Source organism: Dromiciops gliroides, chromosome 6 (assembly GCF_019393635.1).
Source record: "Dromiciops gliroides isolate mDroGli1 chromosome 6, mDroGli1.pri, whole genome shotgun sequence".
Lineage (NCBI taxonomy): Eukaryota > Metazoa > Chordata > Mammalia > Microbiotheria > Microbiotheriidae > Dromiciops > Dromiciops gliroides.
Window position 1 is genome coordinate 22,729,486 of NC_057866.1, and position 60,948 is coordinate 22,790,433.

The 60,948-nt window shown below is 40.7% G+C and overlaps 1 protein-coding gene across 2 annotated transcripts; it reads left to right on the forward strand.

Annotated features, from left to right (window-relative positions):
- Positions 1-10,666: 10,666 nt before the first annotated feature.
- NUP160 (nucleoporin 160) lies at positions 10,667-58,988 on the forward strand. 2 transcript variants are annotated; one of them, XM_043973289.1, is made up of 36 exons: positions 10,667-10,791; positions 11,311-11,419; positions 15,234-15,444; positions 15,709-15,931; positions 16,963-17,041; positions 17,831-17,945; positions 18,787-18,945; positions 20,272-20,349; positions 20,467-20,564; positions 21,183-21,267; positions 22,581-22,649; positions 26,186-26,269; positions 26,756-26,926; positions 27,122-27,221; positions 27,482-27,647; positions 28,507-28,634; positions 28,739-28,899; positions 30,099-30,232; positions 30,487-30,557; positions 30,841-31,000; positions 32,347-32,416; positions 36,188-36,286; positions 36,782-36,901; positions 41,683-41,778; positions 41,932-42,026; positions 42,103-42,199; positions 42,294-42,399; positions 44,995-45,155; positions 49,597-49,657; positions 49,969-50,079; positions 50,276-50,399; positions 50,774-50,875; positions 52,420-52,561; positions 56,992-57,117; positions 57,963-58,067; positions 58,311-58,988. In XM_043973289.1, exons 1-36 carry the CDS (start codon positions 10,689-10,691, stop codon positions 58,395-58,397), a joined length of 4,206 nt encoding a protein of 1,401 aa, XP_043829224.1. In that variant the 5' UTR covers positions 10,667-10,688; the 3' UTR covers positions 58,398-58,988. The 2 variants fall into 2 exon arrangements, with proteins under 2 accessions (XP_043829224.1, XP_043829225.1); XM_043973290.1 differs by lacking the exons at positions 52,420-52,561; positions 56,992-57,117; positions 57,963-58,067; positions 58,311-58,988 and adding an exon at positions 51,557-51,976.
- The last annotated feature ends 1,960 nt before the right edge of the window (positions 58,989-60,948 follow it).

The following is a 60,948-nucleotide window of genomic DNA, read 5'->3' on the forward strand; positions in this document are numbered from 1 at the left end:
GGCGACCCCATGCAAGGGATAAGGAGCATAGTAATGGGCTCATGAGTTGGGTGTTTATAGAGATTTTGAAGGGGGGTACCCTTGTGCACAGGGTGAGCTCACAATCTAACATCCAATCCTGTCTCACCCAAGATGCGTGTTCAACTCGTGATCAGGGTATGGATGCATGCTCAGCTATGTCCAAGAGCTGGGGGGAAAGGTCAAACCAAGGGAGGGGAAAAGGGTGAAAACACAGGAGGGGTGAAACCACTCCAAACCACTCCACCCAGGTAAGGAGGGGCAAGGGGAAAGAAATGAGTGATGGTACCAGGAGCTAGTACCGGGGGAGTTAGGATTTAGGAATGCAAAAAGGGGAGGTAGTATCAGGGTGGGGGTCTGGGTCTGCGCTAGCAGCGCTAGCTGTGCTAGCAGCATAACTAACCCATAACAAGGACCGGGGGTTTGGAATGTAGGCAAGGTGGAGAAAGGGATGGTATCAGGGTACATCAGGTTCAGTAAGGCAAAATACATGATTTCTGTTGTTAGCAACGGAATAAAACATGAACAGAATAATCTGACTATAACAGGAACTGGGGGCTGAGTACTTTCCAGACCCCACCCTCAGAATCTGAACTGACTCAAGTCCACCTATCCCATACAGGGTGATAATGAACTTTTAGAGTAACAAGTACTGGGGTAGCTATGTGGCATAGTGGATAGAGCACCGGTCCTGGAGTCAGGAGGACCTGAGTTCAAATCCAGCCTCAGATACTTAACACTTACTAGCTGTGTGACCCTGGGCAAGTCACTTAACCCCAATTGCCTCACCAATAATAATAATAATGTCTCTTTTGGGGTGTTTTTTTTTGTATTTTTGGTGAGGCAATTGGGGTCAAGTGACTTGCCCAGGGTCACACAGCTAGTAAGCCTTAGGTGTCTGAAGCCAGATTTGAGCCTAGGTCCTCCTGACTCCAGGGCCAGTGCTCTATCCACTGCTCCACCTAGCTGAATAATAATGTCTCAAATAGAGTAACAAGTACCTTTGGCTAGTTAAGATCATCGCCTTCCCCATCAAGTAGACAGACGGATGCTATAACCCATCTAAGGACAGGTCCTTCTCCATTCCCAAAGGATTTCTCCCCAGAACCTCCATTTGAGGAAGCACTCACACCAGCCATGCTCATTTCGACCTTGACCTGGCCTCAGACCTTCTGGACAACTTCTCCACTTTGTACAGAAACTCCTGGCATTTTCCCTCGATTTCCCATGTGTCTGGAGTGCTCTCCCTCCTCAACTCTCCCTCTTCGTTCCCCTGGCTTCCTTCAAGTACCAGCTAGCTGGAAATTGCAGGGACGTCCATCAACTGGGGAATGGCTGAACAAGTTGTGGTATATGATTGTGATAGACTACTGTGTTATAAGAAATGATGAGCTCAACAATCTTAGAAAAATATGGAAAGACTTGCATGAAATAATGAAAAGCGAAAGGAGCAGAACCAAGAGAACCCTGTATACAGTTAACAGCAATATTAAGAACAACTGCGAATGAATGTCATTTTGACTATCATAAAGATCCAATTTAAGTATAAAGGACATAGGAAGAAAGATGCTACCTATACCAAGAGAAAGAATTGATAAATAGGTGTATAGAATAATTTTATACGCACACAGACACACACACATATATACACATACACCCACCTATTTGTGTCTAATGGTAGCCATCTCTAGGTCAAAGGGGAAGGGAAGGGAAAAAAAGGGGGGAAAAAAGAAATGTACAAGATAAATCTATTATATATTTAAAAGGAATAGCAAGTTATATATAACAGATTTGCAGTTTCATGTGCAATCATCTTTTTAATGCTGTTATATAGATGCTTGTTTTATTCCATAAGTTAAAAAGTAAAGGGGCAGCTAGGTGGCACAGTGGATAGAGCACTGACCCTGGATTCAGGAGGACCTGAGTTCAAATCTGGCCTCAGATACTTGATACTTACTAGCTGTGTATTATTATTGGTGGGCAAGTCACTTAACCCCAATTGCCTCAGCAAAAAATAAATAAATAAATATGAAAAAATAAAATCATTTTGTTGATCACCTCTAATTTATGCTGTATATAGCTTGGTTATCCATAGTAGTCTGCACATGGTCTCTCCCATTAGACTCTGAGCTCGTGGAGGGCAGCAACTGTCCTTTGCCTTCCTCTGTATTCCCAGCATTTAGCCCAGTGCCTGGCACACAGTAGGTGACCAATACATTTTTATTGACTTTCTGACTATTTTGGCTTGCATTTGTATTCCCAGCATAGTGCCTAGCACATAGTAAGTGCTTAATAAATTATTTATCTAATCTAATCTAATTATTGGGGGATTATTTAAAGGGAATAAGCCCTACAGTCTTTGAGCAGTCAGAGAAGGAATCCAAGTAGTTCAAGAAGTTTTAATAGATAGTGAAGTTCTATCGTTCTAGGATGTTAATCCTCAAACTGTATTTTTTTTTTTTGGTGGGGCAATGAGGGTTAAGTGACTTGCTCACAGTCACACAGCTAGTAAGTGTCTGAGGTCGGATTTGAACTCAGGTCCTCCTGAATCCAGGGCTGGTGCTTTATCCACTGTACCACCGAGCTGCCCCCCTCAAATTGTATTTTAACTTAATAGCATTTTATTTCATTTTCCCCCCAATTACATGTAAAGATGGTTTGCAACATTTATTTTTGTAAGATTTTGAGTTCTAAATTTCTCTCCCACCCCGCTCTCAAGACATCAAGCAATCTGATTATAGAATATACATTACAATCACATTAAACATATTTCCACATTAGTCACATCGTCAAAGAACAGAACAAAAGGGAAATCACAAGGAAAAAAAACAACCAAAAAAGTGAAAATAGTTTACTTTGAGCTGCATTCAGATTTCACAGTTCTTTTTTCTGGATGTGGAGAACATTTTCCATTGTGGAAATTTTGGAATTTTGGAATTATCTTGGATCATTGTATTGCTGTGAAGAGCCAAGTCAATCAGAGTTGATCATCCCACAATGTTGCTGTTACTGTGTACAATGTTATCCAGGTTCTGCTCAATTCTCTCAGCATCAGTTCATGTAAATCTTTCCAGGTTTTTCTGAAATCTGCCTGCTTGTCATTTCTTATAGCACAATAGTACTCCATTACATTCATATCTTGTTCAACCATTCTCCAACTGATGGGTATCCCCTCAATTTCCAATTCTTTGCTACCACAAAAAGAGCAGCTATAAATATTTTTGTACATGTGGGACCTTTTCCTTTTTTATTATCTCTCTGGGATACAGACCTAGGAGTGGTATTGCCGGGTCAAAGAGTATACACCGCTTTATAGCCCTTTACGCATAGTCCCAAATTGTACTCCAGAATGGCTGGATCAGTTCACAATTCCACCAGCAATGCATTAGTGGTCCAATTTTCCCACATCTTCTCCAACATCTATCATTTTCCTTTTTTGTCATCTTAGCCAATCTGATAGGTGTGAGGTGGTACCTCAGAGTTGCCCAAACAGTACTTTAACATGCAGGATGTTTAACATATAAGTTTAGCTTCAAATTGCACTAAGTCTTTGGGACATCTGGAATTATGATCTTTTCCTTGCTCAAAAGTTCTATGTTACTTCAAATTGTCTTGGGATAGAGACATGTCCAAGGACATGAGGGGACTCTTGGTTCAGACATCTCTCTGAGCAAGAAATGCTTGGATTGATGTATTTGTTGCTTAGTCATTTTCAGTCACATCCAACTCTTTGTGTTTTTTTTTTTTCAATGCAACAAACATTTATTTTATTTTTTCCATGTAAGGGTAGTTTTCAACATTCATTTTCATAAGACTTAGAATTCCAAATTTTTCTCCCTCCCTCCTCCACAAGACAGTAACCAATCTGATATAGGTTATATATGTACAATCCACAAGTGCTCTTTTTATCACTTCTTTCTATGGGAGTGGATAGTATGCTTCATCATTAGTCCCTTGGTATTGTCTTGAATCCTTGTATTGCTGAGAGTAGTTAAGTAATTCACAATTGCTCATCAAACAATATTGCTGTCACTATGCACAATGTCCTCCCAGTTCTGTTCACTTCACTGTACATCAGTTCATATGAGTCTTTCCAGGTTTTTCTGGGATCATCCTGTTTATCATTTCCTATAGCACAATACCATTCCACTACAATCATTTACCACAGCTTCTTCAGTCATTCCTCAGTTGATGGACATTCCCTTGATTCCCAATTCTTAGCCACCACAAAGAGTTGATATATATATATATTTTTTTTGTACAATTTCCCCCTTTTCTCTTTTTCATGATTACTGTTGTTAACTGTATCCCTCCATCCTATTCCCTTCCCCATGATATTTACTCTATTACCCATCTTCTTTCACGCTATCCCTCCTCAAAAGGGATTTGCTTCTGACTGTCCCCTCCCCTAATCTGCCCTCCCTTCTTTTGCCCCTCTCCTGTCCCCTTCCCCTCCTATTTTCCTGCAGGGTTAGATAGATTACTCCACCTGATTGAGTATGTATGTTATTCCCTCCTTGAGCCAATTCTGATGAGATTAAGGTCTTTGGGCCTATTCCTTTTTTTTTGAATTTTTTTTTAATAAAAGTATTTTATTATTTTCCAGTTACATGTAGAGATAGTTTCCAACATTTGTTTATATAAGATTTCAAATTTTTCTCCCTCCCTCTTGTAAAGAATTGTTATTTGAGGTTTTTATGCTTTGGCACGCACTGGCCTGGGGCTCAGCAAACTGCATGGTGCTCCACCCACTGGTTGTAGCCGTTGCCATGGCGCTGGCACCTCACGTCATCACTACTCGCCTAATGTCTACATGGGCCTGGCAAAATTATAATGATTAGAAGCCTAGTGAGGGTAGTCATGTGACTGTCAGAGTGGCCATCCCATTGGCTGGGGCTATGTGGGGTTTTTCTGGGATGGGGGAGGAGAATTGGGCATTCTAGCTGGACGCTGGAAGGTGACAGGAGTTCTGCTGTGTATTCTCAGCTGACTCCTGGGTGGTGGTATCTTTTCAGGTTGTATAATTTCCCTTTCCCCATTTTATTTCCTTTCCCTTGATCCTACTGATCCTGTTTGTGTTCTTTTTTAAGTTCGTTCTTGTTAAAATAAATCCCATTCGGTTTTGAGGGAGGCTGCCGGTCTCCTTCCTTGCCCCAATATTGCGACAAGCTGCTTTGCTAACACTCCCCAATTAAAAATTGTTCCCCACACTCTCCTCCCTCACCCCCTTCCCTAGACGGCAGGTAATCTGATATAGGTATATATATATATATAAAATAATATTAAACATATTTCTGCATTAATTATGTTAGAAGAATCAGAACAAAAAGGAAAAACCTCAAAAAAGAAATAGTATGGTCCAATCAGCATCCATATTCCACAGTTTGTTTGTTTTTTTCTGGATTTGGAGAGCCTTTTCCATCATGAGTCCTTTGGAACTTTCTTGCAGCATTGTATTGTTGAGAAGAATCTAGTCTATCACAGTTGATCAACACATAATGTTGATGATACTCTGTACAATGTTCTTCTGGTTCTGTCTTTGAGCCTATTCTAATGAGTGTAAAGTTCATTTACTGCCCTGCTCTTCTCCCATCTCTTCCCCCACTCCATAAACCCTTTCCTAAACCCCATGCTACCTCTGCCCTTCCCCTTACTCCAGTGCATTCCAGTGCACAACCCCAGGTATGTCCCCCAACTCCAATTTTTTATGGTTCTCTAGAGTCTTGTATTTGAAAGTCAAATTTTCCATTCAGTTCAAGTCTTTTCATCATGAATACCTGAAAGTCCTCTTTTCATTGAAGTCCCATTTTTGCCTTTTTTAAAAATTTGTTTGGTTTTTTGGTTGTTTTTTTTTTTAGTGAGGCAATTGGGGTTAAGTGACTTGCCCAGGGTCACATAGCTAGTAAGTGTTAAGTGTCTGAGGCCGGATTTGAACTCAGGTACTCCTGACTCCAGGGCCAGTGCTCTATCCACTGTGCCACCTAGCTGCCCCTCCATTTTTGCCTCTTAAAGATTATACTGAGTTTTGCTGGATAAGTGATTCTTGGTTGTAATTCTAATTCCTTTGCCCTCTGGAATATCATATTCCATGTCCTCCAATCCTTTGATGTAGAAGCTGCTATATCTTGTGCTATCCTGATTGGGGGTGCTGTACTTGAATTCTTTCTTTTTGGCAGCTTGCAATATTTTCTCCTTGACCTGGGAGCTCTGGAATTTGGCCAAAATATTCCTGGGAGTTTTCCATTTGGGATCTCTTTCAGGAGGTGATCGGTGGATTCTTTCAATTTCTATTTTACCTTCTGCTTCTAGAATATCAGGGCAACTTTCCCAGACAATTTCTTGAAGGATGATGTCTATGCTCTTTCCTTGATCATGGTTTTCAGGTAGACCAATAATTTTCAAATGATCTCTCCCGGCTCTATTTTCCAGCTCAGCAGTTTTTCCAACATATTTCACATTGCCCTCTATTTTTTTATTCGTTTGGATTTGCTTTATTGTGTCTTGGTTTCTCATAAAGTCACTAGCTTCCATTGTTCAATCCTAATTCTTAGGAAATTATTTTCATCAGAGAACTTTTCCATTTGGCTTTTCAAGCTGTTGACTTTTTTCTCATGTCTTTCCTGCATCATTCTCATTTCTCTATCCATTTTTTCCTCTACCTCTCCAACTTTATCTTCAAAGTCCTCATATTTTTCTTGGAAGCCTTAGATAGAGGGGCCCTGATGTTGACATCTTCCTTTGAGGGTGCACCTTGAGCTTCCTTGTCACTAAAGAAACTTTCTATGGTTCTTACCTTTCTCTGTCTGCTCATCTTACCTTTCTTTTACTTGACTTTTAGCTCCTTAAAGTGGGGCACTGTTTCCAGGCTGCACTAACCCAAGCTTCAGGAGATCCCTGGTGGTATGATTTAAGGAGGAGCAGGTTCTTTACTTGACTGGCCTGTTTCCTGGTCCTAGATGACCCCAGACCAACTTGCCAATTAACCAGCTTTGTGTGTTGTGGTTGTCAGCTCCAAGGAGCTGTGCCCCTCCCCCACCTGGGCCACTGCTACTCAAGCCTACCTCCTGGTTCCCAGCAGAGGTGAAAAACCCAAGTTCTGCCTCAGCACCAGCAGAGACCCCTGTAGTCTCCCCCCTGCCAAGGGCTCAGCCCCCTCACCAGACCGTGAGCTTAGTTTCAGATGACACTGGCACTGCAGCTGATTCAGAGGCTCTTGGTGGTGGGGGGGGAGGGGTGTCTCTTTCTCTGGTGAGGCCTTCCTGGCACTGGATCTGTGTCAGGGTGACTGTGGGGTTGGGCTCCACTCCTGTCTCAGCACAGCAGCTCCCTCCTTCTGACATTCCAAACTGTCCTTGGTTCGAAAATGATCTCAACACATTCTTCTGTGGATTCTGCTGCTCCAGGAATTGTCCTATGACATTATTTAGATGGGTTTTTTTGGAGTGATCATGTAGTGAGTTCGAGAACTCCCATGTCCAACTCTTTGTGATCCCTTTTAGAATTTTCTTGGCAAAGGTACTAGAGTGGTTTGCCATTTCCTTCTCCAACTCATTTTATAGATAAGAAAACAGGGTTAAGAATTTGCTGAGGGTCACAGAGCTAGTAAGTGTCTGAGGCCTATTTTGAACTCAGGTCTTCCTAACTCCCGGCCTGGCGCTCTATCTCTTGTATCACCTAGCTGTCTCTGGATTTATATTAATGTCAAATTAATTTTTTTTTAAGTTTCTGGCCGACTTGTACATAAAACAGGGAGCAAAACTGGTCTTTTTAAAAATTTTGACAAGGGTATGGCTGGAGGCATTCCCTTCTCTCCCTTCCTACTACAATCCAATTCCTTCCCAGCCACTGTTAGCTTTGGAGTCCTCCCTCTCTTCCCACTACAACCAAAGACCCAATCCCTCTACTTAGAGCATACCTGTGATCCTTAGGATGCTTTCCCTGATACCACCAGAACCACACAAGTCCAGTTGTAGTGGCTGTGGCCTGGAGAAAAAGTAGCTCAGAGAGGATCCTACCTCCCACCACCAAAGTTGGACCCCAGGTTGAATTTTCCCACAGAAACCTTGTTCTAAACAGCAGTTAGGTCAGATATGTACTATGTCGTTCAGCTACTTATTGCCCCAAGATTTCATTTTATTGGTGTGGTTATTCTCTCCACAAATACAGGCCACAACCCCTCTTTTCCACATAGCAGTAGATAGTCTTCTTGATTCTCTGTAGCCAAAAAAAATCAGTTACCTCGTAGCCAACCTAGCAACGAGCTTTTCTCACCTTAGACAATAAGGTGACTCAGACTTTCCCACTTAGGACTGTCCAGAACTCAGAGGTGGCTGGTGTCACCTTCAATAACCCAATTTAGTTACTGTGAATTAAATATTCATATGGCCACATTTAAAACATTGTCTTTATAAGAAAATACATTCAAATTTACAAAGGAAATATTGAAACAAAACCTGGGCAAGTCACTTAACCCCAATTGCCACCCCCCCAAAAATTATTTGCTTAGAATTTTCACCACCTTACATGTAAAAACAACTTGTAACATCTATTTTTTAAAGTTTGTGTTCCCAATTCTTTCTTCCTCCCTTAAGAACCCAAGCAATTCGATATAAGCTATACATATGCAGACGTGCAAAACATAGCAGCCCAAAAAAACTTTAGAAAAAGGAACTAACAACAACAAAATATACTTCCATCTGTATTCAGATACTATCAGTTCTTTCTCTGTAGATTCATTTTTCATAAGTAATTAGGAATGTTTTTTTTAAAAATTATTCTGGAAAGGGATCTACAGACTTCACCAAAAAGCACAAAAAAAGGTTAACAACTCTTGCTTTAAAGGGTATAAATGAGGTGGTATTAATAGATTTGTTGTTTATTCAATAGTTAAAATGATTAAAAAGTTGCACAAACCTAGTTATCTTCCTTTCTTTGTTTGATTTTAAGCCCTGTCAGAAAAGAGATTCAAATACAAGACATCTTTTGGTAAAGGAATATGTCCTTGCACCTGTTAAGCAGATATCAAAATAACAGATACCTGAAATTATCTGTGCCCTATCAGTCAAAAGTCTCATTTTGTAAACATAAAATATTGTAAGTGGTCCCATCTCCTACAGGAAGCTTTTCCCAACCCGTCTTAATTCTAGTGCCTTCCCTCTGTTATTTCCCATTCATCCTATCTATAGCCCATCTGCATATATTTGTCTTGTCTCCTTCATTAGACTAAGCTCTGTATGGGCAGGAGCTGCCTTTTGCTTCTTTTTGTATAGTGCCCAAAATATAGAAGGAACTTAATAAATATTGATTGATTAAAAATCTCAAAACGAATCAGACCAAAAGTTTAAAAAGTGCTATTACTGATGGAGGAACCCAAAGTCCTTTTAAGTGACACCTGGAACATTAATCTCTTTACCACAGAGGAATTAAATTCAAAACAAGTTTTCATTAAGTTCCTATTGTCCACAGGGCACTTTGCTGGGCTGAGGGAGGGAACAAGTCCTGCCCTAAGGGGGTTTACAGTGTATTTCATTCTCATAAAATCTGATATAATTATAAGTTACATATATTATGTAGATATTATATAATTATAAAATCTGTACCTCCCTCGGCCCCTGGACAGTTCTCTGCATACAGCTGGCCTTCCATAAATGCTTGTTCTTTACTGAGCACCCAAGAAACGCCCCCAAGAGACACAAATGTAAAAACCTGCCACCAAGACCAAGATCCAAGAGGTGACAAAAGCAAAGAGAAGAACATCAGCCTCAGCAATGAAGTCTGAACAGAGCCCTTAAAATAAGACAGGAAACATTTATTAAGGGCCTACTACGCGCTGCACACAGTGCTCAGCACGGCAGATACCTAGAAGGTCAAAGGAGGTCCCGTCACTCACTCCTCCATCCAGTGAATTGTGCTGCTGGATGGGGGTTCCACTAAGACCCTCGGTCTCCGCTCCCAGAGTTCCCTCTGGCTGGTCCCTCCTCTGCTCTAACCACTGACCTCCCCAGTCCTCCCTCCGTGAATCATTTCCTGATCGTCCTCTTCGGCTGTTTCTCGGCTGTTTTCGGCCGCGCCCGATTCTCCGTGACCCTGCGTGGGGTTTTCTCGGCAGAGACGCTTGACATCTCCTTCTCCAGCTCTTTTTACAGACGGGGAAACTGAGGCAGCCAGGGCGAAGTGACCTGCCCAGGGTCACACCGCGAGGAAGCGTCTGAGGCCGGATTTAAAGGCAGGTTCTCCGGCCGGAGCTATGCATTGAGCCACCCAGCTGCACCTGGGTTCAAATCCCGCCTCTGGTGCTTCCTACCTGCGGTACGGAGGGCAAGTCCCTTTCCCTCGCTGGGTCTCAGCTTCTGCATCTATAAAGGGAGAGGGTTAGACTAGATGGCCTTGGAGGTCCCTTGCAGCTGTAGGTGTAGGACCCTGTGACTCAGTTTCCCGTTCTATAACACTGGGAGGTCAGCTCCCTTCCAGAGCCCCGAACAGCTCTGCGCCTGCGCGAGAAAAACGAAACCGCTCCGGCCCCGCCCCTTCTAGAGTCCGGCGGAAGTGGCCCAGGGGGTGGAGCCGAGTCTCGCCGGAGCCGACGCTCCACACGGCCTCGCGGCGCCGCCGGAAGTGACGCTAGGAAGTCGGGTGGGCCCGCGCGTCCCGTCGGGCCTTGCGGCGGCGGGATGATGGCGGCGGCGGGAGCGTTAGAGAAGAGTTTCGTGGAGCTGTGCGGCGCCGAGCGAGAGACACAGCGGCGCTTCCGAGACTTCACCGTCTGCGATTCCGGTACTCGGCCAGCAGGCCTCGAGGCCTCGGCCTCCCCCGCCCCCTCGGGCCCCAGCCCGGCTTCTGTTCCTTTCCCGGCCGCCGCTAGGCTGGGGGCAGAGCGCCGGCCGCGGACCTAGCGGGTGGCCCGGTCCCTGCCCCCCCACCCCACCCCGTGCCTCAGTGTCCTTGTCTGTAAAAGGGGAGCTTGGGGTCAGCGATCGGAATGGGCACCGGCGCGGAAGGTCCCTTCAGATCCCTCCCGGCGGCGACATTCGGGGTCCTCAGGCCCTTTCTATCCCACACGTTCTGTCCCAAGGCCCCTCCCACCTCTGACATTCCGCTTTAAGGGCCCTCCCAGCCCTCCCCTACCCCCCACATTCTGCCAGGCCCCCCCACGCTGTATCCCGGGGATCCCCGTCCGGCTTGGACATTCGGGCGCTTAGGAGCCCCCTCCATCTCTGACGTTCTGTATTCCAAAGACCCTCCCGGCTCCGACGTTCTGTGATCTAAGGCTGCCTTCCCGTGTTGCCTTTTCAGATCTCGTAGGGACATCAGGAGCCGTAAAGTATGTCGAGAGCGCCGGGGGCTTCTATTATATGGAAAGCAGCAAGCTGTTCTCTGTCACCAGAAACAGGTTCATTCATTGGTGAGTGTTAGAGGAAGATCTGCTCGTATACTCTTGTACGGTGGGGTCACCTTACCTCGAGTAAATAATGGTGTTGGAGAATGGGAAGAGACTTTTTATATATATATACATATATATATACATACACATATATACATATATATATATATATACACACACACACACACACATAATTTCTAAATTATATGGAGAACAAATGTAGCAAGGAGAAATCCTGGATTTGAATTCTGACTTGTGTGACTTTATGCCTGTTATTTAACCTGGACCTCAGTTTTCACATCTGCAAAAACATAACCTCTAATGACCTTTCCCACTATTAATTTATGATCCCAGGCAATAGAAAATAAAAATGACCAAGATTAAACCTATTGTACTATACAGTAGCATATAGAACATGGGGATAGGTACTAGGAAGAATACCTAGTTCAGAAGAGATATTGATATGCCTTCAGAGAGTTTACAGTCTAGTAGGAACATAAGAAAGATATCTTAGCCCTGCTCTGCAGAGTGCTAAGGGAGATGTGAGGATGAAGAGCATTCTGGACCAGGTCTTGATCAGGGAAGACTTCCTGAAGGAAGTCGTCAAGGGGAGCTGTAAGGGGTGGTTAGAAATTCACCAGATAGAGGAGAGGAAAGACATTGTCAGTATGGGGAATAGCCTGTAAAGCCATGAAGGTAAGATAGAAAGCATCATGTATTTGGAGATAGAATAAAAATTAAAAGTCTGCCTAGGGAGGGGGAGGAGGGAATATGTTACATGATGCTAGAAAGGCTGTGGAGGGCATTGAAGGTCAAGCAACAAAATGTGAACTTTATAGGTAGTCTGGAGCCATGGAAGATTTGTGAGCAGGTCTGTTGTATAGGACAGCTTTTAGATGCAGAGGAAATGTTACCTGCTGAGTAGAACCCTTAGGGAAGCCCATCAACACGTTTTACTTCAGGCTGTGTGTAGAGTATCTCCTTTTTGTTGATGAACAAATTTTGTTTTAACTCAGCCAAAGGGCACAAACATACAAACTAAAAAGCATAATCCTTAAAATACAAACAGATGATTGCAACTTGTAACTGCTAGTTGAAGCAGCCATGCACTTTTGTAAATTACTACTTGTGCTGACAAAGGGAAGTTGACTGGTTTTGCTTTAACAAGGTAGAACCAGCATCATTATAGAAAACTGGAGTTTGGTTGCTATTTAATCTCTTCACTTACACAGTTATACTCAGTGTGTGTTTTCTTTTGGATCTGCTTTCTTTATTCTGCCGTATCCCTTAATACAAGAATTCCCATATTTCTTTGAATTCTGAGTTTTGTTGCTTATGGTTCAATAAATGATATTCCAGGACATTCAAATACCACAGTTCATTCAGCCATTCCCCATTCATTGGGCACTTAACTGTCAGTCTCCTGGGAGACATTTGAGTCAAATGCAGTTTCTTTATCAATCAATTTCTGTAGCCCCTTAAGACTGCCATAGCATTTTCCTCCAGTAATTCTGTTGTTGTTTGTCCTTCATCTCAAAGAGGACCATGACATCACGACTTTGAGTGAATTGGATTTAAGTGAGGGAGGGCTATGCAAAGTCACCAACCTCACTCTCCTCCAGAGCCATCTGGGTCCAGTGGCAAGGTATATATTAGGATGACTTGTTTAAGGCAATTGGTGTTAAGTGACTTGCCCAGGGTCATACAGCTAGTAAGTGTCAGATGAGATTTGAACTCTGGTCTTCCCAACTTCAGAGCCAGAGGTCTATCCACTGTGCCACCTACCTGCCCCACTGTAATTATTTTAAGTAGTTATAAGTAGAATTATTCCTTTTTTAAATTAAAGATGGGCTTGAGGTGCCAGCTCTTGAGAGTTAGATTCAAACCAACGTCCTTCAAGTACAGATCCAGTATTTTGCACTTCACGTCTTGGAATGACTTGTTTTAAACAGAGTAAAGTAAGAGGATGGTTTTTACCTTAGGGTAGGTTTTATAGAAACAATAAGTTTAGAGGATTTCTTTTTTTGGAAGGAAAAGGACTAACTGAAAAGTAGAAGAGACAGATTGTGACGTTTGGAAGAGATGTGCAAGTATGATGATTGGATGAAAGAGGCTTTGAATAAATTTCATTCAGGAAGTAGACATCAAGGGAAAGTCAAGAGAGAATTGATTTCCTGATGCAAAATAAGGGAACCCAATAAGACACTCTTCTGAGTGCTAAGATACAAAACAAGAGGTAGACCAGGTCACTTTGGGAAAGTACTAGGATTGCAGTATTCCAGGAAGACAACCATGACCCTGCATGGAAGCAAAGGTCAGAGTTGGGAAACAGACATAAATATTTGACAGGAGACTAGGGAGGCAAAGGCAGGTGGGTAGCAGTGATGAATCAGAATTGGCAGGTAAATTTTATAAGATGCTCAGTCAAAAGTAAGAGGTTCTTGGGAGAAAAGTAATATTATAGTTTACCAGTCGTGATGGGGAAAACATGAATATGGAGAACTAAACCAGTTAGCCTTTGACCAAATAGTTCCATCGTTAGTAGGAAGAGCGTGGATGAGGAGTTTGAGGGTTTTTCTTTTTAGTGCCCTTCTTAAAGTTTGGAATCTCTTTGCCTACTGGTGTCCAGGCCCTATTTTGGAAGTAGCAAGAGAAAACCAAACAGCCTCTTCAGATTAGAATTATTTTTACATGTTAAAAGTGTATTGTGGGGCAGCTAGGTGGCTCAGTGGATAAAGCACCGGCCCTGGATTCAGGAGGACCTGAGTTCAAATCCGATCTCAAACATTTGACACTTACTAGCTGTGTGACCCTGGGCAAGTCACTTAACCCCCATTGCCTGCAAAAGAAAGAAAGAAAGTGTATTGTATTCCTTTTAACTACTAACTATAGTATCACTGTGTAAGATAAACAATGAGAGCAACAAACACCTGACCCAGAACTGCTCAGTCAAGTCCTGCCATAAGCCACAGGAGTTGGCAGTGCATCACCCAGGCTTGTGGGAGTTGCCTTTGCTTGATATTATATTGATTTATTCACATGACTAATATCATGAAAACAAACTTCACGGCAACAGTCAGTTCTTCCATCATCTTCAGTTGTATCCTCTCTTGTTCCACATTCTTTTAGGGCTCTCATCTCAAGGGTTACTTCCCACCCCAGGTCTTTTCTGATCTCTCCAGTTGTTAGTAAGCTGCCACACTCCCGAAAATTGCTTTGTGTTCATTTTGTACCTGCATATTTGTATCCCCATGATTCCGACTCCAGTAGGATGTAAATTTCTTGAGGACAAGTGCTGTTAAACTTTTCAGCTTTTCTCTCCGGGACCTAACACAGTGCTTTATAATAGCTAACATTTGTATGGTGCCTTAAGGGTGCAAAGTGCTTTACAAATATTATCTCATTTGATTCTCAAGCAACCCTGGGAGGTAAGTGCTTTTATTATCCTCATTTTACATATGAGGGAACTGAGGCAAATGGAGATTTAAGTGTCCCACAGCTAATAAATGTCTGAGGCAGGATTCACTTACCTGCCTAGTAAGTTCTTTAAAATGCTTGTTGAATTGAATCACTTCAAATAAATGAAACTTGGAAGTATTTTCATTTTGTGGGGATTTTTTCACTATGATTGGATATTCTCTGCATTGTAAATTCCAAAAGAATTTTGTGATTTGGGGCTCTTGGATAGCATTGTGTATGTAACATTAACATTGGTCTCCAATCTTTTATCCAGATTCTCAAATGGGTGATATTTGCATATATTTCTTATCTTGGCCAGTAACAGAGAAAAGTATAAACTTGCTAACCACCAGGAAGTCTCTCTCTCTTTCAACAGGGTCACATCAGGCGATACTTTAGAGCTGGTGGAGGAATCTCTGGACTTAAATCTTCTGAACAATGCCATTCGCCTCAAATTCCAAAATTGTAATGTCTTACCTGGAGGTGTTCATGTCTCTGAGACTCATAATCATGTGATCATTTTGATTTTAACCAATCATACAGTGCACAGATTAATACTGCCTCACCCTTCCCGGATGTACAGGAGTGTAAGTTTAAGTGAAATATTCTTTGGTTTCCAAAATGACTGTGGCTGTCAGTAACTCATAACCCCTCTTTAGTTATCTCTTGGATTGGGAGCCAATTAGATTTCCTTACTAGAACTACAATGACCAAATTTGCATCAGTCTAAATATTTAAAGATCTCACAGAAGAACTTTCTTCTTTTGAGACAAACCATTTTTTACTTTGATAGGGTTGATAGTATAAAGGAGTGATTATTTCTAATTTATAAATGGCTTGTTATTTTACAGGAGTTGGTAACTGAAAGTCAAATGCAGTCCATATTCACTGATATTGGAAAAGTTGATTTTAGGGATCCTTGCAACTACCAGTTAATTCCTACAGTTCCTGGACTGGCGCCCAGTTCTACCACTTCAGTAGCTTGGCTTAGCAGTGAGGGAGAAGCATTGTTTGCTCTGCCTTCGGCTTCTGGGGGATTGTTTGTTCTTAAACTACCTCCTCATGATGTACCTGGTAAGATGGGGACCTGTCATGTTTTTTTTAATAGTGTCATATGAAGGGGGGCAGGGGGCTTGGAGTTCTGTATCATCTAGTTCAACCTCTTTCCTCAAGGGAAGGAGCCCCTTCTCCAGCATTCTTTTTTTTTTTTTTTTTTTTTTTAGTGAGGCAATTGGGGTTAAGTGACTTACCCAGGGTCACACAGCTAGTAAGTGTTAAGTGTCTGAGGCCGGATTTGAACTCAGGAACTCCTGAATCCAGGGCTGGTGCTTTATCCACTGCACCACCTAGCCGCCCCTCTTCTCCAGCATTCTTAACAGGCATTCATTGACTTGGCTCATATAGTTGCATCTTCTTATATTATCTCTAAATTTGTAACTTATTGCTCCCACTACACTGGAGGTCCTAGGAGGTCTGTACATATTAGATAATGGATAAATGTTGGCTGGATTGAATAAGACACACTTTTTTTTTGTACAGGTCTGATAACTGTTTTACTCATGGATTCCAAAGTATAACAAGAGCAATTAAACCTATAAAAGAGGAGGAAAATTGAGATTGAGCCCTCAAATTGTGTAGTCCACTCCAGATTATTAGAGATGATAGGACTAGAACATAGACTCCTATGCTAAGGTCGAAAACTGTTATATAAAATTATTCACATTAAAGAGATTAATGTGATTTTTTTTTTTTTTGCACGGGCCAATGGGGGTTAAGTGACTTGCCCAGGGTCAATTAATGTGATTTTTAAAATGGATTTAGTTGCCATTCCCAGCACAAAGTAAAGTGCTTTTCTGAAGCTAGACCCTGTCAGTGGGTTATCTTGTTGAACTTCAAGCACGTGTTTTTGTTCAGTTGTTACGGGAAATATTTTTTGATGTATTCTCATATATAGATATATGAGATGAGATAAAACTCAAGTTTCACTCTTCACTGTTTGAATCTTTTACCCTGTTCTGTTTTGTTCCTGAAGACTACTTTTGGGTGGGCAAAACAAAGGTAAGGGGAACCTTAGATGTATGTTTTGTTTCTTTTTGTTTTTCTAGGTATTATGTCAGTTGTAGAACTGAAACAGAGCTCAGTAATGCAACGTTTGCTTACAGGCTGGATGCCAACAGCTATCAGGTTAGTAGCAGCTTGCAAAGAAGTCAGAAGACCTGTACTGGTCTAATTTATGCCTCAGCCTAGATTTTTTAAACGGCATCCAAAAATACTTCGCATTTGTGGCATTTGATGCCTTGTAGAAGAGGATGTCATGGTAATAATTTCAGAGTATTTGTTAAGTGTTTTGTAATTGATAGTATTAAATAACATTCTAGAGAGGAAAAGTTTGTAGCATCACATGTGTGATGAAAACAAAAACCAGAGTCTGTCATGGTAAGTTATGAATTTCTGATACGCTTCTCACAGCATCCATCTTCTCCAATATTTTTCATGGAATGGGAGCACATATATATATATGTGTGTGTGTGTGTGTGTATGTATGTATGTATGTGTATGTATATGTATGTATGTATGTATATGTATATATGTATGTATATGTATATATATTATAAACACACACACACAGAGTTAGCTTTCTAAATCCAATTTCATTTAGAATAATTAGTAGAAAGGGCTTGTTTCTTAGAGCAGATTAGCATGTGAGAGAAAAATACCATCAGAATGGAACCTCATTCTGTTGTAAATTATTACATTGATTTGGGTCAAATCCAAATGTACAGTACAAAATTCATGTGAGTCCAGAGTTAGGCTGTGTAATGGGCAATAATCCTATCCCAGAGCAATATTTTCTGAGTGCTTCAACAAATGTAAAATAATGCTGCTGCTTCTGTTGATCAGAGGGACAAGAAAACCTCAAAAACTCCATCTTGCATGTACGTCTGCTACAGCTCTGTATGCTTACATTTTTAGGGGTGACCAGAGCCCTTCTGACCGCCCCATAAGTCTCTCTGTTCACTGTGTGGAGCACGATGCCTTCATCTTTGCACTTTGCCAGGATCACAAGCTCCGGATGTGGTCTTACAAGGTAAAGATCCAACTTGCCATTGATTTTGGTCTTGTTCTCATTCTTTAGCTTAAAATTGGAGGGTGAATGATGAGGGATTGAGGCAGATTGTGTTGATCTGAAAGACAGATTAGAAATCTTAGAAATCTTGACATCATTGAGAGATTTGTTTTCATACATTTCAGTCTGCATTTATAACCTCTAAATCACAACAGGAACAGGTTATAGTCATGACAATATAATTTGGTCAAATAAAACTTTAAAAACCTTAAACTTAAATAAAACTTTAAAAAGCATCACTGTATGGGGCAGCTAGGTGGCGCAGTGGATAGAGCACCGGTCCTGAATTCAGGAGGACCTGAGTTCAAATTTGGCCTCAGACACTCAACACTTACCAGCTGAGTGATCCTGGGCAAGTCATTTAACCCCAATTGCTTCAAATTTAAAAAAAAGAAAGAAAAGCATCATTGTCGAAATAGCAGTAGTTATACCACTTTCCTTTTTAGGATATGCCAAATTGAAAAGAAATGTTTCGGGGCGGCTAGGTGGCGCAGGCCCTAGAGTCAGGAGTACCTGAGTTCAAATCCGGCCTCAGACACTTAACACTTACTAGCTGTGTGACCCTGGGCAAGTCACTTAACCCCAATTGCCTCACTAAAAAAAAAAGAAAAAAAGAAATGTTTCACCATACCCTTTTATATATTAAAAAAAAAATCTATCAGGTTGTTCAAATAAATGATGATGATGAATTTTGTGCTAGTGTGCTCAGATTGAACGTCTCTGATGAACAGAGTTGAAAAGAGGAAGGGATCTTTAACAAACTTTTTGGATGTTTCTTGTTATCTCTCCATCTCTTGAACAGGACCAAATGTGCCTGATGGTGGCTGACATGCTAGAATATGTGCCTGTAAATAAAGACCTGAGACTGGCAGCTGGGACTGGCCACAAATTGCGCCTTGCCTATTCCCCTTCCATGGGACTCTGCCTGGGTGTCTATATGCATGCACCAAAACGGGGACAGGTATATGATGATGAGAATTTTTTTTCTGATAAAAGTATTTTATTTTCTTCCAGTTACATGTAAAGATAGTTCTCGACATTTGTTTATGCAAGCTTTCCAATTTCAGATTTTTCTCCCTCCCTCCCCCATCCCCTAGACAGCAGGTAATCTGATATAGGTTATATATATATATATATATATATATATATATATATATATATATAATAACATTAAACATATTTCTGCATTAGTCATGTTATAAGAGAAGAATCAGAGCAATGAAGAATAACCTCAAAATAGGAAAAACAACAGCACCAAAATCAAAAGAAATAGTATTGTTCAATCAGCATCTATACTCCACAGTTCTTTTTCTTTTTCTTTTCTTTTTTTTTTTTTCTGGATTTGGAGATTCCCTTCCATCATGAGTCCCCTGGAACTCTCCTGTACCATTTCATTGGTGAAAAGAATCTAGTCCATCACAGTTGATCAACACACAATGTTGGTGATACTGTGTACAATGTTCTCCTGGTTCTACTCAGATGATGAGCATTTTCATTAGCTTCACACGGTATTTTGAAGCCATTTATAAAGTGAATCCCTTTGTCTTTTAAAAGTCGAATCTCATTGATTTACCTTACTGAATAATTCACACATAAACTAATTGTCATTTGTGAGATGCCAACAAGTACTATGGGAATATGGAAATGAACAGATCTTGAAGAATAGAGGTAGAAAAATGGGGCCTGGAGAGAAGGTTCTGCTGTTAAAGGACTATGGGGGGAGTTAGCTGGAGACAAAAGAGGAAGAATCGTAGCTCAAGAAGGCATGAGGGGGCAGCTACATGGCGCAGTGGATAAAGCACTGGCCCTGGATTCAGGAGTACCTGAGTTCAGATCCGGCCTCAGACACTTGACACTTAATAGCTGCGTGACCCTGGGCAAGTCACTTAACCCCAATTGCCTCACTTTAAAAAAAAAAAAAGGATATTGGGTCTGGAGCGTCATAGGACAGTGAGTTGATCCATTTGATGCTTTTACTCTCACTTTCCAAAAGCAGTGGTACCATGCCCAGAACAAAAGATGAGAAGCAGGCTGGGACACAGGGCATATACAAATGGGAGCAAGATCGATGAATGTCCCCTTGTTTTCTTCATTTTAAAGAAAATAGCGCTGACACTCGAATAATTTGCAGTGAAATTTCAAATTGTTTCTAATACTGCTTTGTGGTTCAAAACAAGAATTTTTAAAAGTAAAAAGTAGTACCTGAATTCAACTGTTCCAGGTTATGCTGATTGTTCTTTTTTAAGAATCATTTGATCATCCTACTTAAAAATTTGTATTTCCACAGTTCTGCGTTTTCCAGTTGGTGAGCACTGAAAATAACCGCTACAGTCTAGATCACATTTCCTCGTTATTCACATCTCAGGTAGGTTCCAGTGGTAAAAATCACCTTTTACAAAATGTAGTGGTCAGGACCGCAGTTCGATGTGGTAACGTCCTTCTAGATTGTGGTGCATTTACCTTTTTTCTTCCTTTCTCATAGGAGACACTGATTGACTTTACCTTGACGTCCACTGATATCTGGGCACTATGGCATGATGTAGAGAACCAAACAATTGTGAAATACATCAACTTTGAACAGTAAGAATCATTTCCCTCTTGATGACATACACGTCCTGGAAAACCAGGGTGGCGTCTAATTTATGACTGGTTCGTATGGAGAATGTGGCCTTGGGTTTGACCCTTTTGTTAGACTTCCAAAGTTACCTTCTTTTGGGGTAGAAATGTCTCACGTTTTGATCTGTACACATAACTTCTGGGTTTTAAGAGAGAGAAAAGGAAATCCTGTTTCTACTGCAATACACTTCCAGTTTGGGCTCGTTGCTTCCAAGCTAAGGCCATTGTTAGACATGCCTTTTTTTTTTTTTTAAAGCTTTCTGTATTTTTCTGAGTAGCAATAGTATCAACATCAGCCTTGTGTTATCTACACAGTGATCAGAGTTAGACTAGATAATCTCCAAGAGTTCCTTCCAGCTGCAGAATTCTAGAATGGGAAGAGTAGGGATCGCGCCAGTCTGACAGCAGTAAGGAGTGAGAATCTTTGTCTAGGTATTGGAAGGGGCTGGTGGTTGGGAACTGAGCCTGCTGGAAATTTGCTGAGATCGTGGGCTTATGGGCTTCAATTCTGTGGATAACTGGGTGCATCAGCTTGCCTCTGGGTGGTCATTGGTGCTGCCTGACAGATCTGTTGTTCTTCAGTAATGTTGCAGGACAGTGGAACCCAGTTTTTATGCAGTCTCTTCCAGAGGAAGAAATCACAATCAGAGATGACCAAGACCCAAGAGTAAGTGGCTCTCAGCTAAAGTCAATTCTAAAGGAAAAAGAGGTGACCAGCTTTGTGCACCAGCTTTCACAAATGGAAATCCTGCCTGGCTAACCACTTCAGTGCTAAGGCACTCTCAGAACCTAGGAGGGCCTGGGAGGTGTAGCAGGAACAATGGAACTGCAGTCAGAAGACCTGGCTTCCAAGCTATTTGACATAGGGCTCAACTCTCAGGCCCTCACCTGTCAAATGCCTAACCTTCAGAGGGTCAAATGTGTCATAAAACGTAAAAGGAGTTTGCAGACCCAGATGGTATTCACGTGGGAGTTGTTGGTGTTATCATCGGTGACGGCAGTGGTATGAAAGGGAAGTGACTGCAAAAGACTGTAGGCTGGAAAGAAAGGGGGAGCCCCTCTGCCTGATTAACTGGGGGGCCCAGAATTCTGATTGACACCCCTGTCTGATTCCATTTTGAATGTGAGAAACAGTATGTTAGAACCCTGTTGACAGGAGTTGGGAACAACATCCATGTTCCAGGCTTTCCATATTGCAGTGATAAAAAGGTTACTGCACCGTCACCTTAAAGCTCTGTATAATTGTTGGCCATAATTATTAGCACCCTTTACGTGTAAAATGGGGGTGATGGCCTGTGGTCTACCTACGCCACGGGTAGTTTAAAAATTCAAATAAGATCATCTAGATACTGTGGGTCACATCCCTACATGGGGTTGCATAACTGAATGTGGGGGTCATGAAGAATTTGGTAAATTAAAAGGTTATGTATACCTGTTTTATATACCTTTGTACCCCGGGGTCTTGTAAAAAATTTTAGATGAAGATAGGTCACGAATGGAAAAAATTTAAGGAGCCCTGATCTAGATAACCTTTTGAAAACCTTAAGGAGTGATACAAATGGGAATTCTTCTATTTGAGCCACAGTGTAACAATGTATGATGGTCTAAGAAGGCATTTTCTCATAGGGGATTTCCAGCTTCCCACTCCCATCCTCACCAGCCCACAGTCTGTTTAAACTGGGACCTGAGCAGCTGCATGCTTCAAACACGGCCCCGCTTCATCTAGTACAACTGATCATATGTTTCATTTCACTTTGCAGAGATAGAGAACTGCTTTCCTACTCAGGTGTAGAAACAGTTCCCATGCTCTGTCTAATGTGAAGGAAATGTAGAAATCTGGGCCCTTTCTCTCTTTACACATTTCCCCCCTTTTTTTTTTTTTAAAGAAGTTTCTCAGATTCTGGTTTGTTGGTTTTTCCCCTCAGATTCTGTTTTCAGTCTCTTACTTGGCTTTGCTGACTTTGCTTTATGTTTCTACAGGAGACATATCTAGAGAATCTTTTCACACCTGGACGATTCACAAATGCCGCAATTTTCAAAGCTTTACAGGTTAGTGAGAAATTGATCTGTATTTGCTGTTAATATTTGTGTTTTTATGCAAGAAACAGTAAGATCAAAATGCTTTGCATTTGTTAATTGCAGTGCGTTCGTGTAGATATGTTAACAGTTACAATGTAAAGGACAACTACTTCAGTTCAACGAGCATTTATTAAGCACCTACCATGTTCAAGGCCCTGTGCAAGGCCGTGGGGATACAAAGACAAGATCAGCAAACAGTCCCTGTCCTAAAGGAGCTTACACCGTAGCAGGGGATAGAATAGGTAAATGGATAAAGAAATACAAGATAATTTGAGGAGGGAGAGAGCATTAATAACTAGGGGATAAGGAAGAACATCCAGAGAACCCCTTGAGGGAAGCTAAGAATTCTAAGAGGTAAAGAGGGGAAGCAGTGCATTTACCTATGGGGGACAGGTTGAGTTCCAGAAGGAACTAGGCCAATTTGGCTGGGACAATGTGCAGTGACAGGGAGTGGTGTGAAACAAGTCCAGAAAAGTTGGGTAGAGCCAGATTGTACGTACAAGGATTTCAATACCAAGCTAAAGGGTTGGTAGTTTTTCCTAGAGGCAGTAGGAAGCCCTTGAATGTTTTTGAGCAGGGGAGTGACACGGTCCAGACCTGTGCTTTAGAAAGATCACTTGGCAGTTATGTGTAGATGGGTTGGAGAGGGGAGAGACTAGAAGCAGGTACCCCAGTTAGGAGGCTGTTGCTGGAGTCTGGGAGAAGGCTTATGAGGACCTGAATTAGGGTGATGGGGATCTGTTTGAGTGGAGAGGGTGCAAGAGATGTTTTTGGAGGCAGGATCAATAAGGCCTAGTAACTAATCAGCTACAGAAGGGGAGGGAGAAGTAAGAACTCTGTAGCACTTTAGCCTTAAAAATTGGAGAGTGGAGGAGGTTGGGGCATCTTTAGTAAAACCTCACTTGTCAAGGAAGGAATTCCTTATGAGGCAAACTCCCCAAGTTCCTGCCAGTGTTTCCTGGCTCTGATGCCATGAAACAGCTCCCACCAGTTTTCTTCATGTAACCTGCTTGCTTCCTTTCTATGTCTTCCCCAGTCTGTGCAGGTACACTTAATTTTTTTTTTTTGAACCTGGATAGAACTTGACCTTCCTTCCTATGAGATTCTGTCTCATTGATTTAAGCCCAGCATTTCAATCCCTTAGGGTGTTTGACTCAGTATTCTGTCACCTCACTTATTGTCTTTCTCAAGTTTATATCATTTGTAAAATAGTTAAGCATTTCCTCTGTTTTCATGAAAGGTGTTGATAAAAATGTTGAAACGAGGAAAGGCCAAGAACAGAGTCATGTGGTGATCTAAGGTATCTCCCTCTAGTTTAACACTACATGACTCGATTAACTAGTCTTTGATTACAGTTACCTAATAAATTGAAACGCCACCTAATCATACTATCATTTAACCCGTATTTTACTATCTTTCCTACAAGGATTCCATGAAAGTCTTTGTCACTTATAATGTTAAAGTCAAGTAGGACAGTCTGGATCTACCAGCCTAGATGTCAATAGTAGCAACCTACTACTTCCTTTTTCAGAAAAGGAAATAATTTTACCTGACTTGTTCTTCTATATTTTTGACATGTATAAGAAAACATGGTTTTACAAGCATTGATAGTTTCCCTTTTTTTAAATATAAGTTTTATTGTGTGACAAGTAAAATCTAGTGTTTGTGTCCTTACCTGCGCCCCCACCCCCCCGGGGGAGGGGGGCCAGCCAGATTTTACTTATAAATTAGAAATTTCAGCAACAGTGTTTGGGCCTGAAGCATTTATTAAAGTATATTAGAGGTTAGTAAAGATAGAGCATGTGGAGTACAGAAAGAAAAGCCTATCTCCCTTAGGGTTCAGAATCAACTCTTCTCCTTTCCTTTCTGCCACCAACCCGAGGTCCAGGAACAAAAAAGGACAGAGCCAGGGAGCTAGCCTCCCTTCCTGCTTCCTGTCTCCTTCCCCGGAAGGGGCCATCCTTCAAGCTCTTTGGTTGAGGGTGGTCTCGTGGTGATGTTGGAGTCCACAGCCTCTGAGAATAACACCCCACCCAGGGCTGGTCAGGTGTTAATCAACCTTAAGTAGGTTCTCAGTCAGTCTATCAGGCTCACCCAATTCAATCAATTCCATACCATTCTTCAGGTGGGGCTCCTGGGCATCTGCCAAATCCCATTAGTTTCTCACAATTGATATCTTTTATTTTTACATCACAGTCATTTCTGGATATGCTTTGCCTTCCCACCACACTCTGGGAATTGATTCCTCCCTCATAAGAAAGAAAAATAATTAAGCAAAACCAGCTAATACGTTGGTGTTGTTGCAGTTGTTCAGGTAGATGAACACTTTTTGAAATCATTTAGAGAGACTGGGAAACCGGCTTCTAAGGCCCCTTCCAATTAAACTGTTTGCATTTTTTCTTAATTAGGTTTATTAAGAATTATATAGCTAAAATTTCTTTTTAAAAATATATTCTGATATTGTAAATGGTATATCTTTTTAGTCTTTACCCATGAGATCATCGCAGTATTTTTTCACTAAGCTGTTTGGAGTCTGAGGTATATTTTCTTAAAAGTTATTTGTGTTTTTATTTTATTGCTCTTTCTTGTTAGCTACTTAAGGTAGGGACTGTTTCTTGTTTACCTTTGTAACCCCTATAGCACTTAGCACAGAACCTTGCTTGCACCTAGTAGGTACTCTATAAATATTTATTGAATGTATTAGTGTCCAGTTATGCCCCGTATTTCCTTTCCTCACTAATACAAACTTCAAGATGACGTGGTCGATTTCTCCCAAGGTTCCTGTCACTTCCACATCGCCAACCAGTCCTTGTTGGTCAGAATTAAGTCTAGAATAGCAGTATTCTTCATTGCTTCCTCTACCTTCTGAGAGATGAAATTGTCAACAAGGCAAGTCAAGAATTTCAGATGCTCTACTTTTAGCAGAATTAGATTTCCAGCCGACGTCGAGATTATTGAATTCTTCATTATTGGTATAGCTTGCCTCTATACCATTTTTTTTTTTTTTAGTAAGGCAATTGGGGTTAAGTGACTTGCCCAGGGTCACACAGCTAGTAAGTGTTAAGTGTCTGAGGCCAGATTTGAACTCAGGTACTCCTGAATCCAGGGCCGGTGCTCTATCCACTGTGCCATCTAGCTGCCCCCTCTATACCATTTTTTAATCTGTATGAGGAAGACATTATTCTTATCTTCTCTCTGGCTGGGTGTTCTGTAGTATATCACCACAATATTGCTTGTGGTTCTAACCTAAATGGTTTCAACACTTTAGTATTAATCACTTTCTGTATGGATACATAGAAATCAGGTGTAAACAAAACTGATTTTATTTTACAAAAATGTTGCTTACACAATTTTTCAGGAAGATGATACGTGTCGTAGAAAGCAAGTATACCTGTTTTCCACAATACATTTTCATGCACTGTTATATGCCATCTGAATTGTAATGTTGTGATTAGGTTTGGAGTATTGTATGATATACAAAAATGTCATTTTTTATGTTTGTTTAGATTTTCCGTCGAGGAACAGAGAGGAATTTGGATCTTTCCTGGAGTGAGCTAAAGAAAGAAGTTACTTTAGCTGTTGAAAATGAGGTGAGAATTGAGTAGAAAAAATAGGACTTTAAATAGCCTTACATCTTTTTCATCAATGTTAGTAAGAAAATAACTTTACTTTTATTAGTAAGAATGGTTTACTATGTGAACTTTTAAATTAGAAATTCGTAGCTAAATTTATACTTCTCCAGTGCAGGAAGAAGTGAGACCAATATTAAGTCATTCTTGTCTCTAGCTCCATTTGAACTACATTTGTTTTAAGTCTTTTTTTTTGTTTGTTTGTTTTTGAGGCAACTGGGGTTAAATGACTTGCCCAAGGTCACACAGCTAGTAAGTGTCAAGTGTCTGAGGCCAGATTTGAACTCAGGTACTCCTCAATCCAGGGCCAGTGCTCTATCCACTGCACCACCTAGCTGCCCCTGAACTACATTTGTATAGAACTTTTTTTAATGAGAGAGATTTATTATTTTAGGTAGAATGTCATGAGCTGCACTAATATTTTTATTTTATTCATTCTCCTGCCAGCTCCAGGCAAGTGTAACAGAGTACGAATTCTCACAGGAAGAGTTCCGACAGTTACAAGTTGAATTCTGGTCCAAGTTCTATGCCTGCTGTCTTCAGTACCAAGAAGCACTCTCACGGCCCCTTGCACTGCATATGAATCCTCACTCAAATATGATGTGTCTGTTAAAAAAAGTAAGGCTTAGACGCATGCTAAAGGACTTCTTCATTGGAATCTCGTGAATGTTCATCTGCTACCTTGTAATTCCTCTCTAACCACATTGTAATCATCTGATTTTCATGTAGAAATGCTATTCGTTTGGAGTTAGAGATTATTCCCTATTTTTCTTTTGAGTATTTTAAAATTAACCAGAAGATTCACATTTCCAGGGGTTCCTGTCTTTTCTTGTGCCCTGTGCCCTAGTGGATCATCTCTATCTCTTGCCTGATGAAAATCTTTTGACAGAGGATGAGACCACCATTTCTGATGGTAACAGTAATTGTTCCCTTTTTTAATCCCCTTCTTCAGCCTTTTAGTCACTATTCTTATTTTAGATAGATACGGAAAACTTGCCACCACTACATTGTCTGGAAAAACCTTTGCTATCATAGGTTTTCAAGCAAAACTGATTGGGCCCAAATGTTTTCAACCTTTCATGTTTGTGAAAATTGACAACTCTGCCTATTTAAAAAATACTATCCATTACTATTCACATCTTTAATGTTAAGTGAGAGTTCTTTTCTTTATAGATTTAGACATTGCACGTGATGTCATATGCCTTGTCAAATGCCTCCGGTTGATTGGGGAATCCATTTCTCTGGAGATGGCATTCATGATGGAAATGGCTTGCTATCACCTTCAGTCTCCAGAGAGGGCTGCAGAACAGATTCTGGAAGACTTGATCGCGAATGATGTGTAAGGGAGAACTTAGGGTAAAGTCTGTTTCATAATGGAGATTTTGTCATCTTTGGTACTAAAGTAATATAGTAGAAATACATTTCAGATGGGGACTATGTAAAATGATCGAGCGTTATTACTAAGGACATGAGTTAATTTATGTGTGGGAAAACCAGCAAATGATTTTACATGTATGAAAACAGACCTACATGTTATCATCAGAGTCATTAACTACAACAGCATCTTAAGGATTCTTCCTATGAACAATAAGTAAAAATGTTCTCTTCTCCACTGATGTTGGCTTTTCTGAGAAGCCAAAGGAAACAAGTAATTACTTGGCATATCGTGCCTGAGGGCAATTCTTAACTCTTCTTAAACCTTTGTTAAAAATCGTTAAAGGGGGCAGCTAGGTAGCGCAGTGGTTAAAGCACAGCCCTGGATTCAGGAGGACCTGAGTTCAAGTCTGGCCTCAGACACTTGACACTAGCTGTGTGACCCTGGGCAATTCACTTAACCCCCATTGCCCCAGAAAAAAAAAAGACCAAAAAAAAAATCGTTAAAAAGATGACTCTTAGTGGGGCAGCTAGGTGGTGCAGTGGATAAAGCACCAGCCCTGGATTCAAGAGGACCTGAGTTCAAATCCGGCCTCAGACACTTGATACTTACTAGCTGTGTGACCCTGGGCAAGTCACTTAACCCTCATTGCCCCACCATCGCTCTGCCCCCCCCCCCCCAAAAAAAAAAACAACAAAAAAAAAACAAACACAAAAACTCTTGGATCATATGAATGGCTCGCCTGCTTCTTAGGATGTTTTGTTTGAAGTCCTTTAGTACTGCACTGTCATTGGTCAAAAGGGTTCTCTTTCTGTCCCTACAGAGAAAATGTGATGGAAGATATCTGCAGTAAACTTCAGGAGATCAGGAATCCAGTCCATGCAATTGGACTTCTTATACGGGAAATGGACTATGAGACTGAAATAGAAATGGAAAAGGGGTTTAATCCCGGTAAGTAACATAAGAGTAAGCATTCTCCTTCAGTTAAAAAAGAAGTCACATTTATTGCCAACACAGCTCCATTACTGGATGTTTCTTTATTTTCCTTGTTGCAGCTCAGCCTCTTCATGTTCGAATGAACCTCTCTCAGCTTTATGGCAGTGGTACAACGGGGAATGTGGTTTGCCGAGGTGTGTGTAAAATTGCTAGCACTCGCTTCCTTATCTGCCGAGACCTACTGATTCTCCAGCAGCTATTGATGAGGCTAGGAGATGGTGTAAGTATGACTTCAGAAGGCTCGGGCAGGTGCCCATACATAACACAGTCACGAGTTGTGAGGGAAGTCCAGATCCCCTTTCTCCACTCACATTAGTATCCTGCTGCTATTTGTAAGGTAGCAAGGAAAACTTAGGGAAGGGACTTCAAAGGATGGTATTCCCATCTTGACTTAGACTGTGACACTAGGGAACTTAGAGCTTTTACCTCCGTGTTGTAAAAGAAGCCTGGACTGTTAGAATTGGCATCCCCTGGGAGAACCTCTGCTGAGGTCCTAAGAGAAGTGACTCGGGCAGATCCAGTGCTGGGAACCAGGTCCCTTGAGCCTCCACTTTTCTTCCCACCACCCCACCCTACCTCTCATCTGTGAAACCAAAATCATAACCCTTCCACTTCACAGAAGTCTTATAAAGACCTGAGATGTCTCGGGATTTTCTGAGTTCCATCTACTACGTATCTTGTACAAGAGATGATTGTCACCTCAGAAATTTCAAGCAATGCTATCATGGCAGCTAATCTATGCCAGTGTCTTTTTATTTTAAATAAGGTGTTTAAAAGAGACTAGAGGGGCAGCTAGGTGGCACAGTGGATAGAGCACCGGCCCTGGAGCCAGGAGGACCTGGGTTCAAATCCGGCCTCAGACACTTAACACTTACTAGCTCTGTGTGACCCTGGGCAAGTCACTTAACCCCAATTGCCTCACTAAAATAAATGAATAAATGAATGCATGAGACTGTATACTTACTCCAGAGAGATACTAAATTGGCCTGTTAAATACATCATTCAGGATGAAAATTTTAAATTCCCACAATATAGCAATAAAGTGAATTTTCGCCCTAGTCACTAAAGCAGGCAGCAAGTCTTTGTCAAGCATTTAGTCTATGATTAGGAAAACACTACCGTGTATAAAAACATTCCGTCGTCTCTCTAATCTTGTGCCCAGGGCCTATCATCACAATGAGTGGATCAGGACTAAAATGTGTTGACTTAATTTTCTAAGGAGTAGGAAATGGGTAGTTTAGAGACCCATGTTAAGTGAGCTACACTTAAACTTTATTTAATGTCTCTTACCTGATAGACTTTCTGGTCTTGGATCAATAAGTCATAAGCATGTTGCTTTTCTGACATCATGTCCCCTCTTACAAATGATTGTCATTTTAGCTCTGAACATTAAAGTTCATCATCCTTTTCTTTCCTTAGGTACTTTTGGGAGGGAATCAACTATTCCAGTCTCAGCAAGACCTTCTCCATCGGACAGCGCCCTTGCTATTGTCATACTACCTCATTAAGTGGGGAAGTCAGTGTTTGGCATCTGAGGTTCCAATTGATACACTGTGAGTCTTTTTTTTTTTTAAGTTTGTTAGTTGCAATAGATCCCACTAGAGTTTTGAGGTTTCTAAATACTTTACATATATTAGGATTTGACTCTAGTGTTGCAGCTTAATTTGTTTATGATTTGTCTACTATTTTTCTTCATGCTGGAGATTCAGAATTTCTTTGCTTGTCCAATAATTTAGAGAGGTTATTTTGATACTTCGGGTCTCTTGGTTTAAAAAGATGTGTTAAACGAGCATTTCTCCTTCTCTAGGGAGTCCAATCTACAGCATTTATCAGTCTTAGAGCTGACAGACACCAACACTTTGACGTCACATAAACTTGGTAATTATGTGGCCCTTTTTACTTCACTTTCAGTATTGACTACTTGGGCTTTAAAGTAGGGGGCAGCTAGGCGGTGCAGTGGATAGAGCACCAGCCCTGGATTCAGGAGGATCTGAGTTCAAATTTGACTTCAGGCACTTGACACTTACTAGCTGTGTGACCCTGGGCAAGTCACTTAACCCTCATTGCCCCACCAAAAAAAAAATTAAAATAAAATGATCTTACATAATTGCAGCAGTCATCTCCCAGCGACTCATGACATCTTCTACCTTTTGTTTTTTAGTATCGAACCCTCAGACAATTGTAGAGTTATTTTTCCAAGAAGTGGCCAGAAAACACATCCTATCTCATCTCTTCTCCCAACCAAAGGCGCCTCTTACTCAGACTGATGTGAATTGGCCTCAGCTGATTACTACAATTACTAATTATTTCTTACAGCTTTTGTATCCTTTTATTCTAAAGCTTCTTGGAAATTTTCTTCTTCCTACCTCAAGGATGTCATGTTGCATAATGTAAGTTTGTGATGAATTAATTGAAGATGTTATTCCTGATTTGCCGTCATTGGGCATAAGATGTGCACTTAGATTTTTTTTCCCCTCTTAGTGGTTCATCTATATTCCAATATCTGGATTCCTTTTACTGCTGAGGACACATGTGTGGCATTCAGGGTGTTTTCAGTGACACTAGCCTAGAGCAGAGGTTAAACTACTTCATACAAACATTATGTTTATGACATTAGTCTGACTCAGTCCACCAAATGCTTGTTAAGTTTATAGTAGGCTGTGTGCAAGGCCTCTTGAGGGCCTGTACCAGGATTGAAAATGAAATGGGCCTGGCCCTCAAGGAACCGAGTTCTCCTGAAATGAGGGTGGAACAGAGACAGCATGTAAAAACATAAGAACATTGAGGAGGGGGAGGGCTGCTAGGTGGCACAGTGGATAGAGCACTAGCCCTGGATTCAGGAGGACCTGAGTTCAAATCCAGCCTCAGACAATTGACACTAACTGTGTGATTCTGGGCAAGTCACTTAACCCCCATTGCCCTGCCAAAAAACAAATAAACAACAAAGAACATACAGGGGACTTTGAGAAGAGAAGTAGCACAAAAAGACTTGCTGTTAATGCCTCAGTTGAGCCCCAAGGGGGTGAGGAATATGGCTAACATGTTATCTGTATATAAAAGGAGGAGATGTAGCAAAAGTTCAGGAAGCAGCTCAGATCCCATTTGGCAAGTGATGGAATGTAGGGTGTGATAAGGCTGGAAAGATGAGGAGGGGCCAGATGGACAAGAAACATGATTTACTAACCAGCTGAGCTAGCCATTATGGACAGGTTATACGATGGCTAAACACTTCGTGTTTACCTCCTTAATGTAATTATTTGATGTTATCTACTATTTTTACCTCTTATTTGTGAAGAGAACACATATGTCAGAGAGGCAGAGTGACATAGTAAATAGAGCACTAGACTTGGAGTCAGGAAGATCTGCATTCAAATTCCACCAAGCTGTGTGACTTTTGGCACGCCACTTATCTTCTCTGAACCTCAGTATCCTCATCTATAAAATAGGCATCATTGTAACACCTCTTGTGTTCTTAGGATGAAATGAGAGTAGATATAAAGCTTTTTGCAAACCATAAAGCATTAAGCAATTATTAGCTCTCCTTCACTCTATTTATTTCATTTTTTTAAATGATTTTTCAAAAGCTTCTATGTTGTGGCTTATTCTGTAGTGCACATTTAGTTCTTCCAGTAAAGGTGAAAGGACCTCTTCCTTAGCTAATGATTAGGTGGCCTAGCAATCCTGGATGCGTCTTCCCAGAGTGTTTGATGGGAAGCTGTCAGTACACACAGTTACAGGTAAGTTCAATATTTCACATTTGTTCATTTGAGTTAGCAAGGTCATTTTCTGAATTATATATTTGAAGATAATTACGTATCTTTCACATCCTCTTTAGTCACACAAACAGCTCTCTATTACTATCTTTCATCAATGTATATTACAGGGTTTGGGGGCTGGAGTGGGAGGGGTGTCAGAACTCACCCCCAAAGTCAGTTGCTTTCTTTTTCCCTACAATATCGTTCTCAAGAAGTTAGCCTTACACATTATATCTTTACCCTGATTCCTTTTACCAAGGTCTATTTTCACATGGGAAGCTGAGTCTTATATGTAAAATAACAAACCTTCTACCATATAGATACAAATAGAATCATCACGAATCATTGAAATCCACTTTTTAAAAAAACTTTTCATATAACAGTGAATACCAAAATTTGGAAACCTGCTAAATTTGTAATGGAAATGTGGATTCTTCTCTGACTTGTTAAAAAAAAAAAATTGATGCCTTTTGACAGCATAATCATTTTCTAATATGTCCCCTGCCCTGCTCCCTTCTGTGTAACACAGAAAAATGGTGAAGGGGAGGATCCATGTCTGACAGAGTATACAACATTCTCTATTCATAGTTCTCATCCTATAGAACCAAGATCAGTAATTAAAATTCACTTGAGTTTATATGCTTTTTAGCCTTGTTTCTATTTGCATTGTTGTAGTAGTTTTCTCCAATACTTTCTTCATTCTTTATCTCAATATACTTTGTCCTATGCTTCTCTGACTTCCTCATTTTTGTCATGACTTACTGTGCAATAATATTCCATTACGTCTGTGTACTAAATTTGTTCAGCCATTCCCCAGTTGATAGGAATTTTCTATTTTTGGTCCAATTCATTGCTACAGGAGAGTGTATACAGAATCTTATTTTCTGTCTGCAACCTTAGGTTATATGCCTGGTGGCACAGTGGATAGAGCTCTGGCCCTGAAGTTGGGAGGACCTGAGTTCAAATCTCATCTCAAACACTTATTAGCTGTGTGACCCTAGGCAAGTCACAACCCCAATTGCCTTAAACATCTGGGGTCATCTCCTATAGTCCTAATCTATATTTTGCCACTGAACCCAGATGGCTCTGGAGGAGAATGAGGTTGGTGACTTTGCACAGCCCTGCCTCACTTCATTCCAATTCAGTGCAAGTCATAACATCCCCCTGATGTCACAGTCCTCTTGGAGAATGCAGGACAAACTACAACATATGTCTAGTCGTGGGAATGCTGGGTCAAAATAGATGAAGGGTTTAGTGATTTTCCTTGCGTGATTTTGAATTGGTTTCTCAATGATGAGGCCTATTCTCAGCTCTAGCAGAAGCACATTCATGTTCCTGTCTCCCCATAGCTCCTCCAGGTTGGGCAGTTTATTGCTCTTATTGTCGCTAATGTGATGGGACTGAGGTAGAACCTCAGAGGTGTTTTAATTTTATTCCCCTTATATAGAATCAGGAACGTTTTTTTCATAAATTAATTTCCTTTTTTTTGTGTATTTTGACAAGCTTTTTTGAAGCAACTGGGAAATCCAAATAACAGGATCAAAACTTAGTCACCCATTGATCTACCAACATATACCAGTGATGGGAAGAAATCAAAACTGGTGCTTGGTTCATGAAGTTCAGTATGTTTTTCATCCCTGGCTCCAAGGCAGTGATTAGACTCACACACACTTAAATGGTGCCTGACAGTTTCCAAAGCACATTCTTCCCTACAGCTTTATGAAATAGTCATCATCCCCATTTTATGGAGAGCAGTGAAGGTGACACGCATTCATTAAGCACCATGTTCCAGGCGCTGTGCAGAGTGCTTCACAAATTTGACCTCATGTTATTTTCTCAGTAACTCTGGTAGGTGCTGTCATTATCCCCTTTTATAGCTGAGGAAACCAAGGAATATAGGTTGATTGCCCAGGGTCACACAGTTGGTAATGTATGAGAGGCTTTGAACTCGGGTCTTCCTAACTCTAGGCCCAGCCTTCTATCCACTTCACCACCAAATGCCTAGATGAGAAACACTTTCTCAAAGGTTGTCACAGGCAGCTAGGTGGTACAGTGGATAAAGTACCAGCCCTGGATTCAGGAGGACCTGAGTTCAAATCTGGCCTCAGACACTTGACACTTAATAGCTGTGTGACCCTGAGCAAGTCACTTAACCCTCATTGCCCTGCAAAAACAAACAAAACAACAACAACAAAAGTTGTCACTTCACAAAATCAATGCAGCCAAAATTGGGGGACAGGATTATAGCAAGTTTCTCAGATAAAGGCCTTGTTTCTCAAATATATAGAGAACTGAGACATTTATAAAAATAAAAGCCATTCCCCAGTTAATAAATGGCCAAAGGATAAGAATAGGCAGTTTTCAGAAGAAAAAAATCAAAGCTAACAATAGTCACATGAAAACATGCCTAAATCACTACTGATCAGAAAAATGCAAATGAAAACAACTCCAAGATACCACCTCACACCTATCAGATTGGCTGACATGACAGAAAAGAAAAATGACAATTGCTGGAGGGGATGTGAGAAAATTGGGACACTAATACACTGTTGATGGAGTTGTGAACTGTTCTAACTTTTCTGGAGAACAATTTGGAACTACAATCAAAAATGCTTTCACACTGTGTATGCCCTTTGACCCAACAATAACAGTACCAGGTCTGTATCCCAAAGAGATCAAAGAAAAGGGAAAAGGACCTATGTGTACAAAATATAACAGCTCTTTCTTCAAAGAATTTGAAACTAAAGGGAAGCCCATCAATTGGGGGAATGGATGAACAAATTGTATATGATTCTGATAGAATACTATTGTGCTATAGGAAACAATGAACAGGATGGTTTCAGAAAAACTGGAGAAGACTTATGAACTCAGGCAAAATGAAGTGAGCAAAACCAGGAGAAAGTTGTACACAGTAACAGCAACATTATAACAAAAATCTACTGTTAAAGTTTTAGCTGTTCTGATCAAAACAATGATCCAAGATGATTTCAAAGGACCCAGAATGAAAAATGATATCTACCTACAGAGAGAAAACTGATAAATTCTCAGTGTAGATTAAAGCATACTTTTTTCATTCTTCTTGCCTTTTTTTTTTTTTTGCTTTTTTGAGGTTTTTTTCGATATGCCTAATATGGAAATGTTTCACATGCATCATTAATATCATATAGCTTGTCTTCTCAATGGATGGTTGAGGAATAGGAAGAAGGGAGAGAATTTAAAACACAAAATTTTTTAAGGGTATATTTTAGGGACAGCTAGGTGGTACAGTGGATAAAGCACCGGCCCTGGATTCAGGAGGACCTGAGTTCAAATCCGCCTCAGACACTTGACACTTAATAGCTGTGTGACCCTGGGCAAGTCACTTAACCCCAATTGCCTCACTAAAAACTAAAAAAAGAAAAGAAAATGGATGTTATAAATAAGTAAAAATTGAACTGTTATGACTTATCCACAACTAGATACCTTGTAAGCATTGGTGGGAGCAGGACTCAAACTTAGGATTTTTGATACTAACCTTTGTGTTATTTCTCACAGTAATCACACTCATGTCATGCTTCAAAGTTGACAGTGTGCTTCTCTCAAGGCCCCAACAGGTAGAGAGTGCAAATATCAGCCTTCTTTGCAGAACAGTTTCCTGAGACAGAGGCACTCTAGTCTCCTGGCTTTTAATTCAGTTTTCTTTATACCTGGCTCACTCGATTCTTGCTTTACTTTTTTCCTTTTCTAATAAGAGAATTCTTTTTTTACTTTAAGGAATACATTCGCCTGCTACAGCCTTGGTGTCAAGTGAGTGTTGGTTCCTGTCGCTTTATGATGGGACGGTGCTACCTGGTTATGGGAGAAGGACATAAGGTAAATTCAGTCTATTCTTTCTGCTTGGTTAATTGCGGGGAGGATCTGGTCGCAGTAAGAAACTTTGTTGTTTGCTGTGAAGAGTCACTGGATTGTCTTGTTTGACAGATCTCAAAGACTTCTTTCTGGTCCCAGTCACTAAAGCGCCTGCTTTCATTTGCTGCAGTCTCATGTTGTGCTTAGGAGTGTTGTAGTGAGGGTGGAATGAGCATGGTGCCTGGCACATAGCAATTGGGAGAAATGGTTTTTGTAACTAATTTTTTTTTTTTTTGCTGGGCAATGAGGATTAAGTCACTTGCCCAGGGTCACACAGCTAGTGTCAAGTGTCTAAGGCTGGATTTGAACTCAGGTCCTCCTGAATCAGGGCTGGTGCTTTATCCACTGCACCACCTAGCTGCCCCCCATATTTCTAATTGTCACACAGATACTCAGTAAAGCTAGTTCCCTTCCTCTTCCCCGCCTTGTAATGCACTTAACTTTCCTTTGTTTCCTTAGGCTCTGGAATGTTTTTGCCAAGCTGCATCTGAAGTGGGCAGAGAAGAATTCTTAGATCGATTGATCCGCACAGAGGATGGGGAGGTGGCTTCTACTCCCCGACTACAGTATTATGATAAGGTATTAAATCTTATAAAATGTCATCCTTTCTGATTTCCTGGCACATGTATAGTTATATTGCTGTGTCTTGGGAAAGTAGGGAGAGTTCTGTGTAAATGTAAATATTGTTATGTTGTTAGTCACTAGACCTCCAAGTGAAAAGAATGAATTGCCAAGGGAAAATGCAAGTGTTAGAATGTTAGTTACTGAGTTGTTACAGGCTCAGTGACATTCCCAAAGCAATTGCTGTTTCCCAGTAGAGAGAGAGAGCTGACACCACTCAGTGCTCCATCCCAGGCATATCTTAACAAGCTCCAAAGTTTTCAATTTGTTTCGTCATTGGTAAAGATGAGTAGCAACAAAATGAAACCAAATTTACTATTTCTCCATAAATTGAAATTCAGTGCAAAATTATTCAGCTGCTAATAAATTCAAAGAGCTTACGACTTCTGAGTTGATAAAACATGTTAGTATCCAGCATAAATCATCTGTCACCTTCATCTGTGCACCCGTAGCCATCCGTAGAATTGTTTTTGTGAACTTAGATGAGAACGGAGAGACTAAGCTAAGGTATTACAATAAGAGGCACTAAAAATGCCCGCCTGCCTCCTCACAGACCAAACCCTGCCAAAAACCGAACAAGAACAAAGAGAAATGCCCCCGCCAAGAAAAAGAAACAAAAAAGTAGCAACCACAACCAAGCCAAAGAGGCCAACCAAATGAAAAGGTACCAGAAAGCAAGAGAAAGGCAGCAGTAGAAGATCTGAGAGGTGCCCTCAGCCAGGTGGCACGGCCAAGAAGTGAAGCAAAAACTTGGAATTCCAAAAAGATCAAAATATCAAGCAAGAGAACTTGAAGAAAGCCAAAATGACACAATCTCAACAAAACAAAACAAAACACAGCCACCAAATTCATAGTTTTTTGCCTCACCGTTAAAGTTTTTTTAAAGTGGATGCTACATTTATTTTTTTCTTATATATTTCTTTTGTTCAGTATTTCCCAATTACATGTAAAAAAAATTTTAACTTACATTTTTTAAAAATGTTGAGTTCCACATTCTCTTCCTCCTTTCCGCACCTCCCTTATCCATTGAGAGGGCAAACTAGATGATATCACATATACATGTGAAGCCCTACAAAACATATTTCCATATTAGCCATGTCGCAAAAGAAAAGAAAAGAAAAAAAATATATCAAAAAATAACCCACAGACCAAAAAGAAAAAAAAGGAGAAAAAAAGTATGCTTCAATCTGTACTCAGTTCATCAGTTTGCTCTCTGGAGGTGGATAGCATTTTTCATCCAGGGTCCTTTGGAATTGTCTTGAATCGTCTTGATCAGAACAGCTAAACCTTTTACAGTAGACCATTGTTAAAATATTGCTGTTACTGTATGCAACTTTCTTCTGGTTCTGCTCACTTCATTTTGCATGAGTTCATATAAGTCTTCCAGATTTCTCCAAAACCATCCTGCTCATCATTTCCTGTAGCACAATAGTACTTCCTCACAATCACATACCACAGCTTGTCGATTCATTTCCCAAGTGATGGACATCCCCTTAGTTTCAAATTCTTTGCCACCACAAAAAGCTGTTATAAATATTTTTGTACACATAGGTCCTTTTCCCTTTTCTTTGATCTCTTTGGGATACAGTAGTGGTACTGCTGGGTCAAAGGGTATGCACAGTATGATAGCATTTTTGGCTATAGTTCCAAATTGCTTTCCAGAAAGGTTGGAACAGTTCACAACTCCATCAACAGTGTATTAGTGTCCCAATTTTCCCACATCCCCTCTAGCATTTGTCATTTTTCTTTTCTGTCATGTCAGCTAATCTGATAGGTGTGAGGTGTGGTACCTTAGAGTTGTTTTCATTTGCATTTTTCTGATCAGTAGTGATTTAGGCATGTTTTCATGTGACTATTGATAGCTTTGATTTCTTCTTCTAAAAACTGCCTGTTCCTATCCTTTGACCATTTATTAACTGGGGAATGGCTTTTATTTTTATAAATTTGCATCAGTTCCTTATATATTTGTACTACATTTATTTCTAAGCTGGATATGAGTGGAATAGATTGTCCAGTCTGTTGGAAAATACACAGACCCAGTCCAGCAATCACTGACCTCCCAGAAAACTTAGACAAACAAAAAAATCTAGAAACTAAATACGAGTAAACCATCAAAGCAGATTGCTCAGAATTGGCAAAAAGAACCAGCAAAACACAAGAAAAAACTCAAGTGTCAATGTGCATGGGCAATATCATAATTAAATTATATTACAAGAATAAGGAAAAAAATATAACCAAAAGTGCCTAAATAACTTAGTAAGAAAAGATAGCTTGGATCCTAGTGGAATGTTCAAGGAGGTCCCAGGGGGATCACAGAAATCGAAATGCAGTGTGTTCAGAGTCATGAAGTGTGAACCAGCCTGCAAAACTCAGCGTGTTATAGGAAAGCTGGGATGGATGGAGACTGGTGTTTGAGAAGGAAACGAACCTAGAGGCCTATCCTCTTAAATCTTCAGACAACCTTGGATGAGGCTCGTGGCCAATAAGGTAAGTGTTTAAATTCATCTAAACTAGCTGCTAACAAAAGTGTTTCATTATTGACTAAATCTCTAAAGTTTTCAAAAAACGTTGCTTGGAGTAATAGGGAAGGGGAAGAAGAATATTTAAGAGGGTAAAAAGCAATTTGGAGAGTGATCCCAAAGTGAAACCTGTCTCTTCGAGAAAAGCGAGTCTAAGTTAAAGTGAGCTAGAACACAAGCTGAAGGGCCTTGTGCTCAGTGTGCTTCTCTTCAATTTGACTAATAAGAGAAGCTGTGTCAAAATGACTAAAAAGACAAGTGCTACAATTATAACCCTAAGTACAAATGGACTGAGCTGCTTCATAAAATGAAAAGAGCCAGAGGAGAGCACTTTCATAAAATGAAAAGGCAGCCAGTTATAATATGATACTTAAAGAAAGTACTTTTAGCAAAGAAATAATAGATTCAGAATGAAAGGGTGGTCTGACATTTATCATGCCACTGTCAAGACACAAAAGAGCTTAAAAGGAATTAATGATGTGGTGCAAAATTGAATTTGCACCAGAAAGTCTATTAAAAGAGATAGAAAAAGATAATGCGATGCTAAAAGGTTTTTTTCAAAATGAATGTACCAGTCATATATATATATATATATATATATATATATATATTTTTTTTTTTTTTAAAACCTAATCTGTGGCAGATGTTATGAAGAACTTAGTCTTGCAAAAAGAAATAGATTGGGGGCAGCTAGGTGGTGCAGTGGATAAAACACAGGCCCTTGATTCAGGAGGACCTGAGTTCAAATCTAGCCTCATACTTACTAGCTGTGTGACCCTGGACATGTCACTTAACCCTCATTGTCCCACAAAAAAAAAGAAAGAAATAGCTTTTATTTCAGTCATTATTGAAGTTTTAAACCCATCAATATCAGTCAGTATATGATAAATCCAGCCAAAAAATAGGTAAGAGCAATTACACCACTAACCAGAGTATTAAATGTAATCACTGTAAGGAGGTAATTTGGTGAGAAAAAGGAAAAATTCTTCTAATTCCCAGAGGTCACAGGACTTAGATAAAAGTTGACATGTGCTGGCCCACAGAAGCAAATACAGAGAGAAGATGCCTTACCCTGACGGCTCTTCTAAACAAACCATAACCAAGTCACAGTATTCTTACTGCTTCTGCTACCTCTCCTCCTCCAAGAGCTGAAAGGACTCTTCAGGAAGCTAAAAAATGACTTAATAATGATGGGGTAATAGGGCAATTACATCAAAGATATATAACATTATTGCATAATAAAATCTATAGGGTGTAGCCAGAGGCACATTTGTAATGTTGGATGCCTAAAAAAAGTTCATTGAACTAGTAGCTTTAAAAAACACAGGAAAGGGGCAGCTAGGTGGCAAGGTAGATAAAGCACCAGCCCTGGATTCAGAAGGAGCCGAGTTCAAATCTGAACTTAGACACTTGATACTCACTAGCTATGTGACCCTGGGCAAGCAGAAAAAAATAAAAATGAAAATAAGATAACTGAAATGTTGACTTTTTTTTGAAGACAACAAAATTGTGAACTTTCACAGGCTATTTACCAAACCTCTACAAAGCATCATACTATAGTAACTCCTTCAAAACAGAAAGCAGGAAAAAAAGGTTACCCAATTCCACCTTCCACAAGGCACATATGATATTAATCCTTAAATTGCGCAGAGAGAAAACTGGGCCAACTCTAATGAGTATTACTGCAAAAATACTGACTGAAATACCAGTAAAAATGAAAGGAGGATCTAATCCTCTGTTCTTCTGAGAGGACTTTGCAGTTACAGATACTTCAAATAGCAGGCAGTATTTCTGTCCAGGCCCCCAGCTTCTCCAATCTCCATTTGCTTCTCCACCCTTTGGCTGTTTTATTGTTATATAATACATCCATCAAAGGAGTGAACAAGATTGAGCTCAAAATTAATTGATTCTTTAGATTTTTTTTAAACCAACATTATACCTGTCACAAATAATCAGGGTTTAGCAGCATGCAGATGACATCACTTTTATAATGTGTGAGAATGGAAGTGGAAGGAGTTTAAAACTCGACATTATGTGATAACTGTAGAAAGTAAGGAAAATGCAAGTGTCTGGTGGTATGCCTTGTCAGCTTAAACTTTTCTTATGTCTCCTTCGTTTTTCTAATTGGTTTTACAACCAAGTGCCTAATTCTATTTCAGTTTTATCATTCACTGCTTAAAATCACATTTGTGATGACAAAAATTTCTCCTCTTTCCTTAGGTTTTGCGGTTATTGGATGTGGTTGGTTTGCCTGAACTAGTGATTCAGTTGGCCACATTAGCAATAACTGAAGCAGGTGATGACTGGAAAAGCCAGGTAAGAAGAGTAAATTTCGGTTTTTCTTAATAACTTATATTGCTTTTTTTTTTATATCACCACGGTTTGCTGAGAATTTTATTTTTAACCTAAAACTTTGTACCATAATTGAGGGTTTTATACCTCTCTCCTTTTTCTTTATTTCATTTCTAGGCTACTCTGAGGACATGCATTTTCAAACATCATCTGGATTTAGGACACAATAACCAAGCATATGAGGCCTTAACTCAGAATCCAGACCCCAGCAGGTAAATAGTGAGTTATTCACCATTGCCTCTTGGCCCACAAAAGGAAGCTTGCCTGATATCTGCCTTTTTGTTCTAGGCAGCTGGATTGCTTGCGACAGTTGGTGGTAGTTCTCTGTGAACGGTCCCAGCTCCAGGATCTAGTTGAGTTTCCGTATGTGAACCTGCATAATGAGGTAATTTAGCCTGCCTGAGAGCACATTGGGAAGAACTGGGTGGCTTTGCCAGCTACTGCAAACTCACTCACCTGGCTTTTTGTCTGTCTCTCAGGTTGTGGGGATAATTGAGTCACGTGCCCGAGCAGTAGATCTGATGACTCACAATTACTATGAGCTCCTTTATGCCTTCCACGTCTATCGGCACAACTACCGAAAGGGTGAGGCCTTAGCGCAAACTCATTTTCATGGGGTGTCAGACTTGGCAGAAGCCATGAGTCGACCTTATTTTGATTTAGAGAACAGAAGTAGACTCACCTGAGGTCATGCCGCTGGGGAGGGCGAATACAAGGATTAGGCTTTGGATAGAAGAGATCAGTTCAAGAGATAGGGGGTCAGGGCAGCTAGGCGGTGCAGTAGATAAAAGCACCATAAAGCACCAGCCCTCCATTCAGGAGGACCTGAATTCAAATCCAGCCTCAGACACTTGACACTTCCTAGTTATGTGACCCTGGGCAAGTCACTGAACCCTCATTGCCCTGAAAAAAACCAACAACAACAAAAAAGAGATAGAGGGTCACAGAGTGAGGCGGGACCCCAGAGGTCATCTAGTGCAGTACCCCTTCCATTTTGTAGCTGAGGAAATGGTAACAGCTTAATAACTTGATCAAGGCACCTAATGGGCAGAGCTTGGGCAGCTCCATGACTGCAGTTACAAAAGTGTTGTACAGCATACCCCTTGTCTTTTGCTCTTATTTTACCACTAGGAATATTGGCATTTTACATGGGAAAATTGTAGCTAATTATGGGTAAAAATTATCCCTTTACATCCTTTATCTCTTGACCTGGAATATGCTATAGGATGAGGGCATAGAGCTGGAAGATCATTCCAGACGCCTCATTCTACAGAGCTGTAAATTAGGACCCTGAGATGTTAAAAGTTCCCTGAAGTCCCCTACGTAGTAAGTCTTGGAGCTGAGAGTCTGGACCACTTTCCACCACGCCTTTCCCTTGTGCTGAGTAGATGGTGTGACCCACTTAGAACACACTCCTGAGGACTGACCTTGGTTTCTGATGTGTGTGCTGTGTTCAGCCATTTACTCAGGCCAGAATTATTCAGAATATGTGAAGATTCAGATTATTTTGGGTGGCTTGTGAATGCCCGTACCCTTCTAGTGTTTCTTATTCTGAGCAATAGTGTGCTTCCCAGTCTCACCAAATGTGGAGTCATCCAAGGCTTTTTAAATTCCTACAAGGAATACTTTCCAGTTCGAAAGACATGATTTACTCTTCAGCTTCCCTTAGTTACATGCAAAATTCTTTTTTTTGTTTTTTGCGGGGCAATTGGGGTTAAGTGACTTGCCCAGGGTCACACAGCTAAGTAAGTGTTAAGTGTCTGAGGCCAGATTTGAACTCAAGTCCTCCTGAATCCAGGGCTGGTGCTCTATCTACTGTACCACCTAGCTGGCCCTGCAAAATTCTTAATATGAAATCAGTTTCAGGTTTAGTACTTGCCCAGAAAAGACCCTTGTGGCTTACTGAGTTCTTTCAAATTTCAAAGTCATTCCAAGGAAAAGAGAAGTGACTGCCTCTATTTTTAGATAATTTTTGACAAACTACAGTTATGCTTCTTCCTTGGGAGTGATTTTATTCTACGTCTACTTGAAAAATTCTTGCTGTCTGGGAAGAAACAAAAACATCTTTGGATTAGTCTTCAGTTTTATAGGGGAAAAAGGCTAGCTATATATATATATATTTTTTTTAATTCCAGTAGATTTATTTTGATGCAAAAGATACTTACCAAATAACACCAAAATGCCTTCATAAAGAGCATTCTGAACAATTCAGTTAGAGAAACCTCTTTATGGTCCTGAAATGATGGAACATTTTCCCCCTTGAGTAGATAGGCAGCCGGACCTTGGAGCCAGGATGATCTGGGTTCACATCGACTTCTGACGAAAATGAGCTGATGCTTTGGACGTGACATGTAACTTAGTACCTCAGGCAGTTCTCTAAGATTGTGACATTCAGAGAACGTGCCACCCTGTATTGGTAGAGTTTTCTCACCAGGAGGTTCCCATATCTGGTGATGTAACTGGTATGGATTCCCCAGGACCTTCTCCTCACCATGTCCTCCCCAAATGTCCTATTTCCTCTCACAACTCTGTAAGGTGACTATTACATGTATCTACATACATGTGTGTGCATGTATGTATGTATAATCATTCCATTTTACAGGTGAGGAAATAGAGGCTCAGTGAGGTCCAATGATTTACTCATAATCATATACCTAGTAAGTGTTAGAAGTGGGATCCAAATCTTGCTGTCTCCTGACTCCAAATTCGGTGCTCTTTCTACTAGGCCGTGCTGCCTTTAATGTCCTCTTGAAAAAATGAATTGTTGTTCTTGATTGAAAATCAAAGTTTTCATGAAGGATTGAAATTAAATAATTATAAAATGCTTTTTAATTTTAAAAATTCCATATTGTCAGTCTGGGAATGGTCCTTCTCTGGAATCTGTTGGACTCAAATGATGTTTTTAACAAGACATTTTCAGTTGTCTCTTTCAACCACTCTAACCAAAATCTCTATAATAAGATGGAGTCCTTTCAGTTCAAACATTTCTTCCCCAGGCCACACTTTTCCATACTGGGTTTCAAGGCTCTCTCTAAGGAGGGGGAACTAGCTTGGTACCACTCTGGCACCTGAAAAATCAGAAAACATAGACTTCATTGTGTGCTTGTGGAAGGTAGCACTGCAGCACAGGAGGAAAGCACTGGCTGTCATTCTGAAGTCTCATCTGTCCTTGTCCCACAGCTGGCACGGTGATGTTTGAGTATGGCATGCGTCTTGGCAGAGAAGTCCGCACTCTCCGGGGACTGGAGAAACAAGGCAACTGTTACCTGGCTGCCATCAACTGCCTACGGCTAATCCGTCCAGAATATGCATGGATTGTGCAGCCAGCACCTGGGGCAGTGGTACAGAAATGTTCTCTTTCAAATTTTCTGTTGTTTTTACTAACAACAAGAACAGTAATGTTCTTTCATGTGTAACACAGCCACATCTATTATTTCATTTTATTTTTTCTAATTTAAAGTTTCTCTCTTTGGGCTTTTTCTTATTTAATGGCATTACAGTAGTTATACATGTTTTTGTCCATTTAATTCTCCTTCTCATGATGATTTTAACCATCCAAACTGTCAACCAGCAGTCACTTTTCCTAATACCACGTTAGCAAGAAGGTGAAAAATGTTTATTGATTATCTATCTGTTCTGCCCCGATTACATATATGTTCATGAAGTTAATGTTAGCACCTGCCTGTAAAATTTTCCTTTAATGATGATGAATTTGCTTAGATCCATTCTCATTCTTTGCCCAGTTCCTACTGTGGCCAAAGACATGGATACCCCACTCGTCCTTGCCAGCTGCCTTGCAAATGCAGTGGAGTACATGGCCTTGGAACCAAACAAAGCTAACTGTACTCTGTGGGGATCAGACCCAAGGCCAGGACACCTAAACACCATGTTCTAACCACCCACTCAAGGGAACCAAACCCATCTTTATTTGGCCTTCATCATTAGAGAGCCCGTGCCGGCAAATGGTGCCCAATCAATGTACTGGAGAGTATATGCTGACGGAGCTCTAATGCATGAAGCAGCAGGGGGAAAGTGATTTTTTTCTTTTCAGAAATAGATTTTTGTTATTTTTTGTTCTAACATTGCCTAGATTTCACTGTTCCACCCCTAGCCATCCCTTATAACAAATAATTTTTAAAAGGAAGAAGAGAAAATAATTCCATAAAAGATATCAACAGACATGGCTGATTTAATGTCCATGTGTGTCCTCTCACCTCTGCAAGAATGGGGTGGGAGAGGTGGGGGCAGGGTTGTCTTCTGTCTCTTCTTTGGGGCCAGGCTTATTCCTTCTGATTTCACAGCATTCGTTTTCTTTCTTTTTTTATTACTATCTTTTGTTTTCACATGGACTAAATCTCCCATATCCTCCCATTTCCCCCTTTCCAAACATCCATTTCATAAAACACAGCTTTTTTTTTTTTTTAAGGAAAAAGCTGTAGAAGAGAAAAAAGAGTCAGCAAAATTAATCAAAACATGGGGAAAAAAATCTTAAAATATATGCAATCTTCCATACCCATGTCACCACCACCGCCACCACCTCTGAAAATGAATGGGATGGGGCAGCTAGGTAGTGCAGTGGATAGAGCACCGGCCCTGTATTCAGGAGGACCTGAGTTCAAATCTGGCCTCAGACACTTGACATGACCTAGCTGTGTGACCCTGGGCAGGTCACTTAACCCTCATTGCCTCACAAAAAAAAAAAGAAAGAAAAGAAAATGCATGGGAGGTGGTATCTTCTCATGTCCCTTCTTTGTGCTTGTTTTTTTTTTTAAATAAAATTATTTTATTATTTTCCAGTTACGGGTAGGGATGGTTTTCAACATTTGTTTTTATAAGACTTCTAGTTTCAAATTTTTCTCCCTCCCTCCCCACCTTCCTCCCCTCCCCAAGACAGCAGGTAATCTGATAGAGGTTATATATGTACAATAACATTAAACATATTTCTGCATTAGTCATGTTTTAAGAGAAGAATCAGAGCAAAAAGGAAAAACCTCAAAAAAGGAAAAACAACAGCACCAAAACCAAAAGAAATAGTATGGTTCAATCAGCATCCATATTCCACAGTTCTTTTTTTTTTTTTTTCTGGATTTGGAGAGCCTTTTCCATCATGAGTCCTTTGGAACTTTCTTGTACTGTTGTATTGCTGAGAAGAATCTAGTCTATCACAGTTGATCAACACATAATGTTGATGATACTGTGTACAATGTTCTCCTGGTTCTGCTCATCTCACTCATCATCAGTTCATGCAAGTCCTTCCAGGTTTCTCTGAACTCCTCCTGCTCATCGTTTCTTACAGCACAATAGTATTCCATTATATTCATATACCACAACTTGTTCAGCCAATTCCCCAATTGATGGACATCCCCTCAGTTTCCAATTCCTTGCCACCACAAAAAGAGCAACTATAAATATTTTTGTACATGTGGGTCTTTTTCCCTTTTTTATGATCTCTTTGGGGAAAAGACCCAAAAGTGGTATTGCTGGGTCAAAGGGTATGCACAGTTTTATAGCCCTTTGGACATAATTCCAAATTGCTCCCCAAAATGGTTGGATCAGTTCACAGCTCCACCAATAATGCATTAGTGTTCCAATTTTTCCACAGCTTCTCCAACATTTATTATTTTCCTTTTTTGTCATATTAGCCAATTTGTGCTTGTTTTTTGTAATTTTTCAGCCTTCACATTTGATTGTTTGATGATGGCTGTTCTTTCCACTTACATCACCGTATGACATCATTGTTGTTATTGTCTGTATTGCCTTTGGCTCTGCCAGCTTCCCTCTGTGTCTAGTCACAGAGCTCCTTCCCTGCTTCTCTGTCATCATCACTCACGTCATTTCTTTCAGCTCTGTTGTTTTCCATTGCCTTCAGGTGCCACAGTTTGGCCCTGTTCCCTAGTCGATGGGCATTGCTTGTTTGATGGACAGTTTCCAGTTCCTTACAATCACAAAAGGTGCTGCTGTGAACATGTTGGTGTGTGTGATGCCTTTGTGACTTACCCCTTGGTACATGCACCTAGCCATCAAGTCAAACAGTCCCATATTGCTTTCCAGAATGGCTGCCCCCATTCCTAACCCTGCCAGCACCAGTGCCCTACTAGCACCCTCTCCCCACACCTCATTGGCATGTGCATTTTGATTTGCATCTCCCTTATTTTTAGTGACAGAGCTTTCTTTTATATGATTGTTGATAGTTTGCTTTTTTTCTTTAGAGACTATTTATTCATATCCTTTGACCACTTATCTGTTGGGAATAGCTTTTGTTCCCAAATATCTGGTAGTTGCTTCTATGTCTTAGATTCCAAATTATTATTAGAGATATTTGATAGATTTGGTTTTTTCCCCAGTAGACTGCTCCTCTTCTTATTCTAGATGTGTTCATTTTGCTTGTGTAAAAACTTTTCAACTTCATGTAATCAACATTATCGATTTTATCTATCATAATTGTCTATCAAGTTTGGTTAAAAACTTACTCCTATTCCTTGTTGTGAAAGGTACATGATCTGCTCCTAACTTTTTTATGCTGTAATCCCTCACACTCAGAGCATGCTTCCATTTTGACTTATTATTAGAATACTGTCGGGGCAGCTAGGTGGCACAGTGGATAGAGCACCGGCCCTGGAGTCAAGAGGACCTGAGTTCAAATCCAGCCTGAGACACTTAACACTTACTAGCTGTGTGACCCTGGGCAAGTTATTTAACCCCAATTGCCTCACCAAAAAAAAAAAAAAAAGAATACTGTCTAAGATAGTGATGGAAGCCTAATTTCTGCTGGATTGCTTTCCAGCTTTTCTAGCCATTTTTATCTAATAGGAAGTTTTTTCTCAAGTTCTTACGTTTCTGGATTTATCAAACACGGAACTCCATTATTTCTCATTTTTCCTTATGCTATCAGTTCCATTGGTCTTGTTTCTTTTTTATTTAACCAATACCAAATGGCATCAGTGGTTTCTGTTTTATATTGAGGTTTCAGTCAATATTCCTATTTCTTTGGTGGGGGGCGGGGCAATGGGGGTTAAGTGACTTGTCCAAGGTCACACAGCTAGCAAGTGTCTGAGGCCGGATTTGAACTCAGGAACTCCTGAATCCAGGGCCGGTGCTTTATCCACTGTACCACCTAGCTGCCCCCTTCTTTTTTTTTTTGCAGGGCAGTGAGGGTTAGGTGACTTGCCCAGGGTCACACAGCTACTAAGTGTCAAGTGTCTGAGGTCAGATTTGAACTCAGGTCTCCCTGAATCCAGGGCCAGTGCTCTATCCACTGCACCACCTTGCCCCCTCTATCACTTTTTATTATTTCTCAATAGTCTAGAGTCTTTTTTTCCTCCAAATGAACTTTGCTATTATGTTATCTAATGGGCAGCTAGAGCAGCTGGGTGGCACAGTAGATAGAGTGATGGATCTAGAGTCAGGAAGACCTGAGTTCAAATCTAGCCTCAAACACTTAATAGCTGTGTGACCCTGGGCAAGTCACTTAACCCCAATTGCCTCAAACATCCTTTTTGCCTCAGCTTCCTTATCTGTAAATGGACTGAAGAAGGAAATGGCAAATCATTCTATTATCTATGCCAAGAAAAACCCAAAATGGGTCCCAGAGAGTTAGACCTGACTGAAAAATGACCAAACACATAAACATTATGTTATTTATTTTTTAACTCTTTGATGGTATGATGTAGCATTAAATATGTAAATTTAAATTGTTAATGTTTTTGCCATAATGCTATAATTGAGTTGATTATTTCCAATTAAAATTGCCATCACCCAGCTAATCACTGTTTTGTCTACCAGTATGAACGCCCTGGAGCCTCCCCAAAAAGGAATCATGATGGAGAGTGCACAGCTGTCCCAAGTAAGTGACAATTTTCAACTAAGTGTTTAAATCTTAGCTTTATTAGCTCCTAAATTTTTATTTCACAATCTGGTTTTTGACTCAGATCTACGTAGTCTGAGAACCAATTGAAATAGTAATGTTACTTGGATTATTTTTAAGGTCAAACATTTGGGCTCTTGGAAAACCAGCAGTTTCCACCTTCTTCATGCCTTTAGAAACTGGAAGGTTTGATTTCATGGCTGGCAGAGGATTGACAGGTTCTGTTAGTTTGCCTGGTGATGTCTAGAGCTCTCTGATTTATTTAGGGGTATCTCTTTATGGTTTTATAGCAAGTCGACAAGTTGAGATCTTGGAACTAGAAGACCTGGAGAGGGAGTGTTCCTTAGCCCGAATTCGCCTGACTCTGGCTCAGCATGACCCAACAGCAGTTGCCATTGCAGGTAGGAATTCACCAATACATATTTCCTCTCAGGTACCATCAGAAGCTCTTTTAAGTGCCCATCTATCTGTGCATTTTCTAGGACCATGTACACAACAAGCTAGAGGCCATGAAATTCCTTTCTCTGTGAAGCTCCTAAGTATGACTGATTTCTTTACAAGCAGGAGTAGAACTAAATATATTTCTCATTTATACAGGAAACTCATCAGCAGAGGAAATGGTCACTCTCTTGGTGCAGGCTGGCCTTTTTGACACAGCCATCTCACTCTGTCAGACTTTTAAACTCTCCCTAACACCAGTCTTTGAGGGACTCGCTTTCAAGTATGTATCAAATTATCTTGTTATCAAACATTAAAAGCAAAAGCAAGCCTGCTTTTTATTACAAGACATGTCTGAATTACAAGTTCATCTTACAGTAGATTAGTGTACATTATTTAAGCACAAGTTCATTGCTTTCTGAAAAACCACATTTATAATGGAGATTCTTTTTAACCCCATATAAAATGTATTTGTGTGTTGACTTAAAAAAAAACTTAAATTCATAGGTGATGGCTGATACTTCTTGGTTATAATGAAATTTCTATCTTTATCGATTGACTAATTGAATGTCTCAGTTTGAAAATATTTCTGACTTTTTATTGGAAATTGAGTGGGAAAGTACAGTTAAGGACTTAAATGCTTACTTTGCTTTACAGGTGCATCAAATTGCAATTTGGTGGTGAAGCCGCACAGGCAGAAGCATGGGCTTGGTTAGCAGCCAATCAGCTTTCATCTGTCATCACCACCAAGGAGTCCAGGTACCTTACTAGCATTAATTCTGGCATGTGCTTGGGATTTGTGTCTCAGCACCGTAGCTTATTTCAGTGACTGAATTGTATAAATTGCTTATAAATCGGGAGCCACCTTGCTTATTTGGGGTTAGATGTTCCATGAAACTGAAATATCTAACAGCATATATACAGTGTCATTCCCCTTCCCCAACCCCTTTAAAATATTCTTAAATCATTCAGCCAGAGAGCTGAATGTAAGCAAAATGTTTTATAATCCCCAAAGTACTGTCAAATATGAGTTGCAATTAGTCAGAAGTCTGTATTTATTTCCAATATGAAATCCTAGGCCCAAAAAACAAGGCCTTCCACCTAAAGATCCCATAAGGCCTCATACTGTCCGTCTGCCGTTTATTTCTGGTTGCTGTTTGGCTGCCCTTCTATTTGACTTGATCCCCTTCCTCCTGGGCGTAACCCCCAGAGCAGCTGTTTAAGACTCTGGTTTCTCCCCTTAAACATTTCCCTTCGGCAATAATAAAGTCAAGTATTTCTGAGCCCCACATCAGGTTCTGCCCTTCCTAACCTAGCCCACAGTGACCTTTCACTTGTGGTTTTGCTGACACTTCAGCCTAGCACATAGTAGAGTTAGAGTTATTTGAGAGTGAGCTGGAGGATTTAGAGGTTATTTGATCCAACCACCTCATTTCACAGATAAGGCCCAGAAAAATGAAGTGGCCTTGTGATTGTGCACCTGATCAGGACCAAGATCAGTTCCGGAGTCCAGATCTCTGGACTTCCAGTCCGCTGCTTTCTACCCTACACCGCTGCCTCTGTGGTTCTCCTGGTTTTTTTATCTTTAATAACCATAATGTCATCTAAGACAGGTTGGGGGTGGGGTAGGGGGGAAGCAGGGAGTATGGGACTGGGATGATAACTAAAGTCATCTTCCATATGCCCCCATGGAAGCTAGCAAAATTATAATTATGGCTTGTTGGAGTTTAATGTACAGATGTTTCAGAATTTTTTATTGCAGATATTTTCTTAGAAATCAATTCAGTTTAGTAAAATTGTTTAGGTTTTGGTTGTTGGCATTCATCCTTCATTTTAAAATTTAAATTAGTTTTTGTTACTGTCTCATAGTTTTGTTTTGTTTTTTTTGTTTTTTTAGTGAGGCAATTGGGGTTAAGTGACTTGCCCAGGGTCACACAGCTAGTAAGTGTTAAGTGTCTGAGGCTGGATTTGAACTCAGGTACTCCTGACTCCAGGGCCGGTACTCTATCCACTGCACCATCTAGCTGCCCCTTGTCTCATAGATTTTTAACTCTGGGCAGGTGTGTGAAAACCATTCGGCTCAGCTTTTCTTCTCTGGTTGACCAGAGCCCAGAAATAACATAAATGGGAATATCTGAATACAACTCTGTATTATATTAGCTTTTTGTTTGAACAAAGCACATCGGTTTTATTGACACATTTCGGGGGGGGGCAGGTTTTAAAATGGATTTTCCTCCTAAATACATATTTTAAACTACTAGAATAGCCTATTAAAGAATCTGAAAATTAATCATTTTTTCCAGTGCTACTGATGAAGCTTGGCGGTTGTTGTCATCTTACCTAGAAAAATACAAATGCCAAAATAACTTGTATCACCACTGTGTAATCAATAAGCTGTTGTCCCACGGGGTGCCTCTGCCCAATTGGCTTATAAATAGCTATAAGGTGAGTAGTGCCTTTGTTTTCATCAAAGTTCTCCATAGCCGGATTAGTAGTGGCAAAGTGATAGAACAGAGACTCATAAGAAAATATCGGTCTAACTGTTGCCTTTGGGTAAAGTGTTTGCTGGGTAAAAATCCATCATACATCATACAGTTTCTATAGCGGCTTCATGTATTGGACAGCCTTCTGAGCTAGGCAGTGGAAGTGTTCTTATCCTAGAGTTGGAAGGGATCCAACCCATACCCTCACCAGAATTCCCTCCATGAGGAGTCTCCTGCCCAGTCTGCATTGCACCAGCTCTGATTGTTAGTGAGTCCTCAGTGACATAAAGCCAGATTTTGCCCTTTGATTAAACTTAACCGCATCTTGAGGGCAGCCAAGCAGATTGAACCCTCTTCCACATGACAGCCCTTTAGATCTGCCTCTCAGGGCTTCCAGAGTCTTATCTTGCCCCTCAACATGCCTGTTCCACCTGCCATCCTCATGGTGCAGGATGTTGGACACCTTCTTCACTATCATGGCTGCCTTTCTCCAGTTGTTCTGCAGATTAGCTGCTCCTTGGCCTTGCCAGAACATGGCGCTGACACTCTAGCTAGTGCCTGCAGAGGGAGAGCACGGCCCAAGACATCGGCCCAGCAGCTGTGGGGCGGGGCTTCAGTTCCTCGCACCAGGGCTCCTTTGTTTACATCAATGGAAGCAGCACCTGATTGATTATTGAGCAAACGTTTCTGTTGAATGCCTCCTGCCAGCACACTTTTGATAACTTCCCTTTCTATGTATATGGACATAAGGTAAACTCCCCTCTGTCCTCCCCCCCAAAAGCATCCAGTGATATACTCTAATCAGGGTCTCATTGGCTCCCAAATAATAACTCATTTCCATAGCCCTGAGGTTTGCCAAGCATTTTTCCCACAGCTGCCTTAAGAGGTAGGTAATACGGTAGTATCCCCATTGCAGAGATAGAAAAATTGGGGGGAAGTGGGGAAGTGACATGTCCAGAGTCACACAGCTAACAGGTGGTAAAGCTGAGGTGTGAACCCAAGTCTCTCCTATTGTTAAAGTTCTATTCTGTCCTACACAATGGAATATCAGAGAGGACCTGGGACAGCCTTCACTGCAGAAGAAATTCATAGAAAAGGGGATTATATTAGGCAGGGAAGGAGAAAACTTCTGAAAATCTGGCATTTTCTGGTTATGTCAGAAAGGAAGCTTGATTGTTGAGAGAAAGGATAAAATTCAGAGCTTAAAACAGAAAAAAGTGATTTATGAAAAATGTAGAGAACAAATAAATTGGGCTAAAATAGTATCATAATTCAGCAAACATAGTCGAGGGAAGGCTGACTTTGGAGTCAGGACTTAGGTTTGAATCCTGACTCTGCTGCTCATTACCTCTGGGGCCTAGGACAAGCCCTGGAAGCTTCTTGGGCCTCAGTTTCCTCCTCTGTAAAATAAAAGAGTTGGCCTAGGTGATGTCAGAGATCCCTTCCACTTCTAGATCTACCTGATTAATTGGGAAAGGTTCTCAGCAGAGACTTGAATACAAATCTGCTCGGGCCTTTTAAGCTAAGGGACCTTGGAGATCTGCTAATTCAACCCCTTTTGCTTACAGAGAAGGGAATAGACCCAGGGAGGGAAAGTGATTTGCCCCAAATCACCTAAGCCAATAAGTAGCAGAGTCAGGATTCAAACTCAGATCATCCACCTCTAAATTTCTTGCCCTTTACCTTGATGACTTGGAGCTTTCATTCTGTTCCTTGGGCTATTTACCTATAAATACTGCTGCGATTTGCCTACCATTCTGGGCAGTACTGGCTGGCTGCCTCTCCACCATTCCCAACTAGCTTTCTGATAGGTAAACAGCATCAGGCAGACCAGAATTTTCCTTCTCCTCTCCTCTCATCTCAACCCTCTACACTCTGACTTCCAGTCCGATCATTTAGGTGAATCTGCCCTCTCCAAAGTTAAATGTGGTTTCTGAATTGCCAGATGCAGTGACCTTTTCTCAGTGGCAGTCCTTGACCTTTGCAGCATTTTAATGCTTTGGATTATCTTCTCCTGGATACTCTGTAACACTGCTCTCTCCTGTTCTTGCCCTTTGTCTCTGACCGATCATTGAGTCACTGCTACTTTATCTGAGCCACACCCGCTCATCACGGGTGTCCTCCAAAGTTCTTTCGGGGTCTCTTCACTCTCTGCCATATCATTTGCCCCCCCACACACACGTTCATGGGGTCAGCAAGCTCTCTGCACATAATCTCCAGATCGTATGTGCAGCCCTGGTCTCTTTCCTGGGCTCCAGCCCACGTCACCAACTGCCTTTTGGACATTTTGAATTGGTCGTCCTGCTGGTGTTTTGAATTCAACTTTTCTAAAGCAGGAATCATTATCTTCCCTGCCTCCTCCACCCCCTCCAAAACAAAGCCAACAGCCTCTTCTGGGCTTTGCTGTTTTCTTGTGTTGCTTTCATTTCTCTCCCCATTGTTTCTTCTACCTCTCTGAGTTTATTTGGGGGGGGGGGGGGCAGGGCAATTGGGGTCAGGTGACTTGCCCAGGGTCACACAGCTAGTAAGTGTCAAGTGTCTGAGGCCGGATTTGAACTCAGGTCCTCCTGAATCCAGGGCCAGTGCTCTATCCCCTACGCCACCTAGCTGCCCCACTTCAGTTGATTTTTAAAATCCTTTTTGAGCTTTTCCAAGAAGGCTTTTTTTGGTCTTGAGACCAATTCATCTTCCCGCTTGAGGCTTCACATGTAGGCAATGTGAGAGTGTTGTCCTCATCTGAGTTTGTATTTGGCTCTTCCCTGTCGACACAGAAGCTCTCAAAGGTGAGAGCTCTTTTTTGTTTCTTGCTCGTATTTCAGCTTCTTATTATTTTTTATTTTTAAAGTTGAGGTCCACTCCTTGGACACCAGGGTCACTGTTTCAAGCTTCTTGTGCTGGGAGATAGGGGCTGTGGTGCTGGCTTTCCCTTATTTCCAGTCACACAGCCACAACCCTCATTTAGATACTCATCACCTTTTCCCTAGACTATGAATACAGCTTTCTAATTAGTCTCTCTGCCTCAAGTCTCCTCATTTCTTTTTTCTTTTTCTTTTTTTTGGGGAGGGGGGGGGCAGGGCAATGAGGGTTAAGTGACTTGCCCAGGGTCACACAGCTAGTAAGTGTCAAGTGTTTGAGGCTGGATTTGAACTCAGGTCTTCCAGAATCCAGGTCTGGTGCTTTATCCACTGTGCCACCTAGTTGCCCCAAGTCTTTCCTCATTTCAATCCATCCTCCAATCAGCTGCCAAGCTACATTTTTTTTTAAGGCATTCGAGATTAGCTGACTCACTATGTTACCTCCCTCTTCAGGGAGGTTCGGTGCTTGCTTATTGCCTCCAGGATGAAATTCAAAATCCTGTTTGTTTTTTGAAGCTTTTCATAACCTGGCCCTTCCTACATTTATAGCACTCTCTGACCCAGTGACAGTGGCTTCCTTGTCATTTCCAGTACCTCATCTGCCTCACAGCCTGGTACTCTCTCCTTACCTTAGTTTTTCCCTGGCTTTCTTTGAGACTCAGCTTAAATTCCTCCACCTTTGGGAGACTTTTTCCCATCCTCTCAGTTGCTAATGTCTTTCCTTCTCAAATTCTCTTCCATCTACTCTATATTTATCTCGTTTGCAACTAAAGTGTGTGTTGCGCCTCTTCACTCTCTGGGCTTCCCCCCCCCCCCCCCAACAAATTGGTATCTTAGGTCTTTGAGGACTGGAGGACATTTTAGCCTTTCTTTGTAAGTACTTGATAAATGCTTATTGACTGACTCATTTAAAAGCATTTACAGTCACTTAAGTACTTCTTCATGCAAGCTAGAGAGAGCTAATAAAAAAAGGCTCTTATGGATATGTGTGCTAAATTGCCATGAAAATATAATAAACAGTGTGTTTTAGAAAAACTGTAGGAGCAGCTAGGTGGCGCAGTAGATAAAGCGTTGGCCCTGGATTCAGGAGGACCTGAGTTCAAATCTGACCTCAGACACTTGACACTTACTAGCTGTGGGACCCTGGGCAAGTCACTTAACCCCAGTTGCCTCAACAACAACAACAACAACAGAAAGATCCAGAAAAACTGTACCACTTTTCCTCAGTCGATCTGCAGATGCCCTTCTTTATTTATCAAACTCAGTAGCAATACAGTCATTATAAAGATCTGTTCTCTTTTGGAAAATGGCCTATTTCAGATTTTCCAAGAATAACCAGTCTTTAGATGAGACCATTCCTAAGAAATTCCCCCCCAAAAAAATCAAAGTTTCTGCTGAATGAGTGAAGCATTAGGGCTCCAAGACCTTAGACAGTGCTTATACCTTAACTCACTGAAATTGTCCGTCTATTAAGTGTAGTATCTCTGTAAGATGGGGTCAGTAAAATCCTGAGCTTTGCCATCTCTCTCTTTTGTAGAAGGTTGATGCTGCTGAACTACTCCGTCTGTACTTAAACTATGACCTCCTTGAAGAAGCTGTGGATTTGGTTTCAGAGTATGTGGATGCTGTACTGGGGAAAGGACATCAATACTTTGGAATTGAGGTGGGCAAAGATTGGCTTTTGTTGTCGTTGTTGTTAGGCCAGGTTCTATAACCAACCTTCTTTTTGGGTGTTAATACCATTCATTTTCTAATTAATTACATCACTGATTTTTTTCCCCTAAAATGTAAGTGTTTGGTACCTCTCTTTTTCCATTTGTGAAATGAGAATAATAAATAATATCTCATTTTCCTACCTTAAGGGGTTCTGATCAGAGTTTGCCTCCATAAAAAAGAGATGCTGTATAGATTTATTTTTCTCTTTGAAGCAGCAAAATACAAAGAAAGTCCACATAGGACTGTTGGGTTTTTTTCTATTAATTTAAATCACAATTTCTGGTGGTGTTTTGGTTGTAGAAATGGTTGCTATATGAGTCACTCGGAGGAGACCGGACTTCCCAAAGAAAGGTTAATACTAAATGAAACCAGAATTTATTCTTTAAATCAAGTAAAAAACGGGTGTGCCTAAAAGCTGTTGAATGGAGGAAGAAAATGTGATTTATCTTTTCTGGGGGGGCACAATGAAGGTTAAGTGACTTGCCCAGGGTCACACGGCTACTAAGTGTCAAGTGTCTGGGGCTAGATTTGAACTCAGATCCTCCTGAATCCAGGGCCGGTGCTTTATCCACTGTGCCACCTAGCTGCCCCTTAAGAAAATGTAATTTAAAAAAATACTCCTGAGGTCTATATGTGTAGCATTTACATTCTTTTTGTTGTTGAAGAAAAAAAAGGCTTTGAAGGAAAAAATTAAAGTATATGCTCTGTTAAAGGTTTAGACTAGGGAGGTAAAACTCTCAGAATTGTTCAAGTGATTTAGTTCATTTCATAAAAGTTTTGATTTCCTTTTAGTTTCCACTGTCTGCAACCTCACCAATGGTGTGGCTTCCATACTCTGCCATCGACCAGCTTCTTCAGTCACTGGGAGAAAACAGTGCCAACACACACAACCTCGCTGTAAGTCACATTCTTCATTGGGAGCCAACTAGCATGTTACTTTGTTGGTCCTTTTTTGTTTTGGGTTTGGGGGGGGGTGCCCTTCACTTCCTGGGGCTTAAAATTGAAAGTAAAAAAGAAAGGAAGGTGCTGGCAGCTTCATTAGCGATCTGGGTTCTAACCAGTGCCAGCAATGAGCTGGATTTTTTTCTAAGACTTTTGCACTGCCTCATGAGTATTTGATTTTTTTTTTCCCCCTTGCAGCTACACCAGAAAATACTTGACAAACTGAATGACTACCAGGAAAAAGTTGATCTGGCAACACGGGATTTGTTGTATCGCCGACACTAGTATTATGGACATTCTAACCTTTGCAACCTCTTGGTGCCTCTTGGGGCTTGAGACTTTACCCTTCAAGAACCCTGCACTCAAGGCTGATTTCTGTAAACTGTAAATGATATGTACAATATTTTAAGCCTGAAATCAACCAGAGGCCAGGAAGGCAGAAGTCATGCAGAGGTCCTCGTACTCACTTGGCTGGTGGTGCTAAAACACAATTTCTGGTTTTCAACATTGGTCTGAAGCAGCTGCTTTTTGTATATGATCCAGGAGCTTTTGTAGAGTTTATATTTTTTTAAATTACTGAAGACATTGTTTATGTGCAAATTAAAAACCACCTTCAACCAAGAAAACAGGCTGGTGATTTGTTGTAGTGAACAACTGGAATCAGCCCAGCCGCTGCAACCCCTGTAATTCCCCGTCACGTTTTGTATTTCAGAGAAATCATTTTGATCCAGAACTGACACGTATTTTCCATACAAAAAAACAGCCTGAAAAAAATTGCTCCCTTTTGGTCCTTCATTTATTGTGGGATTGTGTTATTGCTTTTGTACGACTCTCAATAAAATGTAAAACGTCTTGCCCAAGCCAAGACTAAACTAATGAGGTGTTTGAAGAGACATGTTCTGATTTGACCCTGAAGCCAAATTTGAAAAGAACTCTCAGTTTTATAATATTGCAAGTTTCAAAGTCCAGCTTATGTAGAAACAATGAATTTCTACATTCAGTTGTCACAGTGTACTGTCTGGATCTACTATAACTAGGCTGGGTGTGTGTGAGTCATTCATTGATTGATTTCTTTAAGTCCAACTAAGGGCTGGACCAAAATGTAACCCTCCCTCGTCAGAGGCATTCAGGCCTCGAGATTTTGAAAGAAGAAGATGGGAAAATCTGCTGTGATTTTACTTAGTATTTTAAAATGTATTCATCATCATCTTTTAAGAAACTAGCTGTGTATACTTTGATTTCTGTGCATATTTTAGATTTGTTTTTATATTCTCCAAGATCTTCATTTCAGGGCCATAATCAAAGCCAAATTGATTGTACTTGTGCTTTAGGTAAGAAGCCAAAAAGGTTCTCAGACACTGACACGCATTGGTTAAATGATGGGGTACATCTTAGTGATGTTGAGAATTGACGTGTTTATCAATCAGGTACTGGTGCTTTAGATCTTTACCTTCCAGCCGTGGGATCAAAGGCTTTGTTCCCTCTTAGAGGCCTTTCAAGCATCAGGCAATGCATAAACCCCATTCGGGGAAGGACTTGTGCCTAAAAGGGGGAGGGGAAAGGATTGACAGATTGCATTTATATAAGTAACACTTACCCGGTGCCAAGCATTGGGAGTCTGCCTTCAAGGAGTTTATATTCTAATAGAGGAAGCAGAACATTCAAAAGGGAGCCAAGGGGCTAGAGGGAGATTGTGAATGTAGAGGGACCTTGAAGAAGTGATTGTCCATTTATCACAGATGGAAGGAATTCCAGTCATAGAATTTTCATCTAGAAAGGTACCTGAGCACTTCTAGTCCTCCCTCATTTTTTAGCTAAAGAAACAGAGACTCAGTAACATCCACCCATTATTCCTAGTTCTCTCTGGAGATGTGGGACACCAGCACCCTGTTAGTTGCCATTCAGTACTGGGACAGAACAAAGGCAGTTTAATAGTTATTTTATTATAATAGTTATATTAATAGTTAACAAAAACAAAGTTTTATTTGTCCTAACACAGAGAGAATGTGTCACAAAGATCCAATGACATTTAGCTTCTCAACTAGGCACCTTGCATCTCCATATGAAAATTAATCTGGGGGACAGCTAGGTGGCGAAGTGAATAATGCACCAGCCCTGAATTAAGGAGGACCTGAGTTCAAATTCGGCCTCAGACACTTGATACTAGCTGTATGACCTTAGGCAAGTCATTTAACCCTCATTACCCAGCCAAAAATAAACCCAAAATGAATCTGATTGTCGGGGCTGGATAAAGTAAAAGATGGGACTACTCTTATGGTCTTCAGAAATCCCCCACTTCTGAGGGGCTTAGACTCCCATGCAGAGGGCTTTTTTTTTTTAATTATAAAAGTATTTTATTATTTTCTAGTTACATGTAGCGATAGTTTTCAACTTTTTTTAAGAGATTTCTAGTTTCTAATTTTTCTCCCTCCCTCCCCCCATCCCAAGACAGTAAGTAATCTAATATAGGTTATATATGTACAATAACAAATATATTTCTGCATCAGTCATGTTATAAGAGAAGAATCGGAGGAAAAACCTCAAAAAAAACCCACGAAAAACAAAAGAAATAGTATGGTTCAATCTGCATCCATATTCCACAGTTCTTTTTTTTTTTTCTGGATTTGGAGAGCATTTTCCATCATGAGTCCTTTGGAACTATCTTGTACTGCTGAAAAGAATCTAGTCTATCACAGTTAATCAACACATAATGTTGATCATACTATGTACAATGTTCTCCTGGTTCTGTTCATCTCACTCATCATCAGTTCGTGCAAGTTCTGCCAGGTTTCTCTGAATTCCTCCTGCTCATCTTTTCTTAAGCACAATAGAATTC

Bases quoted from the DNA above. Each gene is read 5' to 3' on its own strand.
- NUP160 (XM_043973289.1), top strand. From the start codon at position 10,689: ATGATGGCGGCGGCGGGAGCGTTAGAGAAGAGTTTCGTGGAGCTGTGC. The intron at 20,350-20,466 runs GTAGGTTCCAGT...CCTTTCTCATAG, and splicing joins CCTCGTTATTCACATCTCAG to GAGACACTGATTGACTTTAC. The intron at 42,400-44,994 runs GTGAGGCCTTAG...CTTGTCCCACAG, and splicing joins TCGGCACAACTACCGAAAGG to CTGGCACGGTGATGTTTGAG.